The following is a 72,089-nucleotide window of genomic DNA, read 5'->3' as shown; positions in this document are numbered from 1 at the left end:
TTTATCTTATAAATATATAATTGAATTTTGTTTGTTAAATTAAAAATAGTTGAGTAGTTGAATTTTATGTTTATGTCCATATAATCTCTAAATTTAAAGTACGGTTGAAACGGTTCGATCAAACCAAACTGAACCAAAATTTATACTATGTGAAACATATTATCCTCACTTATATACCCATGATCCTCCTCTTATCTAACTAATGTGGGACAGTCTAACCAATGTGGGACTTTGGTCGCATTCCCAACATACATAAAAAGAAATTATAGAAATGTGTGGCTCAGTTTTGATAATTGTTTAGTCGGATTTTCGTTGAGGTTTTAAAAGTTAAAAATAGTAAATCCATTATTAATTAAAAAATTAGAAGTTACTAATAATGATTAATATTAGAAAATTATAAGTTACAATGGATGATTAAGTATTGAGATTTAGGAGTTAGGAAATCTCGTCTCCTTAATGCATGAAAATTAGAAAACCGATATCATATAAATATGCCAACAATTATCTAAACAATTTTACATTATTAATTTGTTTGATTATTACCGAATAACTCCTAATTAGTATATTTTCTCTTAAACAAAAATTGGTTGGAAACTTTGATAAATAAATTGTGATTATTTTTTTGGGAACAAATCAATTTGATTTTACACTTGTTCAATACCATCGATTTTGACTCTAAACTTTCACTTTCATCAACGTTTGGTAATATTAACCTTGAAAAATGTTTTAAATAAGGGTTTATCGAAATATTGTTAAATAAAAATAGTCTCACATAAAATATATGCATATCGTACAAAATTGGTAAAATTTCAAGAGAAAATGAAATTAAAGATAGATTTTTGTTGAAAATTATGAGTTCAGGTAAAAGCATTTAATGGTCAATTTGTGTGTTGATTCAACTTAAATTTATGCACAAATTGATTCTATTGTATTTTTCAAAAGAAAAAAAATGTATGAAAATTCACTACAAAAATATTTACCTTTCACCACGAAAAAAAAAACCGTCGTGATAGGTTATGCCAACACTTTTTTTTTGTATAGACATAATTGTCGTTGTATCCATGTCGGGAGAAGTGCCTCTCGACAAAAACTATTTTCGTCAGCATAAATACCATTTTTGGCAACACAATTGTTTCGGTCGGCATATGCATTTTCGCAACAAAATACAATTTGCGTCAACAAAAGCATATTTTTAAACAACAAAAATTTTCAGTTCAATAGACAGATTTCTGCCAAAGTTTATTTGCATCGGCATAAATTGGTTATAATTTTATATATTTTTTGTAACAAACAAAGAACCAAGATTTTATTTCATGAATACTTAATTATGCACAAACAAAAATTAATCTTAAAACAAATCAATTGTGTACAAAATTGAATAAACAAATTAAAATTCTACAAAAAAAAAAAAAAAAATTGTATACAATTAAATTTGAATTTTTCTATCCCTTACACAAGAAAAAGTTTAATCTTCCCTCCCCCACGCTACGAGCATGTCGTAAATCCACTTAAACAAATACATAAACGCCCTTTAAACCTCCACAACTATTGAATCCCTACAAATAAGCCAAGAACAAAGTTCCTTTAAGTACACAATTGGACTTCAAAATAATCTAAACCACAATTACAACAAATATATCCCCTCTCCCAAACTATGAACGTGTCCTAGTTCCACCTAAATTCCCATTTAAACCTACAAAGTAGCAACAAATGCATAGAAAGCATCGAAGTGAATCTCCCCACCCTCCACCCAATCCACCTAAATTTCTTTCAAGGCTAAGCCCGTCATTCAATAGTCCTAAAAGCATATAACTTAACTCTCGGATCCCTACAAATAAGCCAAGAACAAAGTTCCTTTAAAGTGCACAATTAGGCTTCAAGATAATCTAAAAAACAATTACAACATATACATTTCACCCCCTCCTCCCTCCAATACTACGAACGTATCCTAGTTCTACCTAAATGCCATTAAAATCACAAAGTAGCAACAAATACATAGAAAGTGTCGAAGTGAATCCCTCCCTCCTAAATCCACCTAAATTTCTTTCAAGACTAGACCCGTCATTCAAAATGTCCTTGAAGCCTAAACTATGCTACAAACGTGTTGTAAAAACTACAAACAACCATTTTACTATGTTATGAACATGTTGTAAATCCACTTATACAACTGTTGAGACTAAATAAATAATTAAATAGTCCTAAAATTATATAGCCCATCTCTCAAAAGCTATAACTAAGCCAAAAGAAAGTTCCTAAAAAGTGTTGGAACCCCTCCCTACGTTGTGAACCCCTCACTCCTAAATTCACCTAAATTTCTTTGAAGTCTAAAACCATCATTCAAAATGTCCTAGAAGCCTAAACTATGATACAAACATTTCGTAAATACTACAAACAATCATTTTACTATGTTACGAACATGTCGTAAACCCATTTATACAACTTTTGAGACTAAAAAAGTAATTCAATAGTCCTAAAATATATAGCCCACCTCTCGAAAGATATAAATAAGCCAAAAGAAAGTTCTTAAAAGTGTCGGAAACCCTCCCATGTTGTGAACCCCTCCCTCCTAAATCCACCTAAATTTATTTCAAGACTAAAATCATCATTCAAAATGTCCTAGAAGCCTAAACTATGCTACAAACGCGACGTAAACATTACAAACAACCATTTTACTATGCTACGAACATATTGTAAATCTACTTATACAACTTTTGAGACTAAATAAATAATTCAATAGTCCTAAAAATATATACTCCATCTCTAAAAAGTTATAAATAAGCTAAAAGAAAGTTCCTAAAAAGTCTCGGAACCCCTCCCAACATTGTGAACCCCTCCCTCCTAAATAAGCTAAAATAATTTTTCTCTTGAAACCTACAAATTAACAAAAGAAAAAAAAAAGATTTATAAAAAACTACAAACTTTCTTAAACACACCTAAAATGTAGAGAATGTTGAAATAAAGTATCTATATTGGGTACCATAGGTGCAGGATAGCCACATAAAAATATAACAAGTTTCTAATTAAATCCTCTAAAACATAGATATTTAACATAAATTTACACATGTATAATATAATACAACGTATATATGCATCTTTGGCGACTTCGCTTACCCACCCATCGTTCTTTGAGAAGTGACTTTTGTAAAAAAAATCCACTGGGCCGACATCTTCACCATTTTTTGTAGTTTAAAAACAATTATTAGTCACAAATCATTTGATAATGAATAAAATAACAATGAATTTGCAACATATAAATTAATTTTGAACTTTTAAAAAGGATTAGGACCCACAACAATGGTTGAAATTGAGACTTTTTCTACTCGTCTTATTCGTTTCCTTGTTTGCTACACAAATTTAAAATCTATTAGTGCCTAAGTGAAACTTTGACTTTAAAAAAAACCTAAAAAGTTTCTAAAAGTCACTTTAACTCTCAAAATCAACTAAAAAAACTGTGTCCAAGAAGCACTTTCACTCTTAAAATAATCTAAAAATAGCTAAATATCACTTTGATTCTTAAACCCAAACTAAAAAGTTCCCAAGTGTCACTTTCACTCTCTTTACTCAAACTAAAAAGCTCCTAAAATTTGTTTAAGTGACACTTTGACTCTAAAAAATCTATAGGAAGTTCCTGTAAGTCACTTTGACTCTAAAAAAACCATAGGAAGTTCCTGTAAGTCACTTTGACTCTCAAAACTAACTTAAAAGCTCCTAAATAGTATCTAAGAGGCAATTTCACTCTCAAAGCTAAAATAAAAAAACTCTTAAAAAGTACTCAAATGATACTTTGACTCTTAAAGCAACCTAAAAATTTCCTAAAGAATATGAATAACAAACGTATTACCCAAAGAAACTGGATAACAATTGAAATTCATCTTGTAACTCCATGTCCACAAGAATAGTTTTTGACATGCTTTCTATATACGATATTTTTTTACAAGCTTTTTGAACTCTAGCAAGTTCCAAAACACACCTTTTATATTTAGTTAAATAAGTAATTGAGTTTCTCTCTCTAACTTTTTAAATCTTACTTTCTATTTTTTCCATCAACATAAATCACATAATAATGGAATGTCAAAATTCTAATCACCATCCATGTAGTTCAAATCTTTTCACTCAATTTTTTTTTCAACTATTTGTAAAAAAAAACAATTATAAAATAGGCATTTAAAATTGATGCTACAAATATAAGTAAGATAGAGAAAAAAGAGTATATTCAACTTAAAACTCACTAATGTAATGTAAAAAGTGTGTTCCATTTTTTTTTCATTTCTTTTCTAATACATTCATTTTAATCATTTGAAAATAACATTTGAAAAAGAGGAGAAAAAAGTTGTTGGAAACAAGCTAATGTACCATTTAGAAGTTTCAATTAGATCTTTATTTTAGTCAATGACACTCTAATACCCACTATTGAATTTGTTTTTTTTTTTCCAAGAAAAATCAATGTTAATCAACAAAAAAAAAAAAAAAAGCATTGCGTTAACACAATAGGTAAACTTGCAACGTGCAACTTCAAAGTTGGAGGAGGGTGCAACGTCGGTGTCGGAGGAGTGTATGACTGTTGAAATCGAAGGAGCGGTCGCTAGACCTCCAAGCTTGCAAAGAAAAAAGTGAATGGAGGAGGTGGAAGAAAAAAACGTGGCGGAGGGGGGGAGGAGTGCGAGGGAAATGGTAGAAAAGTGGAGTGAGAAAGGACATAGAGGGAAAGAAAGCGGGAATTAGGAAAAAAGGGGAAGGAAAAAACGGGGGGAAAGGAAAATTAGATTTTTTAAAACTTTGACCGATGCGTTGTGCGTCGGGATAACTGCCTAGTTGCGTCGACATAAATATGTAAAAAAATGTAGGTCCTTCATTTTGGCCCACGAATCAAAATTACGTCGAGAAAAACCAGTTTATGTTGATGAAAATTGATGCATCGAAAAAAAACATCGAAATAGATAAAAATTGTTATAGTGTTTTTTTACATTTTTTTTTTTGGTTAAAATTAGTGGATAAACTAGTAAAAACTCATCTATGTTTAGAATGTAGTTTGATGAAATTAAAAGTTTTGATGAAAATTGAACTGTAAAATTTATTGTATTCTTTCTTATTCTTAAATTATGTAATGAAGTGTTAAATAATAAATGGAAAGATTATGTACTACGATAGTACTAGATTTTTTTTTTCCACCGTACATATAGTATGTGTATGATGGATTCGAAATTTTTGTTCAATAAACAAAACTATATGCATGGTACATAAAACTAATAATTAAGCTTGGCAGCAAACTAACCATAATCCAATAATTACACAAACATAAAGTTATATTATAATGAGGGAAGAAGTTCAGTTTTATGATTGATCATATAACTTTTGATATAATCATCAAACTGTGTGAAAAATTTTAATTGAAGTCTTTGTAAATTGAAACACGTAGATATTTATTTATCTTAATTAAGTTAAATTGAATTTCTTCTTCCTTAAGTTCAAAAGAAACCTCTTGATCCATAAGAACTATAGTTGTAAGGAAGATGGGAGATGATGTCCTTCGGATCGACGACGAAATGGTTGGCTTGCTGGTTAGGGTTTGCCGGAGTCGGGAGTCAGAAAGAACTATGGCGGCGAATTGCCATTAGAAGTCTGAATCAAAATCCCATTAGTTTGTTGTGTGACATTCTCCTTTAGCTCATCCAATAATTCTTTAAATTGTTCTAGTGGATGCATTTCCATTTCATCTATGGGAACCTCCCACTAATATTGTTTCTATATATATATGTAATATAAAATATATTATTGTTTATAATCTATTCACTCGTACTTTTAAATTCAATTGTAATTTAATAGGAATATCAGATGTTAGAACATTGCATAAATTTTGTGGTTGGAGTTGTTTTATTTGATAACAATCTTGATTTTTTAAAAAAATGTTAGTGATTTGTGAAGGGATTGAATCCCAAGTGGAAGTGTGTGAATGCCATATGATTTTAATTTCAATTTCAAAAACAAACAAAAAATCCAGAGCAACAAGAATTTTACAAGATAAACAACAACTGTTAATTTGTACAGCATGCTTTCAAAGAAAAATAAAGAGGAAGATAGGGATTCATGGATCTTACTCTTGGAGACAAAAAAAATTTCACGAATCCTCTCCCGTCATGAACAAATGTGACTATCTCTCAAATTTACGAACACACGATCACAACAACGTCAATGGATACCACCAAGAGTTTTTACCCGTTATTCTCAAGGGTTGAGAATCGACTAGTTGTCACTCTCACACATGCAGATCAAAGGACAGCCTTCATAGGCAGGAGTTCACAACTCACTTAGGGTCAGTTTAAGTCACCTATGGTCATTCTTGTGAAATATAGGTCTCTTCTAGTAATGGTATTATATAGAGAGATTATTCATTTCGTGGTCCGGTCTTATATAAACTCTTTGTATAGAATACATTTGCTCGCATATATTTACATGAATGATCATGATTAGATCACTTGTAGCACTTTACAACAATTGTAACAACTACTAAGCGGACCATATTCGTAGTGTCACTAGGATAAGGTACCTAACTTTATCTATCTATTACAGATTGTTAGTTTATCACTTGAAAATGGATCCACCTGTCTGTTTCTACATACATGTTTAATGTTTAAGTTATAGCAAATAACCTTGGATCTTAGTTTATTAGTTTTGGGGATAAGGTAATGATAACTCTAAAAAAAGCTAGTTTTCTTTCATTAACTCTATCCATTTTATACAATGCATAAAATGTTCATTTCATAGGTAAATTTTTCTCGAAAGGGCAAAAGAGTCATTTTGGAGACATTTTAGTTAAAATGGAGTCAAAATGCATTTTGGAGTCAACTAATATGAAGAAGACACAAGAAATTATGAAAATGTGATCCCAGCAGTGTCACAACCCCACCCCAATACTGTTGTGTAATGTTGAAAGGCAGTAGATGCATAAATAAGGAAGTGCCATGATTCTACCTTTAGTGTCGCGACACTATTAGTTTTGACGAGAAAAAAGAAGAAACACGTGCACCCTCCAAATTGTCCAGAGTTGCAACCCTACCTTAATCCCGCTCCAACATTTGAGGTCTTGAATCGACAAAAGAGTTGCAATGCTCTCCTTACCATTGCAATGCTACACCTTAAATATAAAATGAAATTTTAGCCATTCTCACGGAAAGATCAAAACTTCACTTGATTTTCTCTCAATTTTTTTTTTTTTTTTTTTATTATCTTTCTACACTTTTTCTTTGTTTCTTACCTTATTTTTTTATGCATCCATGCTATTCCTTGATCAAATTTTGAAGGAGATGCTTCATTAAGATGAGTGATCTAGTTTAGTTTAGGTTAAATTTTTAATTTTCTTGGTATGATGAATTTTCTATAATCTTTCACGTAGTTGCTTGAATTTCTATAATAAATTCTTACTGAAATTGATTCCTGAATGTGAAATAATTTCTATGCACTGGATTTAAGAATATTTGGCCAACTTTCATTTATTCAATGATTGCTAGAAATAATAACATGTCTATATGCTTAATTTCTTAGGGCAACCACAACTAAAAATTGCAAATGTTTGAATTTGGATTACTGGAAAACTAATCTTGTTCACAATAATGCATGATTAGTAATACAAGAACAATTGAGCTATTAACTTAGACTTTATGAACTACTAATCCAATCTTAGTCAAGGACTGCTCTTTCTTAATGCAAATGAACAATTAAGTAGGCCGCTATCAATTCTTATTAATTGAGTCATTTTCTAATTACAGAACCAAGCATATTAAAGATTTCCACCTGGTATGCGATGGAATGCGTCCTCAAGGAGTTACCCAAGAACAACTAAATCTAAGAGTCTTTCCCTTTTCTTTAAAGATTTTTTTTTTCAATATAATAAGTTCTTGACCAATTCAACGATTTTTTTTTAAAAAAAAAAAATCATGAATCTACTAAACACTAAATTGAAATTGTAGTCTTTATTAGACATAAGATTTAATTTTATATCTAATATTTCATTTAATACTTAAGATTTCATTTGGTAGTGATTTTATTTTTATTTTTATGTTTTTTAAATTTATGTTTATTTTCTCCTAAAATTTCATATTTCTTGAAGAAACACATGAACTCTTAGTCAAATTATAAAAACAAAAAAATATTTTGTAAACTTTTTCTTTTTAATATGACATGATTTTCCAAAACATTATTGGATAATAAAAAAAAAAAAAAAACTTATAGGTGCAAATATTGTTTATAAGCTGAATTTTAAAAACCAAGTAGGACTTACGTTTTGAATATGTCAAGGGTACGTTAGATATAAAATTAAACTTCAACGGCGTGTAAGATATTTTTTTAATGTTCTAAGGCCAATTATAAAATTGAAACATCAAGAATACATAACACTTCTTAACGTTCATGAATCTTTTAAACAAACACTTAAAATCCAAAGATGAAAATTGCATTTTAACCTAATATTCTTCATACATTGTGAATTTTAGTTTTTCCTTTCATTCTCATTAATTAATATGAATTTGATAGGCATGGTTAATGATTTATATATACATAAAAATAAATTATAGACACGTATGGTTTAGGTTTGATAATTGATTACTTAGATTTGCGTTGAGATTTTAAAAATTAAAAACAGTAAATCCGTTATTAATTAAATAATTAGAAGTTACTAATAATCATTAAGATTAGAAAATTAAAAGTTACAATGGATTATTAAGTGTTGAGATTTGGGAGTTGGGAAATCTGGTTTCCTTAATGCATGAAAAATAGAAAACCGATATGCCATAAATATGCCAACAATTATCCAAACATTCTTACATTATTAATCTGTTTTGACATTTACAGAATAACTCCTAATTTTTTTATGAAATATAATAACTTTTAAATAAAAATTGGTTCATTCTACTCATTAGAGAAAGGGAAACTTTGATAAACCAATTTAATTTTACTCTAAACTTTCACTTTCATCATATTTTTACATTCTTTTTTGTGTTAAAATTAGTGGATAAACTGGTAACAACTCATCTAAGTTTAGAATATAGTTTGATAAAATTAAAAGTTATAAAGAAAACTAAACTTTGAAATTGATTTTGTTTTTTCTTATTTTTAAATCATGTAATGAATGGAAGGATTCGGTACTACTGTACTAGATTTTTTTCTACCGACATATAGTATATGTGTGTTCAAATCGAAATCAGCATTCAAATTTTGTTCATTAAACAAAACTATATGCATGATACATGAAACAAAATAATTAAGATTTGTATTAAACTAACCATAATCCAATAATTACACAAACACAAAGCTATATTATAACGTGTGAAGAAGTTCAATTTTATGACAGATCATACATCTTTAGATATAATCATCAAATTGTATGACAAATTTTAATTGAACACTCAGTAAACTTAAAACAAGTAGATTTTAATTTAGCTTAATTGAATTTCTTCTTCCTTAAGTTCAAAAGAAACCACATGGTCTATAGGAACCATAGTTATTGTAGGGAAGATGGGAGATGATGTTCTTCGGATCGACGACGAAAAGGCTAGCTTGTTGATTAGAGTTTATCAGTGTCGGTGTCGGAGTTGGAGTTGAGAAGAACTGCGGCGACAGATTGCCATTAGAAGTCTGAATCAAAATCTGATCAGCTTGTTGTGTGACATTCTTTTTTAACTCATCTAAGGATGCTTTGAGTTGTTCTAATTGATGCATTTCCATTTCTTCTATAGGAAGCTCCCACCAACATTGTGCATATATATATATATATATATATATATAATATTAAATATGTTATTTTTATAATTTTATTGACTTATACTTCTAAATCAACAGTAATTTAATAGGAATATGTTTTGTTTGAAACCGATTTCAATTTAAAAAAAAAAATTATTCTTGTTTGCTCATAATTTTTTTTTTTACCTAGACGATTCACCATTTTAATAAACAAAAAAGAAAAAAAAATTGATATTTGATTTTAAAATTAAGCTTATAAAATTTACTTCTATACTTGGATTTTTTTTCTTTTGTTAAATTTACTTCTATACTTGGATTTGACAACCAAATAATTTTATTTTAATTTAGGAGTTTTGGTAAAGTTATTCAATGACTAATTTTTACATTAATCAACTTAATTTAAATTTTTAGCAAAAATTGATTCTATTGAAAATTTAGAGAACAAAATTGTAGTTTTTTTTTTTAATTAGTGGATAAATTCGCAAAAGTTAATTTAAGTTTAGAATCTAATTTGGTGAGTAAAGTTGAGGGGAGAAATCTATTTTGTTTTCTCTTATTTTTAAATCAATAGGTAAGTATTGATAGCATTCACAAAGAGAGAAGTAGAAAGAAAAAAAACGAATTGGAAATTTGATTTTCATTTGGTTTTTCGATCTTTTTGTACACAGTTTATTGATGCAATAAAGTAAATTTAATGTCTTGAGTTTTAAATAAATTAATCCAAAAAAAATACTTGTTGTACAGATGTTTTATATTTATTTTTTTCCAACTTCCAATTTAAAAAATTGTATAATTCAAACACCCAAAAATTTTAATTTAAAGATCAATGAAACAGAATATGGTAGATTTTAAACAATTTAAATGTAATAAAAATCATAGTATCGTGGTAAGGATTTTGAGTTTGATAAAATACTTAGAGGAAAAGAATTCAATCTATAATTATCACCTACCTATAATTTAATATTCGAATTTATTATTTACCGTTTTATTAGGTCAAGTGAGTTGTCATATAAAATTAGTCATGATGAGTGCGAACCGACTCTACGTACATTAAAAAAAAAAACATATTATTGTGTGTAAATGCTTAAACCTCATTTGGTAATAATTTTATTAATAATTTTCTATTTTAAAATTTATATATATTTTTTCCTAAATTTCTGTTCTTGGAAAACCACTTAAATGTTTATTAAAATTCTAAAACCAACAATTTGTTAAAAATTAAAAGTGAATAAGAAAACAACGAAATTCATAGATAAAAGTAACATTATAAACTTAACTTTAAAAAACTAAATAGTTATCACACGAAAATTTTAGTCAATCAATAATTTATAAATTTCTTACTATTATTCTACAAATTTTGTCTTTATCGTCTACATTTTTTTTAAGTAAAAAAATCACAAGCAATCACAATACTCATATAATTCACCACTTGTTTGACAACTGAAAATAGTCTATCTTCTCCAAAATTATAAATAGCAAAAACGTACAAACCAAATTTAAGACATTTTAACAAACAACCTGTCATACGCCGATCAGATTACCCTCCTAACCTGGACGGAATAGTGACTGCATCAGTTACCAACCTTTCTGCTGACACTTACTGCCTATTTTACTTGTTAACTAATATTCAAACCCTGAATACATACATATTAACTCAGAACTTAATACATTTATACTACAGGGTTCCACAACATTGATTATACATGGATATTACCACCTAGTGAGCCCCATCAAGAATACTAGTCACTAGACAGACAAATGTGTACTAGCTAATACAAGTCTTCAATTACGCTTCCCTCAACCTGTTTCTTTGAGTGGCAGAGCAGCAGCAGAAAAGTCTTCTGGGAACTGAACGCTACCTGGAAAAGAAAACATTTGAAAACGTGAGCTAGAAGTCCAGTGAGTGACTTAATAAAACGTAAATCTCATACTTAAACTGAAAGCTTGAAAAATTAATGCTGGAACTTAAAGTATACCAAGTAGATGTGTACTTAAAACCTTTTAAACCAATGCATCTGAAACCTGAATCTTAGTTAAGAATGAACATTCACTACTCTAATTCCCAACGGCAATCCATGGCCAGATGAGACCTCTACTTCGATCTGTTCACATTAAACTATGGCTAGAAGAGATCCCTACATCGATCTCTTTAAATATACTGATGGCATTTCAAGCAATATCCCTAAGACATAAACGTTGATAACAACTTTTATACATCAATAATCATCATTACATCTTGGTTAACAACGAGCATACACCGCTCTAGCTCCCATCGTCTATTACTGGCCAAAAGACCTATACCTCGACCTCTCATTCAGATCTGCCTACATACATACGGAGTTTGTTACGTATCGTCAGCACCTTAGGTACATCTATTCAGATACCTTCCCTACCAGTATCCCTACTCATTATGTTTAGAAATACCAACGCATGTACTTTGGAAACTTTAGGTATTTAAAACATAGTACGTCAAGCTTCATTCAACCTTAGCTTTAACCCTAATGCATGCTTCATATATTGTGAAATAAGTTGGATTAAAAAATATTAAACTAGCTTGTAAAACCACTAGCAAGCGTTAGACATGAAATACATACTTAGAAAACTCATACACTAGTAAACATCAAGCGTTGATAAACATTCACAAGCATTAGAAATTTCAAATATCCTTCTAGCCTAGAAGAATATATGACTTCCTTTATCCTTAGTTGAGAGTGAACTAATAGTTTTAGCCCTCAACGTCAACCTTAGTCAGGGAGAACACTTTTTCTCAATTCCTTGACGTCGTATTACCTACGTGCATGTGGTTATAACTGAGTACCATCGTACCTCATGTACCTGACTAGGATACTTTCTCATTGTCCTTCATTATCCTCAGGTACTTCTGCTCAGATACCTTCTCAAATGTCCTTCAGTATTGAGCTGCTAAGATACCTACTCATATGTCCTTCGGTATCAATTTGGCCGGATACCTTCTCAAAAGTCCTTCGGTATCAAATTGGCCAGGTACCTTCTCAAGTGTCTCTTGGTACCAAATTTGTTAGATACCTTCTCATATGTCCTTCGGTATCAATTTGGCCGGATACCTTCTCAAAAGTCCTTCGGTATCAAATTGGTCAGGTACCTTCTCAAGTATTCTTCAGTACCAAATTGGTTAGATACTTTCTCATATGTTCTTCGGTATCAATTTGGTCGAATACCTTCTAAAAGTCCTTCGGTATCAAATTGGCCAGGTACCTTCTCAAGTGTCCTTCGGTACCTCGCTTTAAGTAAAACTAGTCATAAACATTTAACTGAAAGGATACCTTCTCATTGTCCTTCAGTATCCGTCATGTAACTAGTCACAACATTCAGTTGAACACTAAAGATTAGTGCTCAGATCATCATACTAATTCATCCATCATACTAGTTTATCATAAAAATAATGTTACTTAAACATGCTGAAAGCATTTGGAAAAGATAACATATTTAAATCATATCAATTCCATGGAAAATATGCTTTACATAGCATGAGAGACAGTTCCACAGTGACGTTGCTTGCCACTTCATCTATACACTTAACATGAGAATAACTTTGAAGAAATCATAATTTCTAAATCATTAAAAACATTAATTCATCATATAGTCACTCACAGTTTGTTGGCCTCTTAACGGGTTACATTTTTCTCCTATCTCTTCTTGGCCTGAAAAGACATATTTCCCGATTAAACCACTGAGAATTCCTAGTAAAATACATTAATTAATTCATTTATTAAAGGAATTTTACACAGGCGGCTCTACTGGTGAGATCCCTATGAGCCACACCAGCGAGATCCCCTAGAGCAACACCAGCGAGATCACCATGAGCGACACCAGTGAGATCACCATGAGCGAGACCGGCGAGATCACCTTGAGTGAGACCAGCGAGATCACCTTGAACGAGACCAGTGAGATCACCTTGAGCGAGACCTCATTACCAGTGACACCAGTGATACTCAGCCCCCCAGCGATATTATCGATATTCAACCACCAGTGACACCAGCGACACCAGCGATACTTGCCCAATTTCTAGCGAGATTCCCCTCTAAAGCGAGATCCTCTTCACAAAATTAGCGAGATCTCCTTCATTAGCGAGATCCTCTTCACAAATTCTCGCTATAATCTCCACTGTGAGCTATTTGCTTGTTCTTTTCAAGCAGCTGTCTGCTTATGCACATGTTCTCTGTTACAACTTTAAAAATTCATAACTCAAAATCCAGACCTCTTTTGAGGAAACTTCCTTCTACAAACATGATTAGAATTGAGTTATCTTACCTTAAAATTTCAGCTACAAATTCCTTATAGTTTGACCTAGAGCTCCCAATCTTCACCTTGGGTCCTAATTAACCCAAGATTCTTTCCCTCCTATAATTTCATCACTTTCCATTCTTCCTCTCCTGCCATCTTTCTCCGGCAAGACAACTTTGAAAATTAGATTCTCTCAGCTTTCAAATGGCACCGATTTCACTAAATTTGTTCATGTAGATTGCCAAAACCAAACTTTCGAAGTTCCTTTTCCCTTTTAGTCTTCCTGCTGCCTCCTAAATTCAAGGATAATTCGCCACATCAACTCATATCTAATGACTCAGCCCAAGCCAATAAGTGAGTTTCTTTATTTAATACGTTTTTCTTTTCATTTCTCCTCAATCTCTATAATTTGCATGGATTTTCACTTATATGATATTTAATATATCATTCCTTTGGCGAAACATACTTGTTTAGGAACTTAGATTTTGGGATTTACACTTAGCTTACACGAGCTTATTTCTTCATACTTCCACCCTCTATCCTTCCTAAGTCATGGCTTCATTCAACTCATTAAGAGACGTTTCATTACTTTCTCTTGCTTAAAATAATTAGGATTCGAGTTTTACACAACCAAACACAGTACAGTCTGCCCATAGTACATATTTCACAGTTTCATCTCTACTGTACATGACATCAAACTATAACGTCCATCAGCAGCCTCACCAAAAAATTAAGTCAAACTTACAATCCAATATCTCCTCAAAATCTGATCCATGTTCGATGTGGAAACTAGAAGAACTCTGGATTTGATAATTTTTGTTAAATTATAAAGATTTTATGCTTATTACATATCATTTGCATCCTAACAAGGATTCAAAAGATGAAACGAGGCCATTGTCCATTTTTCTCGAGTCAGGAAAATTACTGCCCGAGTGAGGTGAATATAGAGTTAAGATTTAAATCGAACAAACAAAACTGAATGAGTATTTAAAATAAATTTTATTGGTTGTGATATGATAAATCCTCGAGTTGTTGGGGATTCACTTTTGGAGGAGCTCTTGTGATGGCACATTGATCTGTTGTTGTCTTTGGGAAAGATATGACATCCCAAATGGAATTTGCATATGCTAATAACATGACTAATCTGTCCAACCCATAAGCAATGCCCCCTGCATCAACAGAAAAGGAAAGTTCAAACAAATAATAATAATGATAATAATAAGCTAGTGTATGCCATATTATTAATGGCAACGAGGACCATGAGTCAAATATGTGAAATAAAAGTTAATTTGAACATACCTTAGTGGATAAAGACATCAATGACCATGCTAAAAGTCGATAGTTCAATCATCAATTTTTATTGGTAGGTTACACCACCCATATATTTAGTCAGTCAGCAATACCATATTGGACTTCTTTTTTCAATTTCCCTCCTTTTTTTTTTTGGATAGTCAAAATACACGAGGATCCACATTACGTTATACTCATGAAAGACTAATTTTTTAGAAAGTTTCACCTGAAACCGAATTCGATAGACAAACAAACAAATTAGATTATTAAATTTTCCACATGTGGTCTTGAAATAATACTATAATAAATAAATAAGAAATTATGCTCAACTTACATATAACTACTAAAAATAAAATTTTCCACAAATTCTCCATAACAACTGGAACAGAAAGTTCTTCCTCAAGTTATTCTTTCATGAAATATAAGAAAATTTAAGGAAGTTTTCAAGTCACCCCTCAAAGAAATTATGCAAATAAATAAATAACCAGATTCAGTAAGAAGATACAAATATGTGACAAAAATTATTTTAACCTTATTCTCAAGAATTATAGTTCTTTATTTTTTCAAACAAAGCTTGATTTCTCTTCTTTTCAAAATTAATTAGAAAAATTTCGGTGTGTCTTTACTTGTTTTCTTGCCGTTAGTTTTTTTTGGATTTACAGTATTTGTCTATGCTTTCTGTTTAACATCCGTGTTTCAAGTGACAAGTCATCTTCTTCTTGAGCGACAGGACGATGATGGCAATCTTGTCGGCGCCACAGAGTGTTTAGAGCTCACTAGCTTTCTTGAAGAGGTCGGACACACGCTTCTAGAAGGTGACCTAAAGGTTACTCTCATTTGGCATCTTCACTATCTCCAACCTTTTGCCTGCCTCTACTCTTTCTCCTGGTCTTTCAAAAATTATTAAAGAGAAAGTTAAGAAAATGTAAATATAACGCAACAAGCATAGCAATACTATAGAATCATAACGCAACAAGTATAACAATACTATGAACATGTAAATATACAAACGAGTAAACTCAACAATTGTCCCTCAACAATTGTCCCTAAATATAGCTTGAAGCCATTCTCGGACATCACTAAACGTTATTATTCCCTAGTTGCGAACGAGCCTAAACGCTCTAGCTCCCAATGTTTACAACCGGCCAAGAGACCCATACTTCGGTCCCCCATTCATAACTGCCTATGTGCATGTGGCCACCCTAAATACCATCATATTTTAGGTACTTTCGCTCAGATACCTTCTCAAATTTGTCCTTCAGTATCGAGCTTCTATGATACCTTGTCATATGTCCTTCGGTATCAAATTGGCCAGATACCTTCTCAAAATTCCTTCGGTATCAAATTGGCCAGTACCTTCTCAAATGTCCTTCGATACCTAATTAGTTAGATAGCTTCTCAACATCCTTCGGTATCCAATTGTATATTTTGTAATAACAAATTAAGTTCCATAGCCTAATATTACACAAGAGCTATTTCATTGCCACTCATTTACACAAGAATTCATGCTCCCCTAACCTTTCTTTAGAAAGCATATATCAAAATCAGAACATAACTTTTGTAATTGTTACACACATACCTTGGCCTGTGCTATATACATACAAACCGGGAGACATGCATTAAGTTATTCTTCAACAATTTGTTGCTTAAGGATGTGTAAAAACATCACTAATGTCACTGTGCTTTACTTGATCATATATGCTTGAATATTAAAACTTAAAGTTTACTTAGTCACTCACAGTTCGTCAGGCTCCTATTGGTTTATACGCTTCCCCTAGCTCCTCTTGGACTGAAAAGATATAATTCCTGATTAAAACTACTTAGAATTCCTAATGATATCCTCTAGAGCGATACTTGCAAGATCTTCTAGAGCGATACTAGGGAGATCCTCTAGAGTGACACCAGGGAGATCTTCTAGAGCGATATCAAGCTTTTTTGTGAAATTCTTAGTGATACTCACCTCAATTCCTTGCGAGATTTCCCCTGAGAGCGAGATCCTCCTTACAAAATCTCACTGTAATTCTCTTCGATGAACTACTTGCTTGTTCTTCACAAGCAGCTGTCTGCTTATGCACCAATTTCCTGGTATAACTTCAAAAATTTATAACTCATAATCCAGAGTCTTTTCAAGAAACTTCCTTCTACAAACTTGTTTAGATTTGAATTAGCTTCCTTACCTTAAATTTTTAGCCCAAACTTCCTTGTAGTTTGGCTTGGAACTTCCAAACTTCACCTCAGACTCGTATTAATCCATGGTTCTGCCTCTTCTGCAAATTCTTCTCCTTTGTTCTTTTCCTCTTGCAATTGTTCTCCAGCAGGACAACCTCGAAAACTAGATTCTCCCAGCTTTTATGTGGCACCAAATTTGCTAGATCACCTCTTGTCAATTGCCAAAACCATACCTTTGAAGTTTCACTTCCCTTTTAATCCCTCTGCCACTTCCTGAATTCAAGGAATAGATTGCCACATCACCCTCTCTTAGTGCCTCCAGCCAGACAATGATTTAGTTTCATATTTTCCTTCCCTTTCTTCATAATCCCTATAAACAACATATATTTCTACTTAATAAATATGTAATATAACATCCCTTTGGCTAAACATGCACATCTAAGAAACCTAAGTTCCGGGTTTACAAAAATTGAATGTTCAGGGATATATAAGATATTTTTAGATTTCTAAGGCCAATTATAAAAATTAAAGATCAAACATCACACTTCTCAACATTCATGAATATTTTGAAAAAAAACCTAGAAAATCTAAAGACTAAAATTGCAATTTAACCTAATATTGTTTCATACATTGTGAATTTTAGTTGTTTTTTTCACTCTCATTAATTAATATGAATTTGATAAACATGGTTAATGATTTATATATACCTAAAAAGAAATTATAGATATATGTGGTTTAGGTTTGATAATTGATTAATTGGATTTTCATTGAGGTTTTAAAAGTTAAAAAATAGTAAATTCATTACTAATTAAATAATTAAAAGTTACTAATAATGATTAATATTAAGAAATTAAAAGCTACAATGGATAATTAAGTATTGAGATTTGGGAGTTAGGAAATCTCATTTCCTTAATGCACGAAAATTAGGAAACCGAAATGCTATAAATATGCTAACAATTATCTAAACTTATAATTTTTTTTATCGAAATATTGTTAAATAAAAAAAGTCTCATGGGCTTGGGCCTGGCCTTGATTGGCTAATGGGTTTGGCCCTTGGGCCTAATTTAATTGGATTTGGGTCTTGTCTTGATTAGCCAATGGGCATGGCCTAACTTAATTAGACTTGGGCCTTGCCTTTGGGCCTAATTGATTGGAGTTGGGTCTGGCCTTTTAGCAACATCAAGAAGAACCAGAGCTGCCTAAAGTTCGAAGTCGACGACGACATCCAGCTCGAAATCGACGACGTCCGCCTTGTTGGACACATTGATTTTTGTAATTATTTTTATATAAATGAGACATTTTAATTTACACATTATTTTTATGAGATACATTATTTTTATTTTTAGAGTTAAGTTAAGATGGTTTAAAAAATAATAAAAAAAAATTTAAAAAAAATGTAAAGTGGAATATACTATATAATAACAAAATGGAAAATAAAAAAAAAATATTAGGTCGAATTAATGGAAAATAAAAAAATATGGAGTAAAGGTTGAATTTTTAGGTCGAATTTTGAAGACTCGACAACTTAAAAAAAAAAATTACAATATTTTTATAAATAATTTTCAAACAACAATATTTTTATAAATACTTTTGAAAAGAACAATATTAGTCTAATTTTACCTTCAAGTCACCCCTCAAAGGAATTATGCAAATAAATAAATAACCGCATTCAGTAAGAAAATACAAATATGTGACAAAAAATATTTTAACCTTATTCTCAAGAATTATAGTTCTTTTAATATAGTTAGTTTTTATCTATACAAGATACAAGCTTCATTTGTTTTTGTTTTATTTTTTCTTTCTTATTTTTTGCTATTCTATGTTTATTTTTTCAAAAAAAGCTTGATTTATCTTCTTTTTAAAATTAATTAGAAAAACTCCAATGCGCCTTTACTTGCTTTCTTGCCGTTAGTTTGTTTGTTGTTACAGTATTTGTTTATGCCTTCTGTTTAATATCCGTGTTTCAAGTGACGAGTCATCTTATAACTTTTTCAAAAATTTATTTTTGTTCATTCGTTATTTTTTTTTACTAGGACCATTTTAACCATAATTAAAAGAAAATAAAACTTTTTATAAGTCTTTTTGAAAATTAAGTTTATAAAATTTGGAAAACAGGTCGGAGCTAAATTTTTAAAACAAATAAACTTATAGGTGGAAGTAATGTATTAAAAGTTAATTTTGAAAAACCAAATCATAGCTAAATTAGATATAAAATTGAATATTCAAGGACATATAAGATTTTTTAGATTTCTAAGACAATTATAAAAATTAAAGATCAAGCATCACATTTCTCAACATTCATGAATCTTTTGAACAAAATCTAGGAAATCTAAAGAGAAATTGTAATTTAACTTAATATTGTTTCATACATTGTGAATTTTAGTTGTTTTTTTCACTCTCATTAATTAATATGAATTTGATAGACTTGCTTAATGATTTATATATACATAAAAAGAAATTATAGAAATGTGTGGTTTAGGTTTGATAATTGATTAGTTGGATTTTCATTGAGGTTATAAAAGTTAAAAAATGGTAAATCCATTACTAATAATGATTAATATTAGGAAATTAAAAGAAATAATGGAAAATTAAGTATTAAGATTTGGGAGTTAGGAAATCTTATTTTCTTAATGCACGAAACGGAAATGTTATAAATATGCCAACAATTATCTAAACCTATAAGTTTTTTTTTTTTTTTTTTATCAAAATATTGTTAGACTTGAATTTTAAGTTTGTGTCTATGTAATATCTGAATTTAATTGTTATAAGTAGGGGTGGAAACAGTTCAATCAAACTGAACTGAACCAAAATTTATAATATATGAAACATATTATCCTCGCTTATATACCCATGATGCCCCTCTTATCTAACCAATGTGGGATAGTTTAACCAATGCAGGACTTTGATCGCATTCCCAACATACATAAAAAGAAATTATACAAATATGTAGCTTAGCTTTGATAATTGATTAGTTGGATTTTCGTTGAGGTTTTAAAAGTTAAAAATAGTAAATCCATTATTAATTAAAAAATTAGAAGTTACTAATAATGATTAATATTAGAAAATTATAAGTTACAATGGATCATAAGTATTAAGATTTGGGAGTTAGGAAATCTCGTCTCCTTGATGCATGAAAATTAGAAAACCGATATCGTATAAATATGCCACAATTATCTAAACAGTTTTACATTATTAATTTGTTTGATTATTATCGAATAACTCCTAATTAGTATATTTGCTCTTAAATAAAAATTAGTTGGAAACTTTGATAAATAAATTGTGATTATTTTTTCGGGAAACAAATCAATTTGACTTTACACTTGTTCGATACCATCAATTTTGACTCTAAGCTTTCACTTTCATCAACTTCGATATCAAACCTAAATAAGTTTGGTAATATTAAGCTTGAAAAATGTTTTAAACAATATTTTTATCGAAATATTGTTAAATAAAAATAATCTCACATAACATATACATATCATACAAAATTGGTAAAATTTCAAGAGAAAACGAAATTAAAGTTAGATGTTTGTTGAAAATTATGAGTTCAGGTAAAAGCATTTAATGGTCAATTTGTGTGTTGATTCAACTTAAATTTGTGCATAAATTGATTCTATTGTATTTTTTAAAAGAAAAAAATGTATGACAATTCACTACAAAAATTTTCATCTTTCCCCACAAAAAAAAGAACGTCGGGATAGGTTATGCCAACGCATTTTTTTGCATAGACATAATTGTTGCCGTATCCATGTCAGGAGAAGTGCCTCTCGACAAAAACTATTTTTGTCGACATAAATACCATTTTTGGCAACACAATTGTTTCTGTCGGCATATGCGTTTTCGTAACAAAATACAATTTGCGTCAGCAAAAGCATATTTTTAAACAATAAAAATTTTCAGTTCGATAGATAGATTTTTGCCAAAGTTTATTTGCATCGGCATAAGTTGTTTATAATTTTATATATTTTTTGTAACAAACAAAGAACCAAATTTCTATTTCATGAATACTTAATTATGCACAAACAAAAATTAATCTTAAAACCAATCAATTGGGGACAAATATAACAAAAGTAAGCTTACATATCTAAAAATAAGACTAATATTCAATACACAAATTAAAATTTTACAAAAAAAAAAAAAAATGTGTATACAATTAAATGTGAATTTTTCTATCCCCTACACAAAAAAAGTTTAATCTTCCCTTCCCCACGCTACGAGCATGTCGTAAATCCACTTAAACAAATACATAAACGCCCTTTAAACCTCCACAACTATTGGATCCCTAGAAATAAGTCAAGAACAAAGTTCCTTTAAAGTACACAATTGGGCTTCAAAATAATCTAAACCACAATTACAACAAATATATCCCCTCTCCCAAGCTATGAACGTGTCCTAGTTCCACCTAAATTCCATTTAAACCTACAAAGTAGCAACAAATGCATAGAAAGCATCGAAGTGAATCTCCCCACACTCCCCCCCAATCCACCTAAATTTCTTTCAAGGTTAAGCCCGTCATTCGATAGTCCTAAAAGCATATAACTCAACTCTCGGATCCCTACAAATAAGCCAAGAACAAAGTTCCTTTAAAGTGCACAATTAGGCTTCAAGACAATCTAAAAAACAATTACAACATATATATTTCACCCCCTCCTCCCTCCAATACTACGAACGTGTCCTAGTTCTACCTAAATGCCATTAAAACCACAAAGTAGCAAACAATGCATAGAAAGTATCGAAGTGAATCCCTCCCTCCTAAATCCACCTAAATTTCTTTCAAGACTAGACCCGTCATTTGGGTTAATCGGATCTCGAGGTGAAGATTTGGAGCTCTAGGCCAAACTATAAGAAATTTGTGACTTAGATTTTAAGGTAAGAATTTTAACTCAATTCTAAACATATTTGTAGAAGGAAGTTTCTTCAAAAGAGGTCTGAATTTTGAGTTATGAATTTTTAAAGTTGTAACAGAGAACCTGTGCATAAGCAGATAACTGCTTGGGAAGAACAAGGAAACAGCTCACAGTAGAGATTATAGCGAGAATTTGTGAAGAGGATCTCGCTAATGAAGGAGATCTCGCTAATTTTGTGAAGAGGATCTCCCTCTAGAGTGGGTATCGCTGGTGTCGCTGGTGGCTGAGTATCGCTAGTATTGATGGGGGGCTGAGTATCACTGGTGTCACTGGTAATGAGGTCTCGCTCAAGGTGATCTCGCTGGTGTCGCTTGTGGTGATCTCGCTGATGTTTCTCTAGGCGATCTCGCTGGTGTGGCTCATGGGGATATCACAGTAGAGCCATCTGTTAAAATTCCTTTAATAAATGAATTAATTAAGGTATTTTACTAGGAATTCTTTGTGGTTTAACCGGGAAATATGTCCTTTCAGGCCAAGAAGAGCTAGGAGAAGCATGTAACCCGTTAAGAGGCCAAGAAACTGTGAGTGACTATGTGATGAATTAATGTTTTTAATGATTTAGAAATTATGATTTCTTTAAAGTTATTCTCATGCTAAGTGTATACATGAAGTGCCAAGCAACGTAACTGTGGAACTATCTCTCATGCTATGTAAAGCATGTTTTCCATGGAATTGATATGTTTAAATATGTTATCTTTTCCAAATGCCTTCAGCATGTTTAAGTAACTTTATTTTTATGATAAACTAATATGATGGATGAATTAGTATGATGATTTGAGCACTAATCTTTAGTGTTCAACTGAATGTTGTGACTAGTTACATGACGGATACTGAAGGAATGAGAAGGTATCCTTTCAATTAAATGTTTATGACTAGTTTTACTTAGAACGAGGTACCGAAGGATATTTCAGAAGGTACCTGGCCAATTTGATACCGAAGGACATATGAGAAGGTATCTAACCAATTTGGTACCGAAGGACACTTGAGAAAGTATCTAGCCAATTTGATATCGAATGACTTTTGAGAAGGTATCCTGCCAAATTGATACCGAAGGACATATGAGTAGGTATCTTAGCAGCTCGATACTAAAGGACATTTGAGAAAGTATCTGAGCAGAAGTACCTGAGGATACTGAAGGACAATGAGAAGGTATCCTAGTCAGGTACATGAGGTACGACGGTACTCAGTTATAACCACGTGCACGTAGGTAATACGACGTCAAGGGATTGAGCAAAAGAGTTCTCCCCGACTAAGTTTGGCGTTGAGGGTTAGAACTATTAGTTCACTCTCAACTAAGGATAAAGGCAGTCATATATTCTTCTAGGCTAGAAGGATAGTTTGAAATTTCTAATGCTTGTGCATGTTTATCAACGCTTGATGTTTACTAGTGTATGAGTTTTCCAAGTATGTTTTTCATATCTAACGCATGCTAGTAGTTTTACAAGCTAGTTTAATATGTTTTAATCCAACCTATTTCACAAAATATGAAGCATGCGTTAGGGTTAAAGCTAAGGTTGAATAAAGCTTGACGTACTATGTTTTAAATACCTAAAGTTGCCAAAGTACAGGCATTGGTATTTATAAACATAATGAGTAGGGATACTGGTAGGGAAGGTATCTGAATAGATGTACCTAAGGTGCTGACGGTACATAACAAACTCCGTGTGTATGTAGGCAGGTCTGAATGAGAGGCCGAGGTATAGGTCTTTTAGCCGGTAATAGACGGTAGAAGCTAGAGCGATGTATGCTCGTTCTCAACCAGGATGTAATGATGATTATTGATGTATAAAAGTTGTTATCAACGTTTGTGTCTTAGGGATGTTGCTTGAGATTCCATCGGTATATTTAAAGAGATCGACGTAGGGATCTCTTCTAGCCATAGTTTAATGTGAACAGGTTGAAGTACAGGTCTCATCTGGCCATGGCTTGGCGTTGGGAATTAGAGCAATGAATGTTCATTCTCAACTAAGATTCAGGTTTCAAATGCATTGGTTTAAAAGGTTTTAAGTACACGTCTGCTTGGTATACTTTAAGTTCCAGCATTATGTTTTCAAACTTTCAATTTAAGTATGAGATTTACGTTTTATTAAGTCACTCATTGGGCTTCTAGCTCACGTTTTCAAATGTTTCCTTTTCCAGGTAGCGGTCAGTTCCCAGAAGACTTTTCTGTTGCTGCTCTACCACTCAAAGAAACAGGTTGAGGGAAGCGTAATTGAAGACCTGTATTAGCTAGTACACATGTCTCTGTCTAGTGACTAGTATTCTTGATGGGGCTCACTAGGTGGTAATATCCATGTATACTCAATGTTGCGGAACCCTATAGTTGACACAAATATTGATTTCACAGCTAGCAAGCAATACAAAGGTATGATAACTGGAAAAGAATGTTCCAGTGGTATTGCTGAGAAATGGAAAAGGACTACCATAAAATGAGTACTATGACTCAGTGGAAAATGGAAGAGTCACCAGAGGATGTGAAAAATACAATGAACTATGATGACCAAGTTGTTCATGCATACTAGTATTATTTACCATGAACAAAGTTGATATTAGATTAGCGCAGCGAAAGGGTAGTAAAAAGGGGAAGAAGAAAGAAAAGAAGAAGGTTATAAAGTTTACGACCAAACGATGTTGTGAAACCCTAAGTTATAAGTAAGTCTGAGCAAATTTCGAGGACGAAATTTCTTTTAGGGGGGAAGAATTTGTAAAACCCAAACCCTAATTACTTTAAGTAATGTGATGTCTTCTAATGAGCTAAATAATACCATGTCTCAGGAAAGATAGAAGATGGAATGCATAATAAGTATATGAATGAGACCATGCCATCTAATAAAGAGTAGTGCTGAAGTAATATTGTGAGTGAATTTACAAAAGGAAATTTACTAAATCCTAGCCCTTCATCACCAATAGTGGGCCAGGTGGCACAAGGAAGGTTTATGTTGGATTTTGGGCGGTAATATAAGCAAGAAAGTTGAATTCATTGGGCCGGTTTGGACAGACTACTGAGGCTATTTATGTAATTTCAGTGGCATTCGAAAGCTCTGTGTGTCTATTTTCTGTGGCTGGGCTGTTGGAAGGAAAACTCGCCGGAATAAGGCCGGAGTTGCAAAATAAAGACAAAGGGTTCGTTTTTTGGGTGAATCTAGGCCATCGGTGAAGAAGTGAAGCTCCAGAACGAATTACGAAGCGTTTTGAGCTAAATATTTGAGGTAATATTGCTAGCTCAGTTATAAATAATTTTGTAGAATGAAACTTTTTAAGATGAGGTCTGAAAATTGAGATATATAATTTTGAAAGTTGAACTAGGAATTGTTGAACAAGCCGGCAGCTACTTGAATTGGGGCTAATGATGAAATTTTGAATCTCCAGATTAAACGACGAGTCATTTTGAGTTGAAATTTTAAGGTAATATTGCTAACTTAATTGTAAACATGTTTGTAGAAGGAACTTTCTTCAAAAGAGGGCTGAATTTTGAGTTATGAATTTTTGAAGTTGTAATAGAGGATCTAGGCATAAGCAGACAACTGCTTAGGAAGATTAAGCAGGCAGCTCAAGAGCGAGAGAGAGAGCGAGAGCGAGAGGTGGATCTCGCTAGGGATGGAAATCTCGCTGGTTTTGCACTGAATCTTGCTGGAAAGTGTCAAATCTCATTGGGAATGGTAAATCTCGCTCATGTGTGTGATCTCGCTCCTGATGATTTTCTCGCTAGAAATACTGTTTTTGTTGATAAATGTTGCATTAGTAAATGAACTATTTGAGGTATTTTGCTAAGAATTCTAAGTAGTTTAATTGAGGATTATGTTCTTTCAGGAAAAGAAGAGCTAGGAGAGGCGTATAACACGTTAAGAGGCCAACGAACTGTGAGTGACTAAGTAAACTTTAAGTTTTATAATATTCACGCATATATGATCAAGTAAAGCACAGTGACATTAACAATGTATTTACACTTCTTCAAGCAACAAATTGTTGAAGAGTAATTTAATGCATATCTCCCAGATTGTATGTGTGTAGCACCGGCCAAGGTATATTGTGTAACCGTTACAAAAGCTATGTTCTAATTTGATTTATGCTTTCTAAAGGAAGGTTACGGGAGAACGAATTCTTATGTAAATGAGTGACAATGGAATAGCTCTTACATAATACTAGGCTATGGAACTTAATTTGTTTTTACAAAATACACATTTGATACCGAAGGACGTTGAGAAGGTATCTAACCAATTTGGTACCGAAGGACACTTGAGAAGGTACCTAGCCAATTTGATACCGAAAGAATTTTGAGAAGGTATTCGGCCAATTTGATACTAAAGGACGTTGAGAAGGTATCTCACCAATTAGGTATCGAAGGACACTTGAGAAGGTACTTGGCCAATTTGATACCGAAGGACTTTTGAGAAGGTATCCGGCCAAATTGATACCGAAGGACATATGAGAAGGTATCTTAACAACTCGATACTGAAGGACGTTTGAGAAGATATCTGAGCAGAAGTACTTAAGGATACTGAAGGACAAGTAGAAGGTATCCTAGTCAAGTACCTAAGGATACTAAAGGACAATGAGAAGGAATCCTAGTCAAGTACCTAAGGATACTGAAGGACAATGAGAAGGTATCCGAGTCAGGTACATAAGGTACGACGGTACTCAGTTATAACCACGTACACGTAGGTAATACGACGTCGAGGGATTGAGCAAAAAAGTTCTCCCCGACTAAGGTTGACGTTGAGGGTTAGATTTAGTAGTTCACTCTCAATTAAGGATAAAGGCAGCCGTATCTTCTCATAGACTAGAAGGATAGTTTGGAATTACTAATGCTTATGAATGTTTATCAACGCATGATGTTTACTAATGTATGAGTTTTCCCAAGTATGTTTTCCATGTCTAACGCATGCTAGTGGTTTTACAAGCTAGTTCAATATGTTTTGAGCCAACTTATTTCACAAAGTATGAAGCATGCGTTATGGTTAAAGCTAAGGTTGAATGAAGCTTGACGAACTACGTTTTAAATACCTAAGGTTGCCAAAGTACATACGTTTGTATTTCTAAACATAATGAATAGGGATACTGAAGGTAGGGAAGGTATCTGAATAAATGTATCTAAGGTATGACGGTATATAGCAAACTCCATGTGTATGTAGGTAGGTCTGAATGAGAGGCCGAGGTATGGGTCTCTTGGCCGTTAATAGATTTTGGGAGCTGAGCAGTGTATGCTCATTCTCAACTAGGAATAATGATGATTATTGATGTTTAATAGTTGTTAACAACGTTTATGTTTTAAGGATGTTGTTTGAGATGTCATCGGTATATTTAAAGAGATCGACGTAGGGATCTCTTTTAACCATAGTTTAACATGAACAGGTCGAAGTAGAGGTCTCATCTGGCCATGGCTTGACGTTGGGAATTAGAGTAGTGAATGTTCATTCAAAATTAAGATTCAGGTTGAAGATACAATGGTTTAAAAGGTTTTATGTACACCTTTGCTTGGTGTATTTTAAGTTCCAGTATTATGTTTTCAAGCTTTCAGTTTAAGCATGAGTTTTACATTTTATTAAGTCACTCATTGGGCTTCTAGCTCACGTTTTCAAATGTTTTCCTTTCCAGGTAGCGACCAGTTCCCAAAAGACTTTTCTATTGCTGCTCTGCCACTCAAAGAAACAGGTTAAAGGAAGTGTAATTGAAGATTGGTATTAGTTAGTACACATGTGTCTGACTAGTGACTAGTATTCTAGATGGGGCTCACTAAGTTGTAATATTCATGTATGAATAATGCTAAGAAACCCTGTAATGTAAATGTGTTATGTTCTGTGTTAATTTGTATGTATTCAGGGTTTTGAGCAATCTTTAACAGGTAAGATAGGCAGTAAGTGCCACCAAAAGGGTTGGTAACTACTGCAGTCACCATTCCGTCCAGGTTAGGAGGATAATCTAGTGCGGGGTGTGACACATTCTCCTTAACTCATTCAAATAATGCTTTAAATTGTTCTAGTGGATGCATTTCCATTTCTTCAATGGGAACCTCCCACTAACATTGTTCCTATATATGTATGTAATATAAAATATATTAGTGTTTATAATCTATTCACTCATACTTTTAAATTCAATTGTAATTTAATCGGAATATCAAATGATAGAACATTGCATAAATTTTGTGGTTGGAGTTGTTTTATTTGATAACGATCTTGATTTTTTTTTTAAATGTTAGAGATTTGTGAAGGGATTGAATCCCAAGTCGAAGCGTGTGAATGTCATATGATTTTAATTTCAATTTTAGAAACAAACAAAAAATCCAGAGGAACAAGAATTTTACAAGATAAACAAGAATTGCTAATTTGTACAGCATGCTTTCAAAGAAAAATAGAGAGGAAGATGGGGATTCATGGATCTTACCCTTGGAGACAAAAAAAAATCTTCATGAATCCTCTCTCATTATGAACAAATGGGACTCTCTCTCAAATTTACCAACACACAATCACAGCAACATCAATGGATACCACCAAGAGTTCTTACCCGTTATTCTCAAGGGTTGAGAATCGACTAGTTGTCACTCTCACTCATGCAGATCAAAGGACAATCTTCATTTGCAGGAGTTCACAACTCACACAGGATCAAGTTAAGTCATCTATGGTCATTCTTGTGAAATATAAGTCTCTTCAACTAATAGTGTTATATAGAGAGATTATTCATCGTGGTCCGGTCTTATATAAACTCTCTGTATATAATACATTTGCTCATATATCTCCACATGAATGATCAGAATTAGATCACTTGTAGCACTTTACAACAATTGTAACAACTACTAAGCGGGCCATATTCGTAGTGTCACTAGGATAAGGTACCCAACCTTATCTATCTATTACAGATCGTTAGTTTATCACTTAAACATGGATCCACCTGTATGTCTCCACATACATATTTAATGTTTAAGTTATAGTTGATAACCTTAGATCTTAGTTTATTGGTTTTTGGGTTAAGGTAGCGATAACTCCAAAAAAAAAACTAGTTTTCTATAATTAACACTATCCATTTTATACAATTATTATGCATAAAATGTTCATTTCATAGGTAAATTCGTCTCGGAAGGGCAAAAGGTCATAGGAGAAATTATGAAAATGTCATCCCAACAGTGTCACAACCCCACTCCAATGTTGTTGTGTAACGTTAAAAGGCAGTAGATGCATAAATAGGGAAGTGCCAAGACACTACCCTTAGTGTCACGACACTATTAGTTTTGACGAGAAAAAAGAAGAAACACGTGCTCCTTCCAAATTTGTCCAAAGTTGCAACGCTACCTCAACCCCACTCCAACGCTTGAGGTCTTGAATCGACAAGAGAGTTGCAACACTCTCCTTACCATTGCAATGCTACACCTTAAATATAAAATGAAAATTTAGTCATTTTCACGGAAAGATTAGAACTTCACTTGATTTTCTCCAATTTTTTTTATCTTTCTGCACTTTTTCTTTGTTTCTTACCTCATTTTTTATGCATCCATGCTAATCCTTGATAAAATTTTGAAGGACATTCTTCATTAAGGTGAGTGATCTAGTTTAGTTTAGGTTACATTCTTAATTTTCTTGGTATGAGGTTGAATTTTCTATAATCTTTCACGTAGTTGCTTGAATTTCTGTAATAAATTCTTACTGAAATTAATTCTTGTATGTGAAATAATTTCTATACATTAGATTTAAGAATTTTTGGCCAACTTTCTTTTATTCAATGATTGCTAGAAATAATAGCATGTCTATATTCTTAATTTCTTAGGGCAACCATAACTAAAAATTGCAAATGTGTGAATTTGGATTATTGGAAAATTAATCTTGTTCACAGTTATGCATGATTAGTAATTCAAGAACAATTGGGCTAGTAACTTAAGCTTTCTGAACTAGTAATCCAATCTTAGTCAAGAACTGCTCTTTCTTAATGAAAATAAACAATTAATTAGGCCGCTATCAATTCTTATTAATTGAGTCATTTTCTATTTACACAACCAAGAATATTAAGGATTTCCACCTGGTATGCGATGGGATGCATCCTCAAGGAGTTACCCGAGAATAACTAAATCTTAGAACCTTTCCCTTTTCTTTAAAGGATGTGACTAAAGATTGGTCTTACTACTTGCCCGCCAGTTCAATAACAATTTGGAATGGTCTGTAACAGAGGTTTATGGAGAAATTCTTACCGGCTTCTAGAGCCCTATAGATTAGGAAGGAAATTTATGGGATCAAGCAATTTTTTGGAGAAACCTTCTTTGAGTATTGAGAACGCTACAATTAATTTATTCAGGTTTGCTTCCTAATGACATAAGCAACATCGATGCGACATTGGAGGTGCATTAGCCGATAAAACACCCTCAAAGGTGAGCCAACTCATTTCTACCATGGCAGATAATTCCCAACAATTTAACTCGAGGCCCACTAGACCTAACTCTTTTGTAACACAAGAGGTAAAAGAGTTACGTTCTCAAATTACTTATCTCACTACTCTTGTGCAATAAATGGCTCAAGCACAGTTGAAAACTCAAGTTCACGTGGAATAAGTCAATTACCTTGGAGGGTAAAGACGAGATCCTTATAGCAACACTTGCAATGAAGGGTCATGAGGTCATCTTTATCTTAAATGTGGAAGAAAAGGTGACCAACAAGGGAGTTCATCTAATTCTAGTGCACCCTTAGAAAATATGGTGAAATCATTGGCAAACACTATGCTAACATTTCAAAAAGATATAAATACCTTCCAACAAGAGTAAAAAAATTTACAAGAAGAAAATGCTCTTTTCCAAAAAGAGACAAGGCAAGGTATGCTACATCTAGCCAATCAAATTTCTAAGCTAGCCACCACGGTAAGTAAACTTGATATCAAATATGGTAAGCTCCCGGAACAACCTGACACTCATTTAAGAATGTAAGTGCTTCTACTACAATTAGTGTCTCTGCTTCTCCTAAATCTTCTAAACTCGAATCTTCTTGTTTTGTGAACAATGAATCTTTTGAATCACTCGAATGTCCTGAATCTTGTAAATTTGAATCCTTTGAATCTGTTAATTCTAAATCCTTAGAATCCCCGATAATTAAATTCATGAAAATTTGAATCTGTCAATTGAATTCTCTGAAGATCAATTTAATCAACTTTGTTGGTTTTGGTAAATGCGATAATAGACCCCGAGCATCTAGGAACTCTAGGAAGATTAATTCTGTTTCTTTAGAAAAACCCGATCTTAAAGCATGTACTTCTATTTCTCTTTTTCCAAATGGACTCTTAGACACTTAGAAGAAAGAAGAAAAATATAAACAAACTGAGAACCTTGGAAAATAGACTGCTAACTCTCCTGAAACAAGCTCAAAGTAGTGGGACAAGAAAAATGAAGAAATGATTATAGCTCAAGCAATAGTAATATCAATTAAGCTACCTTGAAAACAAGATCATCCAGGTATGTTTTGCTTACCTTGCACTATAGGTAAGAAGAAGCTGCAAAGTGCTCTGATAGACCTAGGAGCAGCTGTGAGAATTATGCATGCATCTTTGTTGTATGAACTTAGGTTGCTAGATCTTAAAAGTACAAATATTGTGACCCAATTGGCAGACTGTAGCATGAGATGGCCATTAGAAGTAGTACACGATGTTTTATTAAATGTGGATGGCTTGATCTTCTCAACAAATTTCTATGTTCTTAATTACAACCAAAACACTTATTCTCTTTGGAACTCTATCATTTTAGGTAGATCTTTCTTATGAACTTCATTAGCCAAAATCGATATAGGCGAAGGGTTACTATCAGTCGAATTTGAAGAAATTGTCAAAAAAAAAAGTTTTAAATGAAAATGCCTCCATTAATCCACTTGCTCAAGTGAATTACTATTTCCACAGGATGATGGAGAAGCAGCATCAGTAAAATGGATGGATGGAGATGGTCAATCAACTCTAATCTAGGAGGAAGTCGATCAACTCTGGTTAACTATGTCTATATTTTTATAAGAGTTATAAAATGAGCTAGACATTTAAAATCTATAACAAAGATCAAATGCATGCTCACTTAGATTTAATGACAACTTGTTTTAATAGTTAAAATAGGTTGTTATCTTATAAAACACAGTTACAAAATAAATCGATCTATAATTCTGTCTAAGGTTGTAGGTACTTAAGTTGACGATCTACGGAACAATTTCTACCTGGGGAATATAACCAAAATACTGAACATTGTTATCCGGTTTTATGAGCATGCGTGAGCGGTGTAAGGTAATGAAATGGTTTCATCACTTAGACATAGTAGGTTAAATCCAAATATAAATGTTATACTTGGATAAACTACATAGACTTAGGGTGTTTATTAGCCGAATTATGCCTATGTAAAAGTATATACCCAAACATTTAGAACACTTCAGTAGAGACTAATAGCATATACGATATATTGTTCATAGCTCTCATGTCCCTAAGAGTTCTCACCGTGAGATTCATACTTGGCTTCGTGTCACTCTGGGAGTGACCTTCATTCGAAAATTGTTTGTATGAGTAAATAGCAAGGTGAATAGGGGAAGTAGTTCATAGTAAGTGTGTGAAGGATATGTGTCAACATGTCCTACGGTCTCTTCCATTAGTTTGGATTGTGAGCTTCCTATGTTGCACCTACTTGTTGACTTTAGGCAATCTACACTAATCATTTAACAAACGGCTATCCCCTTTGAGGGTCGTAACATGGGATTTGGAACAACTAAAACTCCAGGAATGGATAAGATTTCTTAAGTCAATACCGAACCTTGACTATCCAATTTAGAAGCATCATTGGGGTCGAGCTCTGAATTCTGAAAATGGAGGGTTACACTTATAGAATTACTAAGTGTTAGTAATTTCTTGACCGAAATCGGTAGCTAAATAACTATAGGAATAAGAGTTATTATAGAGATAGTATTTAGTCAAGAATGTCTTGCATTAGTGAAAGAGTATTTGGTTGCCCCTCGGTAGCACTTATTCTGACTCACTATAGTATTGTTACAAACAAATAATGAATTTTGGGGACATTATTTAGATATTATTTATTTTTGCTACAATAGAATTGAATTTAGAAACATTTTACTAATGAGAATTTGTTAAAGTTTTAGCATGTTGAATTCCTCCACATTACTCATTTTCGATATGTTTAACGGTAATAATTATTCAACATGGAAATCAAATATAGTAGCAAACGATGATTTAAAACTTGTTTTAACAGAGCAATGTCCTCGATCTTCCAGGTCATTTGCAGACCAAAATGGTTGGAATGCATATGATAGATAGACTAAGGCAAATAAAATGCCTGAAACATTATTCTAACAAATATATCTGATATATTAGCTAAGAAAATTAAGAACATGGCCTCTGCTAAAGAAATCGTGAATTTCATAGATGAAGAGACAAAGAAAGCATAACAAAGTAAATATGATTTGTTTGTCATTGAGACGTGCTTAGTGAACATGATAAAAAGACTTGGATAATAGATTCAGGTGTCGCTAATCATATTTGTGCTTTCGCTCAGTAAACTAGTTATTGGAGACAACTTACAGAAAGCGAAACAACTTTTAAGGTAGGGACCGGGGAAGTTGTTTAAGCTAAAGTAGTGGGAGATATGAAGTTATTTATTGGAGATAAACACATTTTACTTGAAAATGTCTATTATATTCCTTCTATGAAAAGGAATTTAATATATATCTCATGTTTACTTGAACAAAATTACAAAGTATCTTTTGAAAATAATTGAACAAAATTACAAAGTATCTTTTGAAAATAATGAAGTGTTCATTATTTCGAAAGGTATTAAAATATGTTATGAAAATTTAGAAAATAACTTATACGTGTTAAAACTGACTGGGGCAAAAACCATTTTAAATATAGAGACGTTTAGAACAACTGAAACTCAAAACAACAAACGAAAGATTTCTCCAAATGCCTATCTTCTTTACTTAAGATTAAGACACATTAATCTCAATAGGATTGGGAGATTCGTTAAGAGTGGACTTCTAAATAAGTTAGAAGATAACTCATTACCTCCATATGAATCTTGCCTTGTGGGTAAGATGACCAAAAGATCTTTTACAGGGAAAGTTCTTAGAGCCAAAGAATCCTTAGAGCTAGTACATTCACACCTTTGCGTTTCGATGAATGTTAAAGCTACAGGAGGGTATGAATATTTCATCATCTTTATATATGATTATTCTAGATATGACTATATTTACCTAATGCATCATAAGTCCGAAACACTTGAAAAGTTCAAGGAATATATGGCAGAGGTTGAGAACCACCTAGGTAAATGATCAAATCGAGGTGGTGAGTTTATGGACTTAAAATTCAAGGATTATTTGATAGAACATGAAAATTCAGTCTCAATCGCAGCACCTGGTACACCACAATAAAATAGTGTAGTGGAAAGAAGAAATAGAACCCTGTAGAACATGATTCATTCAATGATGAGTTACGCTCAATTGCCTAGTTATTTTTGGGCTCATGCTGTGAAACCCGGATTTCTATTTTCCTTACTTAAGCAAGTGATAAAATGAATTAACTAAGTAAAAGTTAAATCCTAAGTTAAGGGAAAGGAAATTTCTAAGTGTTAAGTAGATTTTCCTTGAATAATTTAAGTTGAGCTTTAATTGGTGAAATTTGTATAATAAGTAGGTTGATGAGAAAGTTAGTGTGGAATGGTGAAGAAGGAATGGGGATTTGAAAAGAAAAAAAATATGGGAATTGGGAAATTTTGGAAAAAATTGGCTATGTATGGAAAATTTATGTGAAACGCGTGTTGTGCACAAAGCACTAGAAGGAAATTGACTAATGGCACAATCGTGTAGAAATTGCACGGAGACAAACAATGTTCGCAGTAGCTAAGAGCGAGATCGTTGAGAGTGAGATCATTGAGATCGAGACCAGCGAGATCATTGAGAGCAAGAATTTGAGCAAGAAAGTGGGAGAGAGCGAGAATGGAGAGAGCAAGACTAGCGAGAAAGTGGGAGAGAGTGAGATTAGAGAGAGTGAGAGTAGAGAGAGTGTGATTTTGAGCTAGAAAGTTGGAGAGAGCGAGATTTTGAACGAGAAAATGGGAGAGAGCAAGAGTGGAGGGAGCGAGACCATCTAGAAAGTGGAAGAGAGCGAGAGCAGCCTGTGTGTCAGCCACGCCTTGTCCGGTGCTGCATTCGAACGTCACGCCCACGCGATTGAAGGGCCTCGCCTATGCATCGAACGGCCGGGCAAGTATTTATGCGTTGAATTTGGCCGCATTCTTATAGATTATACATTGGAAACCCGAAATTTAATACAAACAAAGGTTAAAGACGTAAGGGCAAACGTCAACAAAAATTAAGTGTCTTCATAACAAAAATTCTTAAGGGCTAAGGAAATTTGGTGGACGCATATGAAGAAGAAACCTTAAGACAAGGTGATGCAAGCTTGCGTTGATAAGGGGAGAAATAAACATTTGGCCATGTAGCCAAGTAGGTGCTGTCAACACCACGAGAGATTTTAACGCCTATAAATAGAGCTTTGGGATTTCATTTTCAAATCACAAAATCATAAATTTCGTAAAAGAAAAGGGAGAACAGTGAGGGTTGAGAAGAACGTATCAATTTTAGACGAGGAGATCTCCCAATTTACTCGTGTGTTTGGAGTGATTCTAAAGCCATCTGAAAGCTCTGAAAGTCTAGTCTTCAGAGTAGGGCTGCCGGAGGAAAAAGCTCCAAGGAACTAGGTTGGAGATTGAAAAGAAGGCAGAAGGATCAGACTATCGGATCAGTCTGTGCCAGTCTTGAAGATTTTGTGATTCGGCAAAACCACGAGGAGTTCTGAGCTCAAATTTTATGGTAACTTCCTGAGACATTTTAGAATAAGTTTGTAGAAGGAAGTATTTCCAAATAAGGTACAGAACTATGAGTAATCTAAGTTGTAAGTTGAATCTGGATTCTAGGGGTGAAAAGGAGCCCGAGGAGCTATTAGAGTGAAAAGTTCCTAAGAAATCAAGGTGAGTGGCTAAAATGTTTGACTAAAACGTTTTACTTAAACTATTTTGATTACACCGTTTTACAGAAAGCATGTTTGCAAAAATATTCTCATGCCTACTTGTGAACCCCGAATCCCAATTTTACACTTAAGTGTGTTTTCTTATTTAAATTGTCTTAATTTTCCACTTAATTGTGTGTCTCTATTTAAATTTGTATAAATAAGTTGAGTAGGTTGATGAGAAAGTTAGTGTGAAATGGTGAAGAAGGAATGGGGATTTGAAAAGAAAAATATGGACATTGAGTTTGGGAAATTTGGGAAAAATTGGCTATGGAAAATTTATGTGAAATGCGTGTTGTGCACAAAGCACTGGAAGGCAAGTGACTAGTGGCACAATCGTGTAGGAATTGCACAAAGACAAACAATGTTCGCAGTAGCTAAGAGCGAGATCGTTGAGAGTGAGATCAACGAGATCGTTGAGAGCGAGATCATTGAGATCGAGACCAGCGAGATTGGAGAGGAAATGGGAGAGAGAGAGATTGGATAGAAGATGGGAGAGAGTGAGACCAGCGAGAAAGCTAAAGAGAGCGAGAGTGGAGAGAAAAGTTGGAGAGAAAGCTGGAGAGAGCGAGAGAGCGAGAGAGAGAGCGAGATTGGAGAGAGCAAGACCAGCGAGATTGCTGAAGAGAGTGAGAGTGAAGAGAGTGAGACCAACGAGAAAGTGGGAGAGAGCGACACTGCCGAGAGTGGAGAGAGTGACATTGTCGAGAGCGAAAAGAGCGAGAGCGGAAAGAGCGAGAGCGGAAAGAGCGAGAGCGCCTATGCGTTAGCCTTGCTTTGTCCGATTCGAAAGTCACGCCGACACCTCGCCTATGCATTGAAAAACCGAGCAAGCTTCTGGGCGATGTATTTGGACGCGTTAGGGTGGATTATGCATTTAAAAACCCTAATTTGAATACAAACAAAGCTTGAAGACGTAAGGGCAAATGTCAATTAAAATTTAGGTGTCCAATTAAGAGAAATTCTTAAACCCTAAGAAACTGTGTTGAATGCGTTTGGGAAGAACACATTGAACCAAGGTGAAGTCAGCTTATGTTGATAAAGGGAGGATTAAACATTTGGCCATGCAGCCAAGTAGGTGCCAATCCCACGAGCAATTTGAACGCCTATAAATAGGGAGTTGGGATTTAATTTTCAAATCACACAAAAATCATAAATTTCGTAGAGAAAGTAGAGGGCAGTGAGGGTTCAGAGGAATGTATCAATTTTGGACGAGGAGATCTTCCAATCTACTCGTGCGTTTATAGTGATTCTAAAGCCATCTGAAAGATCTGAAAGTCTAGTTTTCAGAGTAGGGCTGCCGGAGGAAAAGGCTCAAAAGAACTGGGCTGGAGGTTGAGAAGAAGACAGAATGATCAGACTGTCAGATCAGTTTGTGTCAGTCTTGAATATTTTGAGATTCCGGCCAAACCATGAAGATTTATGAGCTGAAATTTTAGGATAAGATTCATAAGAAATTTTAGAATAAGTTTATAGAAGGAAGTATTTCCAAATAAGGTTCAGAACTATGAGTAATCTAAGTTAAAATTTGAATCTGGATTCTAGGGGTGAAAAAGGGAACCAAGGAGCTACTAGAGTGAAAAGTTCCTAAGAAATCGAGGTGAGTGGCTAAAATGTTTTCGAACTAAAATGTTTTCGAACTGTTTTGATTACAAACATTTTACAGAAAGCATGTTTGCGAAAATAATTCTCATGCCTACTAGTTTTATAAAGTGGTTTCCAAGCAAGTTTGAATTGTGATTTGAACGCATGCATATGGTTGAAAAACTATTTACATATGTATATGTATTGATTTTATCCAGTATGTGTTACCATCTTTAAAGCCATGTTGTATATGTGTTATACTGTACATGCTTTAAAGAGAAAATTAGTTTATAAATAGTTTTGGTAAAATGCGAGGCCGAAGTACAAGGAGAAGGCATCCACCCAACTAGATACTGAAGTACGAGGAGAAGGTATCTATTGGTACTAAAGTACGTTTGAGAAGGTACCAAGCCAATGGGATATTGAAGTACGTTGGAAAAGGTATCCTAGTAGCTCGATACTGAAGTACAAGGAGAAGGTACTTGAGCAGTAGTACCTAATGTGGCCACAGGTGAATAAAGTCAGAGATTGAGCAAAAGGGTTCTCTCTGGACTAGTAGTTGGTGTGGGGATTATTTTACCAGTTATACAGTACTTTGATTTGAGAAATGATTTTACTGTTTTATGTTTAAAACAATTTTATATAATTTACGCTTGGAAAATATTTATGCTGCAAAAGTTTATATTTCAGATAAAACTATTTTCTGAAATTATGCATGAGAATTTACTATGTTTTCTCGGTCACTCACTGGGCGTAAGCTCACCCCATTTTCAAATGTTTTTTTTTTCACCCCCATAGATAGCGGTCAAATCCTTTGAAGATAGCTCTGCGTCTGCTCTGCCACTAAAGGACTAAAAGACTTGTAACCGTTTGCTAGGTGGTTACGGTTAATATTGTACACATGTTACTATTGTTCATACAGGGACTGGGGTTTGTGGGTTTTGGGACTTGTAAATCTAATGTTGTAAATACTCTAAAATATTAAGTTTTTAAGTTAATAAATTGTGGGCCTACAGTCATCCCGTTGCATATAATTTGTATTTGGTATCAGAGTTATTCTGCAAGAGTTTTTAGGCAGTAAGTGTCAGCCTAAAGGTTGATAACTGCTGCAGTCACGCCCTTCTCTAGGTTAAGAGGGAGATCTAGGGTGGGGTGTGACACTACTAGTTTTATAAAGTGGTTTCCAAGCAAATTTTGAATTAGGTTTTGAACGCATGCATATTGTTGAAAAACCCTTTTATATGTGTTGATTTTATCCAGCATGCGTTACCATCTTTAAAGCCATGTTGTATATGTGTTATATTGTACATGCTTTAAAGAGAAAAGTCATTTATAAACAGTTTTGGTAAAATATGATACCGAATGACACTTGAGAAGGTATCCGCCCAACTAGATATTGAAGGAAATTTGAGAAGGTATCTATTGGTACTGAAGGACGTTTTAGAAGGTACCAAGTCAACGGGATACTGAAGGACGTTTGAGAAGGTGTCCTAGTAGCTCCACACTAAAGGACAAGGAGAAGGTATCTGAGCAGAAGTACCTAATGTGTGAGGGTACTTAGTGTGGCCACAGGTGAATAAGGTCAGAGATTGAGCAAAAGGGTTCTCTCTGGACTAATAGTTGGTGTTGGAGTTATTTTACACGTTGTAGAGTACGTTGGATTGAGAAATGATTTTACAGTTTTATGATTAAAACAACTTTATATGTTTTACGCTTGGAAAATGTTTATGCCACAAAAGTTTATGTTTTAGTTAAAAACTCATTACTGAAATCATGCATGAGAATTTACTATGTTTTCTCGGTCACTCACTGGACGTAAGCTCACCCCGTTTTCAAATGTTTTGTTCCCCCCCCCCCCCCCCCCCCCACAGGTAGTGGTCAAATCCTCTGAAGATAGCTCTGCTTCTGCTCTGCAACTAAAGGACAAAAAGATTTGTAATCGTTTGCTAGGTGGTTACTGTTAATATTGTAATTGTTCATATAGGGACTAGGGTTTGTGGGTTTTGGGGCATGTAAATCTAGTGTTGTATTGACTCTAAACATATTATGTCGTCCCGTTGCATATGAATTATAACTGGTATCAGAGTTATTTCGCAAGAGTTATCAGGCAGTAAGTGTCAGCCCAAGGGTTGTAATTGCTGCAGTCATGCCTTTCTCTAGGCTAAGAAGGTGGTCTGGGGCGAGATGTGACACATGCAGTAGAGACTACAGTGTATATTTTAATCGTAGTTCCCTCAAAAAGTGTTTCAGAAACACCTTATGAGTTATGGAGATGACGTAAATGTAGTTTATATCACTTCAAGATTTGGGGGTGCCCAACATATATGTTGGTGCAGAACCCAAGAAATTGGAATACCATTCAAAAGTATTCCTAGAGGAAGATAAAGTGTTTGTATCAATAAATGCAGCATTTCTAGAGGAAGACCACATTAAAAATCTCCAGCCTTGTTAAGCTAGTATTGAGTGAGACATCCAGAGAAACTACAGATAAATCAACAAATGTTGTTGATCAAGCTGGTCCTTCAATAAAAGTGGTTGATGAAACTAGTACTTCACATCATTCTCAAGAATTGAGAATGCCTCGAAGTAGTGGGAGGATTGTTTATTAGCCTGACTATTAAATGGATTTAATAGGAACTCAAGTCATCATACCTGATGATGGCTTAGATGATCCATTGACTTTTAAACAGACAATGATAGATGTGGATAGAGACCAATGGATAAAAACCACGGACTTCGAAATGGTGTTAATGTACTTTAATCCAGTCTCTAACTTGTAGATCAACAAGAGAGGATAAAAGTTATTGGTTGCAAATGGATCTACAAGAAAAAGCGAGACCAAGCTAGTATGGTACAGACCTATAAAGCTAGACTCGTGGTAAAAAGGTTTACTCAAAGAGAAGAGGTAGACTATAAAGAAACTTTCTCTCTAGTTGTCATGATCAAGTTTATTAGAATACTCTTATCCATTGCTGCCTTCTATGATTATAAATCTGGAAAATGGATGTCAAGACAGCTTTTCTAAATAACTATCAAAATCCCTCGCCCACTACATGAGCACTATTTGAAGTGTCAAATTGTTGAAAGACTTAGTGCTTGCATGTTTATGTTGAATAAATACTTCAATTTCTAAAATGGAAGTAGATGAAATTCTGAAATTTTGGAAATTTTTGCAAAATTTCATTGAGTTCTGAAACCCTCTACAAATTACTTCCAATTCCCTTTCAATACATAGTTTCACAACTCAAATCCAAGGCTGAGAATTAGTAGAAAAGATTCTTTTGGTGGTTTACTATAAATTTGAAGGTTAAATTCGTAGAAAGCATAAGGATTAAGGTGGAATTCTTCAAAGGTAAGGAACTGAAACCCTTGTATGTGAAAAACCTATTTTTAAGCATGCTTGTAACTCAAATTAAGTGAAATTAGATTGTTTAATGATTCTGTTTGCTTCCGCCTTATGCATGTTTAATCCATCAATTGGTATCAGAGAATGATTTAAGCGCTCATTAATCTTGGGATCAATCCATTAAAATGTTGGGTTTTTCCATTAAAATCAAATTTTAAAGTGTAATTAGATTTTTTAATGACAACAACCAGCACGAAATCGACGACGTCCGCATTGTGAGACACATTGATTTTGGTAATTATTTTTGTATAAATGAGATAGTTTTATTTACATATTATTATTTTTATGAGATATTATTAATTATTAATTTTTTATTTTTAGAGTTAAGTTAAGATGGTTTAAAAAATAATAAAATAATAAAAAAATGTAAAGTGGAATATACTACATAATAACATAATGGAAAATTAAAAAAAAAAATTAGGTAGAATTAATGGAAAATAAAAAATATAGAATGAAGGTCGAATTTTGAAGACTTGACAACTTAAAAAAAAAACTATAATGTTTTTATAAATAGTTTTCAAACAACAATATTTTTATAAATACTTTTGAAAAGAACAATATTAGTCTAATTTTGTCTTCAAGTCACCCCTAAAAAAAATTATGCAAATAAATAATAACCACATTCAATAAGACAATACAAATATGTGACAAAATAATATTTTAACCTTATTCTAAAAAATTATAGTTCTTTTTATATAGTTAGTTTTTATCTATACAAGATACAAGCTTCTTTTGTTTTTGATTTGTTTTTTCGTTCTTATTTTTGCCATTCTATGTTTATTTTTTCAAACAAAGCTTGATTTATCATATTTTTAAAATTAAGTAGAAAAACTTCAGTGTCAACAATTATCTAAACTTATAAGTTTTTTTTATCGAAGTATTGTTAAATAAAAATAGTCTCATGGGCTTAGGCTTGACCTTGATTGACTAATGGGTCTGGCCTTTGGGCCTAATTAATTGGACTTGGGTCTGAGCACCACAAAGTGTTTAACTTGCTAGCTTTCTTGAAGAGGCCGGACCGACGCTTCGAGAAGGTGACCTGAAGGTTGCTCTCATTTGGCATCTTCACCTTTTGCCTCCCTATGCTCTTCCTCATGATTTTTGAAAAATTAATAAAGAGAAAGTTAAGAGAAAGAGAGAAAAAATGGTGTGAAAAATGTAAGGAAGAAAGATATTCATTTTAGAATGATGAATATGTTGTGAGTATGAATATATATATAGAGGAATTTGTGTTGGTGGTGACTTATACAAAGTACATGATTTGGTTGTCAAAGAGATTTGACAACCAAATCATTTGATTTTAATTTAGGAGTTTTGGTTTTAATTAAATTAATCCAAAAAAATTACTTGTGGTACACATGTTTTATACTTATTTTTCCAACTTCCTGTTTAAAAAATTGTATAATTCACTTAATACTCAATGATTTTAATTTAAAGATAAATGAAATAGAAAATGGTAGATTTTAAACAAATTAAATGTAATAAAAATCATATTATTGCGGTAAGGATTTTGAGTTTGATAAAATACTTAGAGGGAAAAAATTCAATCTATAATTATCACCTACCTATAACTTAATATTGGAATTTATTATTTACCACGTTATTAGTTACCATGTTATTAGGTATAAGATTTAATTTTATACATTATATTTCATTTAATTCTTAAGATTTCATCTGGTAGTGATTTTATTTTTATTTTTATGTTTTTTAAATTTATATTTATTTTCTCCTAAAATTTCATACTATGGTGTTCATATTTCTTGAAGAAACACTTGAACTATTAGTCAAATTATAAAAACAAAACCATATTTTGTAAACTTTTTTTTAATCTGACATGATTTTCCAAAACATTAGGGTTTACCGGTGTCGGTGTTGGAGTCGGAGCTTGGAAGAACTACGGCAGTAGATTGCCATTAGAAGTCTGAATCAAAATCCGATCAACTTGTTGTGTGGCATTCTTCTTTAACTCATCCAAGGATGCTTTGAGTTGTTCTAATTGATGCATTTCCATTTCTTCTATAGGAAGCTCCCACCAAAATTGTACCTATATATATATATATTATAAAATATTAAATATGTTATTGTTTATAATTTATTCACCTATAATTCTAAATTCAATAGTAATTTAATAGGAATATTAGAAGGTAGAACATTTAATAGATTTTGAGGTTGGAGTTGTTTTGTTTGATAACGATTTCCATTTTTTTTAAAAAAAGTATTCTTGTTTACTCATTTTTTTTACCTAGACCATTTACCATATTTAATAAAGAAAAAAGAAAAAAAATTGTTATTTAGTTTTAAAATTAAGCTTATAAAGTTTACTTCTATACTTGGATTTTTTTCTTTTGTTACCTATTTTTTACTAATGTTTTGAAAAACTTATTTTCTTTTTCTTTTTTAAATTTATTAAAGATTAAATGATTCTTTAAAATAATGAAACCATGATAATCAAATGAGGAAAAAACGAAGACAATTTTCAAAAATTAAATGGTTATTAAACGAGGTTTCAAAGATCAAATGATTTAGTTTTAAAACAAACAAATAAAACTCAAAATAGTGATCTAAATGAAGGTGCTATAATACCTGATTTGCCTTCTGCAGTTTGTTCAACTCTTCACCCTGCTTCTGTTCCACTTCTAGCTTGTTTAGCACTTGAGTATTCAATTCTTGAACATTAGCGTAGTGAGCTTCAATTAGCTTCAATAAGGTGACCTGAAGATTGCTCTCATTTGGCATCTTCACCATCTCCACCTTTTGCCTATCTCTGCTCTTACTCATGATTTTTGGAAATTATTAAAGAAAAAGTTAAAGAGAAAGAGAGAAAAATGGTGCAAAAAATGTTGTTTGTTTAGAATGATGAGTGTGTTGTGAGTGAATATCTATATATCTATATATCTATATATATAGATACATGTACAAGGGAATTTGGGTTGGTGGTATGTCATACAAAATAAATGATTTGGTTGTCAAAGAGTTTTGACAAATTGATCATTAGAGTTAATAAAATGTTACTTTTTGGATATCATACATGATCTCAATTTGCTTAATATAAATGACAATTAATGCTTTTTTACATTTTTTAAAAAGAGAAAAAAACTTCAAATTTAATGTTATAGTGCATACAAATTCGTGAGAAATAGAAAATTGCAAAGAAAAAAAATATATTGAATTTTTCTTATAAATAGATAATTGATGAAGTTTTCTATATTCTTGTTGGTTAAATTAGGAATAATTGAGAGGTTGAATTTTAAGTTTGTGTCTAACAAATCGCTTATTAATTGAGTAATTAGGAGTTACTAATAATGATTATGATTAAGATGTTATAAGGTACAATGGATCATTAAGTATTGAGATTTGGGAGTTAGGAAATCTCATTCCACTTAAGGCATGGAAAATAGAAAACCAAAATGCTACAAATATGTCAACCATTATCTAAACATTTTAATTGAGTATAATAATTCTTAAATAAAAATCGGTTCATTCAAGTTATTAGAAAAGTGAAACTTCGATAAACAAATTGTGATTATTTTTAGGGGAAAAAATCAATTTGACTCCACATTTATTTGATACGATCAATTTTGCCTCTAAATTTTTACTTTCATAGACTTAAATCTCAAACCTAGATAAGTTTGGTAATATTAACTTTGAAAAATGTTTTAATTTTAATCCCAATAAGTTTTTTTATCGAAATATTGTTAAATAAAAATACATATAATACAAAATTGATAAGATTTCAAGAGAAGACGAAATGAAAGCTAAATCTTTGTTAGAAATGATGAGTTCAGTTAATGGTCAATTTGTGAGTTGATTCAACTTAAATTTGTGCAAAAGTTGATTGTATTGAATTTTTTGAAAGAAAAACGGTATGAAAACTTTTACATTCTTTTTTTTTTTTTTATTAAAATTAGTAGAATCTCGTTTGATAAAATTAAAATTTTAAATGAAAACTAAACTTTAGAATTGGTTTTGTTTTTTCTTATTTTTAAATCGTGTAATGAATGGAAGGATTATGTACTTCTATACTAGATCTTTTTATGAATCGATATCAACAATCAAATTTTGTTCCTTAAACAAAACTATATGCATGATACATAAAACAAAATAATTGAGATTTGTATTAAATTAACCATGATCCAATAATTACACAAACACAAAGCTATATGATAATGAGAGAAGAAATTCAGTTTTATGATTGATCATATATCTTTTAATATAATCATCAAACTGTATGAAAAATATTTTAGTTGAACACTATGTAAACTGACAACACATGATTTTAATTTAGCTTAATTAAGCTAAATTAAATTTCTTCTTCCTTAAGTTCAAAAGAAACCACATGGTCTATAGGAACCATAGTTATTGTAGGGAAGATGGGAGATGATGTTCTACGGATCGACGACGAAAAGGCCAGCTTGTTGGTTAGAGTTTATCGGTGTCGAAGTCGGAGTTGGGAAGAACTACGGCGGCAAATTGCCATTAGAAGTCTGAATCAAAATCTGATCAGCTTGTTGTGTGACATTCTTCTTTAACTCATCCAAGGATGCTTTGAGTTGTTCTAATTGATTCGTTTCCATTTCTTCTATAGGATGCTCTCACCAACATCGTGCCTATATATATAAAATATTAAATATGTGATTGTTGATAATTTATTCAATTATTGATTGTTTATAATTTATTCAATTATACTACCAAATTCAATAATAATTTAGAACATTGCATAGATTTTGAGGTTGGAGTTGTTTTGTTTGATAAGGGTTTGGATTTTTTTTTAAATTATTCTTGTTTGCTTTAATTCTTTTTCCAAGACATCTTCACCATATTTAAAAATGGAAAAAAGAAAAAAAAAAACTTTTGATATTTGATTTTGAAAATTAAGCTTACAAAGTGTACTTCTATACTTGGATTTTTTTTCTTTTGTTACCTATTTTTTACTAATGTTTTGAAAAAACTTCTCATTTATTTCTTTTTAAAATTTATTAATGATTGAAATGATTCTTTGGAAATAATGAAACCGTTATAAACAAATTAGGAGAAAATGAAAACAAATTTCAAAGATCAAATAGTTATCGAATGAGGTTTAAAAGCTTTTGAATTTTGAAAACGATTTAGTTCTAAAACAAACAAATAAAACACAAAATAGTTATGAAATGGAGGTTCCATAATACCTGATTTGCCTTTCGTAGTTTGTTCAACTCTTCACCGTGCTTCTGCTCCATTTCTACTCGGTTCAACACTTGAGTAAGTTGTGCATTCAATTCTCGAACATTAAGGTTCTAAAAGTTAAAAAATAGTAAATCCATTACTAATTAAATAATTAGAAGTTACTAATAATGATTAATATTAGGAAATTAAAAGTTACAATGGATAATTAAGTATTCAGATTTGGGAGTTCGGAAATCTCATTTCCTTAATGAAGGAAAAATAGGAAACCAAAATGCTATAAATATGCCAACAATTATCTAAACTTATTTTTTTTATCGAAATATTGTTAAATAAAAATAGTCTCATGGGCTTGGGTCTGGCCTTGATTGGCTAATGGGTTTGGCCTTTGGCCTAATTTAATTGGACTTGAGTCTAGCCTTCATTAGCCAATGGTCTGGCCTTTTGGCCTAACTTAATTGGATTTGGGTCTTGCCTTTGGGCCTAATTAATTGAAGTTGGGTCTGGCCTTTTAGCAACATCAAGAAGAACTAGATCTGCCTCAAGTTCGAAGTCGACGACGAGAACCAGCTCTAAATCGAGGATGTCCGCCTTGTGGGACACATTGATTTTTTAATTATTTTTATATAAATAAGATATTTAATTTACACATTATTATTTTTATTTTTTTATTTTTAGAGTTAAGTTAAGATGGTTTAAAAAATAATAAAATAATAAAAAATTGTAAAGTATAATATACTATATAATAACATAATGGAAAATTAAAAAATAATATATTAGATCGAATTAATGAAAAATAAAAAATATAGAGTGAAGGTCGAATTTTGAAGACTTGACAACTAAAAAAAATATATAATAGTTTTATAAATAGTTTTCAAACAACAATATTTTTATAAATATTTTTGAAAAGAACAATATTAATCTAATTTTACCTTCAAGTATCCCCTCAGAGAAATTATAAAATAAATAAATAACCATATTTAGTAAGAAAATACAAATATGTGACAAAAAATATTTTAACCTTATTCTCAAGAATTATAGTTCTTTTAATATAGTTAGTTTTTATCTATACAAGATACAAGCTTCTTTTGTTTTTGTTTTTGTTTTGTTTTTTCTTTCTTATTTTTGCCATTCTATATTTATTTTTTCAAACAAATCTTGATTTATCTTCTTTTTAAAATTAATTAGAAAAACTTCAGTGTGTCTTTACTTGCTTTCTTGCCGTTAGTTTGGTTTGTTGTTATAGCGTTTGTCTATGCTTTCTGTTTAATATCCGTGTTTCAAGTGACGAGTCATCTTATAACTTTTACAAAAATTTATTTTTGTTCACTTGTTATTTTTTTTTTTTACTAGGACCATTTTCACCATAATTAAAAGAAAATAAAACTTTTGATAAGTCTTTTTGAAAATTAAGCTTATAAAATTTGAAAAATAGATCGAAGCTAAATTTTTAAAACAAATAAAACTTAATTTTAAAACAAATAAACTTATAGGGGGAAGTAATGTATTAAAAGTTAATTTTGAAAAATCAAATCAGAGCTAAATTAGATATAAAATTGAATGTTCAGGGACATATGAGATATTTTTAGATTTCTAAGGCCAATTATAAAAATTAGAGGCATTTTCACTCTCAAAGCCAAAATAAAAAACTCTTAAAAAGTACTCAAATGATACTTTGACTCTTAAAGCAACCTAAAACTTTCCTAAAAAATATGACTAACAAACGTATTACCCAAAGAAACTGGATAACAATTGAAACTCATCTTGTAACTCCATGTCCACAATAATAGTTTTTGACATGCTTTCTATGTACGATATTTTTTTACAAGCTTTTTGAACTCAAGTTCCAAAACACACCCTTTTATATTTAGTTAAATAAGTAATTGAGTTTCTCTCTCTAACTTTGTAAATCTTACTTTCTATTTTTTCCATCAACATAAAGACATAATAATGGAATGTCAAAATTCTAATCATCATCCATTTCTCACCCCATTTCTTTCAACTATTTGTAAAAAAAACAACAATTACAAAATAAGTGTTTAAAATTGATAATACAAATATAAGTAAGATAGAAAAAAAGAGTATATTCAACTACAAGTTACTACCTTTAGTTAAAACTCACTAATGTAATGTAAAAAGTGTGTCTTTTTTTCATTTCTTTTCTAATACATTCTTTTTAATCATTTGAAAATAACATTTGAAAAAGAGGACAAAAAAGTCGTTGGAAACGAGATAATATACCATTTAGAAGTTTCAATTGGATCTTTATTTTAGTCAATGACACTCTAATACCCACTATTGAATTTGTTTTTTTTTTTCAAGAAAAATAAATGTTAATCAACTAAAGAAAAGCATTGTGTTAACACAATAGGTAAACTTATAACGTGCAACTTCAGAGTTGGAGGAGGGTGTGGCGCCGGTGTCGGAGGAGTGTACGGCTGCCAACATCGGAGGAGCGGTCGTCAAACCTCCAAGCTTACAAAGAAAAAAGTGAATGGAGGAGGTGGAAGAAAAAAAACGTGGTGGACGGGGGGAAGGGGGGGGGGAGGAATATGGTAGAAGAGTGGTGTACTGAGAAAGGAAATAGAGGGAAAGAAAATGGGAATTAGGAAAAAAGGGGGGAAAAGGAAAATTATATTTTTTAAAAACTTTATCTGACGCATTATGCGTCGGGATAACTGCCTAGTTGCGTTGAAAAACGTAGGTCCTTCATTTTGGCCGACGAATCACAATTACGTCGAGAAAAACCAGTTTATGTCGATTAAAATTTATGCGTTGGGAAAAAACGCTGAAACAGATAAAAATTGTTATAGTGTTTTTTACATTTTTTTGGTTAAAATTAGTGGATAAACTAGTAAAAATTCATCTATGTAATCTAGTTTGATGAAAATTGAACTGTAAAATTGATTTTATTTTTTCTTATTCTTAAATTATGTAATGACGTGTTAAATACTAAATGGAAAGATTATGTACTACGATAGTACTAGATTTTTAATATCCACCGTTATATAATAGGTGTATGATGGAATCAAACTTAGTAGCCAAATTTTGTTCAATATACAAAACTATATGCATAATACATAAAACTAATAATTAAGATTGGCAGTAAACTAACCATAATCCAATAATTACACAAACGTAAAGTTATATTATAATGAGGGATAAAGTTCAGTTTTATGATTGATCATATAACTTTTGATATAATCATCAAACTGTGTGAAAAAAATTTAATTGAAGTCTTTGTAAATTGAAACATGTAGATATTTATTTATCTTAATTAAGCTAAATTAAATTTCTTCTTCCTTAAGTTCAAAAGAAACCTCTTGATCCATAAGAACTATTGTTGTAAGGAAGATGGGAGATGATGTTCTTCGGATCGACGAAGAAAAGGTCGGCTTGCTGGTTAAGGTTTGTCAGAGTTGGAGTCAGGAAGAACTATCACAGTGAATTGCCATTAGAAGTCTGAATCAAAATCCCATCAGTTTGTTGTGTGACATTCTCCTTTAGCTCATCCAATAATGCTTTACATTGTTCTAGTGGATGCATTTCCATTTCTTTTATGGGAACCTCCCACTAACATTGTTCCTATATATATATGTAATATAAAATATATTTTTGTTTATAATCTATTCACTCATGCTTTTAAATTCAATTGTAATTTAATAGGAATGTAAGATGTTAGAACATTGCATAAATTTTGTGGTTGGAGTTGTTTTATTTGATAACGATCTTTATTTTTTAAAAAAAATGTTAGAGATTTTTGAAGGGATTGAATCCCAAGTGGAAGCGTGTGAATCCAATATGATTTTAATTTCAATTTCATAAATAAACAAAAAATCCAGAGCAACAAGAATTTTACAAGATAAAAAACAACTACTGATTTGTACAGTATGCTTTCAAAGAAAAATAGAGAGGAAGATAGGAATTCATGGAGAATATTCATTTTGACAAGAAATTATCTACATGATAAGATATGTATCACAAGCACAAGGGCTATAGCTCAATTGGTAGAGCACCTCGTTTACACGTGTGCCAATGTTTTTCAGAGAAGTACATCATGTAATAAAAAAAGTTGATCTTATTGAGAAATCGATGTCTTAGAAGTTTTAATTTTATATCTAATGTGTCTTTGACATATTCAAAATGTATGTCCTACTTGATTTTAAAAAAATTCAACTTATAAACAATATTTGCACCTATAATTTTTTTTTTTATTATCCACTAATGTTTTGGAAAATCATGTCATATTAAAATAAAGTTTACAAAATATGGTTTTGATTTTATAATTTGACTAAGAGTTCAAGTGTTTCTTCAAGAAAAATGAGCACCATACTATGAAATTTTAGGAGAAAATAAACATAAATTTAAAAAGCATAAAAAAATAAAAAATAAAATCATTACCAGATGAAATCTTAAGTATTATATGAAATATTAGATATAAAATGAAATCTTATGTCTAATAAAGACTAAAATTTCAATTTAGTGTTTAGTAGATTCATCAATTTTTTTTTTTTTAAAAAAATCGTTGAATAGTTCAAGAACTTATTATATTGAAAAAGAAAATCTTTAAAGAAAAGGGAACGGCTCAAAGATTTAGTTGTTCTTAAGTAACTCCTTGAGGATGCATCCTATCGCATACCAGGTGGAAATCCTTAATATGCTTGGTTGTGTAATTAGAAAATGGCTCAATTAATAAGAATTGATAGCGACCTAATTAATTGTTCATTTACATTAAGAAAGAGCAGTCCTTGACTAAGATTGGATTAGTAGTTCAGAAAATCTAAGTTACTAGCCCAATTGTTCTTGAATTATTAATCATGCATTATTGTGAACAAGATTGATTTTCCAATAATCCAAATTCACACATTTGCACTTTTTAGTTGTGGTTGCCCTAAGAAATTAAGCATGTAGACATGCTATTATTTCTAGCAATCATTCAATAAAAGAAAGTTCGCCAAAAATTCTTAAATCCAGTGTATAGAAATTATTTCACATTCAGGAATAAATTTCAGTAAGAATTTATTATAGAAATTTTAAGCAACTACGTGAAAGATTATAGAAAATTCAACCTCATACCAAGAAAATAAAAAATTTAACCTAAACTAAACTAGATCACTCACTTTAATGAAGCATCTCCTTCAAAATTTGATCAAGGAATAGCATGGATGCATAAAAAATAAGGTAAGAAACAAAGAAAAAGTGTAGAAAGATAAAAAAAAAATAAAAAATTGATAGAAAATAAAGTGAAGTTCTGATCTTTTCGTGAAAATGGCAAAATTTCATTTTATATTTAAGGTATAGCATTGCAATGGTAAGGAGAGCGTTGCAACTCTATTGTCGATTCAAGACCTCAAGCGTTGGAGTGGGGTTGAGATAGCATTGCAACCCTGGACAAATTTGGAGGGTGCATGTGTTTCTTCTTTTTTCTCATCAAAACTAATAGTGTCGCAACACTAAGGGTAGCGTCATGGCACTTCCCTATTTATGCATCTACTGCCTTTCAACATTATACAACATCATTGGGGTGGGGTTGTGACACTGCTGGGATGGCATTTTCATAGTTTCTGGTGTCTTCTTCATATTAGTTGACTCCAAAATGCATTTTGACTCCATTTTAACTAAAATTTCTCCTAAATGACTCCTTTGCCCTTCCAAGACGAATTTACCTATGAAATGAACATTTTATGCAAAAGAATAATATAAAATTGATAGAGTTAATGATAGAAAACTAGTTTTTTTTTAGAGTTATCATTACCTTAACCCGAAAACCAATAAACTAAGATCCAAGGTTATCTACTATAACTTAAACATTAAACATATATGTGGAGACATAAAGGTGGATCCATGTTTAAGTGATAAACTAACAATCTGTAATAGATAGATAAGGTTGGGTACCTTATCCTAGTGACACTAAGAATATGGCTCGTTTAGTAGTTGTTACAATTGTTGTAAAGTGCTACAGGTGATATAATCCTAATCATTCATGTGGAAATATGTGAGCAAATATATTCTATACAAAGAGTTTATATAAGACTGGACCACGAAATGAATAATCTCTCTATATAACACCATTACTAGAAGAGACATATATTTCACAAGAATGACCATAGATGACTTAACCTGATCCTGAGTGAGTTGTGAACTCCTGTCTATGAAGGTTGTCCTTTGATCTGCATGGGTGAGATTGACAACTAGTCGATTCTCAAGCCTTAAGAATAACGGGTAAGAACTCTTGGTGGTATCCATTGATGTTGTTGTGATCGTGTGTTTGTAAATTTGAGAAAGAGTCCTATTTGTTCATGACGGGAGATGTAAGATATTTTTTTTAATGTTCTAAGGCCAATTATAAAATTGAAAGATGAAGAATACATGACACTTCTTAACATACATTGTGAATTTTAGTTTTTCTTTTCACTCTCATTAATTAATATGAATTTGATAGGCATGGTTAATGATTTATATATACATAAAAAGAAATTATAGAAATGTGTGGTTTAGGTTCGATAATTGATTAGTTAGATTTTCTTTGAGATTTTAAAAATTTAAAATAGTAAATCCATTATTAATTAAATAATTAGAAGTTACTAATAATCATTAAGATTATGAAATTAAAAGTTACAATGGATCATTAAGTATTGAGATTTGGGAGTTAGGAAATCTGGTTTCCTTAATGCTTGAAAAATAGAAAACCGATATGCCATAAATATGCCAACAATTATACAAACATTTTTACATTATTAATCAGTTTTGACATTTACAGAATAACTTCTAATTTTTTATGAAGCATAATAACTCTTAAATAAAAATTGGTTCATTCTACTCATTAGAGAAAGGGAAACTTCGATAAACCAATTTGACTCTAACACTTATCCTGATAGCATCAATATAATTTTGACTCTAAACTTTCACTTTCATCATATTTTTACATTCTTTTTTTGTTAAAATTAGTGGATAAACTGGTAACAACTCATCTAAATTTAGAATATAGTTTGATAAAATTAAAAGTTATAAAGAAAACTAAACTTTGAAATTGATTTTGTTTTTTCTTATTTTTAAATCATGTAATGAATGGAAGGATTAGGTACTACTGTACTAGATTTTTTTCTATCGACATATAATATGTGTGTAATGCCCGGATCCTTACACATTATGATCCGACCGCTATGACATGCATACTTAGACTTTTCTATCATGAGAAGAGTTCTAGAGAAAATTTCAAAAAACATATCTCAATCTTATTAATTAGATAGAAAAACTATATAAAAAGTTTATTTATCAAAACACCAGGATCCATAAAACATTAGTGTGGTGGTACAAAATGCATGTGCTTATAATAGTGAGTTTGATTGTTGGCCATTTGAGAGACGTCCAATTCTACCATCTACGCTTTGTTCTTACCTACAAAGTCTGTAAAAATATAGGATGAGTATATAATATAGTCAGTAAGTAGTTCTCATGTAGGGTAGTGACCAAATGCACAATCACAAGCAACATGTCATGAAAACATATGGTTGGGACCGAAAACGTATAATAACATGTGGTGGTCGGTTATGCTTCCAACATAAATCTCTCAGCCCTGATAGGAAGATAAGGACCTAAGCGAAAACTAACCCATTTGATGATTAGCGGGTCATGCAGTCAGTAGGGCCAGAGTCGCATCCAACATCAACCATTAGTATAAACGTAATATTGGACTAGAGGGGTGCAACCATACATACCTTGCTAGTCCCTAACATAAACATAACGTAAGATTAGGCCTGGAGGGGTGCAACCATACATGCCCTGCCAGCCCTGGAAGCATATCCACCCTGATAGGAAGATGGGGACTTAAGTAGAAACTAACCCATCTGATGATTAGCGGGTCATGTAGTCAGTAGGGCCAGAGTCGCATCCAACATCAACCATTAACATAAACGTAAGATTAGACTGGAAGCATAACTTACACCTAATTAAAACTTGATTTTAACGTAATCGTGAACAAACATAATGCATGGGGTCCCTTGTAGAGAAACATGTTTTAAACATGTAATGAAATATAACAATTAACATAATTATGCAACATAATAAAGGTACACTACCATTTAACATTTAAAGAGAGGGTGAGATAAACTACTTACCTTGACGGTGATCTAATTATTCCTTATTATTCTTTATGATTTGATTAGTAGAGCTTTCCCTTTTTAAACTAGAAGGAAATTTGGGCAGAAATTTGGGCAGCACCTTACCTGAGCTTTTCTCTTTTAACCACACAAAACTTCCTCACTCACACTTACTCTTTCACACGATTCTTTGTTACTGAGATTTGTTTGAGAATGGGTTAAATCTTTAGGTAAAGGGTCCTATTTATAGTAGTTTTCAGCTCTTCTCAGTGTGACAAATCATTATACAGGTGGCTTCTTTAAAATTACTTAGGGTTTAAGGATTCCTCTCAATAAGGCACCTAATCTTGGCTAACGTTTGCCCTTACGTCGTCATTCTTTGTTTGTATTCAATTTTAGGGTTTTTCTATGTATAATCTATAATATCGTGGCCAAATTCAATGCATAATTTGTGCTTCTGTCCAAATCTCGCTCACTCTGCTCTCAGAATCTCACTCTCTCCAGTTTTCTCGCTAGGAATTCGCTCTGTCCACTCTCGCTTTGTCCAAAACTCGCTCCGTCCAAATCTCGCTCTCCCTGCTCTTAGAATCTTGCTCTCTCCAGCTTTCTCGCTAGGAATCTCACTCTCTCCAGCTTTCTGGCTGGGAATCCCGCTCTCTCCACTCTCACTCTCAAATTTTCTCTTCCGTCTCGCTCTCTCTGATTTTTCCTTCAATTTTGCTCTCTCCAGGGATCTCGCTCTTTCAACTCTCGCCAGCCACAATCTCGCTAGCCTCGCTCGCTGGGGTTTCTCGCTCTCCAATTCTCTCTTCAATCGCGCAACTCTCTTCTCAGTATCTCGCTCTCTCCAGTTTTCTCGCTGCAATTCTCGCTCTCTCCAGTGTTCTCTCCAATCTCGCTAGTTTTCACTCATGGTTGCCTTCACTGCTTGTGGATTCCACTTCCTCTTTTTAACTCTTTCAAATTTTAAGGGTATATGGGCAATTAATTTACCTCCAATTCTTCCAATGAGCAGTGCCCAAACAAAAAGTTATCTACTGCCTGTTGTCTCCTGAATTAGCTAGCGTCCAACTTCTAATTAATTCTCCTTGATTCTGCTCCCTTATTCATTATTTTTTGGATAGTGAATAAATTTCCAATTAATCCAATAAATTTCCAATTTCCAATTATTTATTTTTTTTCCTTCTAAATTTTCACCACTTTAAATAAAATTTTGTCCTGCTTATTATTTGACATTTAATTTCCTGTATGCGTATAAATCTGGGTCGTTACAATGTGTGTCTTCAAATCGAAATCAACGGTCAAATTTTGTTCATTAAACAAAACTATATGCATGATACATAATAATTAAGATTTGGATTAAACTAACCATAATCCAATAATTACACAAAACAAAGCTATATTATAATGAGAGAAGAAGTTCAATTTTACGACAGATAATATATCTTTTGATATAATCATCAAATTGTATGACAAATTTTAATTGAATACTCAGTAAACTTAAAACAAGTAGATTTTAATTTAGCTTAATTAAGCTAAATTGAATTTCTTCTTCCTTAAGTTCAAAAGAAACCACATGGTCTATAGGAACCATAGTTATTGTAGAGAAGATGGGAGATGATGTTCTTCGGATCGACGACGAAAAGGCCAGCTTGTTGGTTAGAATTTATGGGTGTCAGTGTCGGAGTTGGAGTTGGGAAGAACTGCGGCGGTAGATTGCCATTAGAAGTCTGAATCAAAATCTGATCAGCTTGTTGTGTGACATTCTTCTTTAACTCATCCAAGGATGCTTTGAGTTGTTCTAATTGATTCATTTCCATTTCTCCTATGGGAAGCTCCCACCAACATTGTGCCTATATATATAAAATATTAAATATGTGATTGTTTATAATTTATTTAATTATTGTTTGTTTATAATTTATATACTTATACTCTGAATTCAATAGTAATTTAATAGGAATATTATAAGTTAGAACATTGCATAGATTTTGAGGTTGGAGTTGTTTTGTTTGATAAGGATTTCGATTTTTCAAAAATTATTCTTGTTTGCTTTAATTTTTTTTCCAAGACCATTTTCACCATATTTAAAATTTTTTTAAAAACTTTTGATATTTGATTTTGAAAATTAAGCTTACAAAGTTTACTTCTATACTTGGATTTTTTTTTTCTATTCTTACCTATTTTTTACTAATGTTTTGAAAAACTTCTCATTTATTTCTTTTTAAAATTTATTAAGGATTCAAATGATTCTTTGAAAATAATGAAACCGTTATAAACAAATTAGGAGAAAACTAAAAAAAATTTCAAAGATCAAATAGTTATCAAATGAAGTTTAAATGCTCTTGATTTTTGAAACGTTTTAGTTTTTTTAAAAAAAAATAAAGCACAAAATAGTTATCAAATGGAGGTTCTATAATACCTTATTTACCTTTTGTAGTTTGTTCAACTCTTCACCGTGCTTCCGCTCCATTTCTACTCAATTCAACACTTGAGTAAGTTGGGCGTTTAATTCTCGAACATTGACATTCCGGTGAGCTTTAATTAGCTGCAGCGTACCAGAGCTCAACGAAGGATTTCGAGTCACAAATCTCTCAATGAGGGCTTCAACACAAGGGTAGCCAAAGGAGAAGACCTTCTTCCCAGGCGAAAAGACGATAATGGCAATCTCGGCGCCGCAGACCGTGCAAAGCTCACTAGCTTTCTTGAAGAGGCCAGACTGCGCTTCGAGAAGGTGATGAAGGTTGCTCTCATCTGGCATCTTCACTATCTCCACCTTTTGCCTTCCTCTACTTTTCTCATGATCTTTGGAAAATTATTAAAGAGAAAGTGAAGAGAAGGGAGAAAAAATGGTGTGAAAAATGTAAAAAAGAAAGATGTTTGTTTTAGAATGATGAGTGTATTGTGAGTGAATATATTTATACAAGAATTTGGGTATGTGGTGCGATGTACAAAATAAATAATTTGGTTTCCAAAGAGTTTTGACAAATTAATTGGTGTTAATAAATTGCTTGGTTTGGGATGACAACTAATGATTTTTAAAATTCTTAATAAGAAAAAGAAAACATTCAAATTTAATGTTATAGTGGATACAAATTTAATATTATAATATGAAACTAAATCGAACCGAACCGAACCGCATATATAGGATTCGGTTTGGTTTTAAATTCGATTTTGGTATTGTTAAAAAATCCATGTTATATTTTTTTCAATTAGAAAGCGGTTCGTTTCGATTCGATTTTAAATTTGGTTTTGTTCTTTAAATCGAAAACAGTTGGGTTTTAAATTCGGTTTTACTCTTTTTTTAAATATATAAATATATAAATATATAATTATATAAGTGTATATATATATATATATATATATATATTTGTTAAAAACGGTTCGGTTTGGTTTTAAATTCAGTTTTCAGAATTTAAACTGAACCGAACTGATAATTGATAATTGATTAGTTGTATTTTTGTTGAGGTTTTAAAAGTTACAATTAGTAAATCCATTATTAATTAAAAAATTAGAAGTTATTAATAATGATTAATTAGAAAATTAGAAGTTACAATGGATCTATTTGGGAGTTAGGAAATCTCTTCTCCTTAATCCATGAAAATTAGAAAACCGATATCGTATAAATATGCCAACCATTATCTAAACAATTTTACATTATTAATTTGTTTGATTATTACCGAACAACTCCTAATTAGTATATTTGTTCTTAAATAAAAATTGGTTGGAAATTTTGATAAATAAATTGTGATAATTTTTTAGGGAAACAAATCAATTTGACTTTACACTTGTTCGATACCAACAATTTTGACTCTAAACTTTCACTTTCATCAACTTCGATATCAAACTTACATAAGTTTGGTAATATTAAGCTTGAAAAATGTTTTAAATAAGGTTTTTATCGAAATATTGTTAAATAAAAATAGTCTCACATAAAATATATGCATATCGTACAAAATTGGTAAAATTTCAAGAGAAAACGAAATTAAAGATAGATCTTTGTTGAAAACTATGAGTTTAGATAAAGGAATTTAATGGTCAATTTGTTTGTTGATTCAATTTAAATTTGTGCATAAATTGATTCTATTGTATTTTTTAAAAGAAAAAATGTATGAAAATTCACTACAAAAATTTTCACCTTTCCCATGCAAAAAAAAAAAAAAAAAAAAGGTCGGGATAGGTTATGTCAATGCATTTTTTTGCATAGACATAATTATCGTCGTATCCATGTTGGGAGAAGTGCCTCCCGACTAAAACTATTTTCGTCGGCATAAATACCATTTTTTGCAAAACAATTTTTTCCGTCGGCATATGTGTTTTCCCAACAAAATACAATTTACATCAGCAAAAGCATATTGTTAAACAACAAAAGTTTTCAATTCAATAGACACATTTCTGCCCAAGTTTATTTGCATCCGCATAAGTTGTTTGTAATTTTATATATTTTTTGTAACAAACAAAGAACCAAATTTTTATTTCATGAATACTTAATTATGCATAAACAAAAATTAATCTTAAAACAAATCAATTGGGGACAAATATAACAAAACTAAGCTTATATATTTAAAAATCAGATTAATATTCAATACACAGATTATAAAATTCTACAAAAAAAAAAAAAAAAAAAATCTCAACAATCACATAAAGACTTAAACAAACTAAGTAATCATCTTAAAATATTCTCGCAATCTCCAAAAATGATCTTTAAGAATTTACACAAACGACCTGAAATAGTAAAAACAAATATCATGAAAGATTTCTTAAAATCAACAAAAAAAAAATGCACAAAAAGATCTTAACAATCACATAAAAACTTAAACAAAATGTTTAAAATGCTTATGAGGAATGACGCCCCTCTCAAACTACAAACAAGTCGTGAACGTTCATAATTAAAACATGGACACCACAAACAACCATTTAAACTATCTAAAAAGTGAGTAAAATAGTTATAATTAAGACATGAACCCCTCCCCCACGCTACAAGCATGTCGTAAATCCACTTAAACAAATACATAAACGACCTTTAAACCTCTACAACTATCGGATCCCTACAAATAAGCAAAGAACAAAGTTCCTTTAAAGTGCACAATTAGGCATCAAAATAATCTAAAACACAATTATAACATATACATCCTCTGTCCCAAGCTATGCGTGTCCTAGTTCCACCTAAATGCCATTTAAACCTACAAAGTAGCAACAAATGCATAAAAAGCATTGAAATGAATCTCTCCCCCCTAAATCCACCTAAATTTCAAGGCTAAACCCGTTATTCGATAGTCTTAAAAGCATATAACTCAACTCTCGGATTCCTACAAATAAGCCAAGAATAGAGTTCTTTTAAGGTGCACAATTAGGCTTCAAGATAATCTAAAAACAACATATACATCCTCTCCCAAGCTACGAACGTATCCTAATTCTACCTAAACAACATTTAAACCTACAAAGTAACAACAAATGCATAGAAAACGAGTGGATCCCTCCCCTCTAAATCCACCTAAATTTCTTTCAAGGCTAAACCTGACATTCGATAGTCAAAAATATATAACTCAACTCTCGGATCCCTACAAATAAGCCAAGAACAAAGTTCAGTGCATAATTAGGCTTTCATTTCACCCCCTCCTCCCTCCAATACTATGAACATGTCCTAGTTCCACCTAAATGGCATTAAAACCACAAAGTAGCAACAAATGCATAGAAAGTGTCGAATGAATCCCTACCTCCTAAATCCACCTAAATTTCTTTCAAGACTAGACCCATTATTCAAAATGTCCTTGAAGCCTAAACTATCCTACAAACGTGTTGTAAACACTATAAACATCCATTTTACTATGTTATGAACATGTCGTAAATCCACTTATACAACTGTTGAGACTAATAAGTAATTAAATAGTCCTAAAATTATATAGCCCATCTCTCAAAAGCTATAACTAAGCCAAAAGAAAGTTCCTAAAAAGTGTTGGAACCCCTCCCCACGTTGTGAATCCCTCCCTCCTAAATTTAACTAAATTTCTTTCAAGTCTAAAACCATCATTCAAAATGTCCTAGAAACCTAAACTATAGTACAAACATGTCGTAAACACTACAAACAACCATTTTATTATGTTACGAACATGTCGTAAACCCATTTATACAACTTTTAAGAAAATAAGTAATTCAATAGCCCTAAAAATATATAGCCCATCTCTCGAAAGCTATAAATAAGCCAAAAGAAAGTTCTTAAAAAGTGTCGGAACCCCTCCCATGTTGTGAACCCCTCCCTCCTAAATCCACCTAAATTTCTTTTAAGACTAAAACCTTCATTCAAAATGTCCTAGAAGCCTAAATTATGCTACAAACACAACTAAACATTACAAACAACCATTTTACTATGCTACGAACATGTTGTAAATCTACTTATACAACTTTTGAGACTAAATAAGTAATTCAATAGTCTTAAAAATATATAGTCCATCTCTCGAAAGCTATAAATAAGCTAAAAGAAAGTTCCTAAAAAGTCTCAAAATGCCTCCCCACATTGTGAACCCCTCCTTCCTTAATAAGCTAAAATAATTTTTCTTTTGAAACCTACAAAGTAGCAAAAAAAAAAAAAAAAAGATTTCAACAAAACTACAAACTTTCTTAAATACACATAAAATGTAGAGAATGTTGAAATAAAAGTATCTATATTGGCTACCATACATGCAGGATAGCCGCATAACAATGTAACAAGTTCCTAATTAAATCCACTAAAATACACGTATTTAACATAAATTTACACATGTATAATATAATACAACGTACATATGCATCTTTGGCGGCTTTGCTTACCCACTTATCCTTCTCTGAGAAGTGACTTTTGTAAAAAAAATCCACTGGGCCGACATCTTCACCATTTTTTGTTGTCTACAGTTCAATAAAAACAATTATAGTCAGAAATCTTTTGATAATGAATAAAATAACAATGAATTTACAACATAATTCATTTTGCACTTTTAACAAAGGATTAGGACCCACAACAATGGTTGAAATTGAGACATTTTCTACTCTTCTTATTCGTTTCCTTTTTTTGCTACACAAATTTAAAATTTATTAGTACCTAAGTGAAACTTTGACTCTAAAAAAAACGTAAAAAGTTTCTAAAAGTCACTTTAACTCTCAAAACCAGCTAAAAAAGCTTCTAAGAAGTATCCAAGAAGCACTTTCACTCTTAAAATAATTTGAAAATGGCTAAATGTCACTTTGATTCTCAAACCCAAACTAAAAAGTTCCCAAGTGTCACTTTCACTCTCCAACTCAAACTAAAAAGCTCCTAAAATTTGTTTAAGTGACACTTTGACTCTAAAAAAAACTTAGGAAGTTCCTGTAAGTCACTTTCAGTCTCAAAGCCAAATTAAAAAAACTCTTAAAAAGTACTCAAATGATACTTTGACTCTTAAAGCAACATAAAATTTTCCTAAAAAATATGAATAACAAACGTATTACCCTAAGAAATTGGATAACAATTGAAACTCATTTTGTAACTCCATGTTCATAAGAATAGTTTTTGACATCCTTTCTATATACGATATTTTTTTACGAGCCTTTTGAACTCTAGCAAGTTCCAAAACACACTCTTTTATATTTAGTTAAATAAGTAATTGAGTTTCTCATTCTAACTTTGTAAATCTTAATTTCTATTTTTTCTATCAACATAAATCACATAATAATGGAATGTTAAAATTTTAATCATCCATGTAGTTCAAATCTTTTCACCCCTTTTTTTTCAACTATTTGTAAAAAAAACAACAATTACAAAATAAGTGTTCAAAATTGATGCTACAAATAAAAGTAAGAAAGAGAAAAAAGAGTATATCAACTACAAGTTAATACGTTTAGTTAAAACTCACCAATGTAATGTAAAAAGTGTGTTCGTTATTTTTTTTTTTCATTTCTTTTCTAATACAATCATTTTAATCATTTGAAAATATATTTGAAAAGGAGGAGAAAAAAATTGTTGGAAACGAGTTAATGTACCATTTAGAAGTTTCAATTAGATCTTTATTTTAGTCAATGACACTTTAATAACTACTATTGAATTTGTTGTTTTCTTTCAAGAAAAATAAATGTTAATCAACAAAAAAAAGCATTGTGTTAACACAATAGGTAAACTTACAACATGCAACTTCAGAGTTAGAGGAGGGTGTGGCGCCGGTGACAGAGGAGTGTACGGCTGCCAACATCGGAGGAGCGGTCGCTAGACCTCCAAGCTTGCAAAGAAAAAACTGAATGGAGGAGGTGGAAGAAAAAAAACATGGCAGAGTGGGAGGAAAATGGTGGAAAAGTGGAGTGAGAAAGGAAATAGAGGGAAAGAAAGTGGGAATTAGGAAAAAACGGGGGGAAAGGAAAATTAGATTTTTTAAAAAATTTGACCGACGCGTTGTGTGTCGGGATAACTACCTAGTTGCGTCGATATAAATATGTAAAAAAAAAACGTAGGTCCTTCATTTTGGGCGACGAATCAAAATTACGTCGAGAAAAACCAGTTTATGTCGATGAAAATTGATGCGTCGGGAAAAAAAACATCGAAACAAATAAAAATTGTTATAGTGTTTTTTACATTTTTTTGGTTAAAATTAGTGGATAAACTAGTAAAAACTCATCTATGTTTAGAATCTAGTTTGATGAAAGTGCCAAATCTCGCTGGGAATGATAAATCTCGCTAGGAATGGTAAATCTTGCTCATAAGGGTGGTCTCGCTCATGATGATTTTCTCGCTAAAAATACTATTTTTGTTGATAAAAGTTCCATTAGTAAATGAACTATTTGAGGTATTTTTCTAAGAATTCTAAGTAGTTTAACTGGGGATTATGTTCTTTCAGGCAAAAAAGAGCTAGAAGAGACCTATAACACGTTAAGAGGCCAACGAACTGTGAGTGACTAAGTAAACTTTAAGTTTTTTAATATTCATACATATATGATCAAGTAAAGCACAGTGACATTAACAATGTATTTACACTTCTTCAAGCAACAAATTGTTGAAAAATAATTTAATGCATATCTCCCGGATTGTATGTGTGTAGCACTGGCCAAGGTATGTTATGCAACCGTTACAAAAGCTATGTTCTGATTTGATTTATGCTTTCTAAAGGAAGGTTACGGGAGAACGAATTGTTGTGTAAATGAGTGACAATGGAATAGCTCTTGTGTAATACTAGGCTATGGAACTTAATTTGTTGTTACAAAACACACATTTGATACCAAAGGACATTGAGAAGGTATCTAACCAATTTGGTATCGAAGGACACTTGAGAAGGTACCTGGCCAATTTGATACCGAAGGATTTTTTAGAAGGTATCCGGCCAATTTGATGTCGAAGGACGTTGAGAAGGTATCTCACCAATTAGGTACTAAAGGACACTTGAGAAGGTACTTGGCCAATTTGATACCGAAGGACTTTTGAAAAGGTATCCGGCCAAATTGATACCGAAGGACATATGAGAAGGTATCTTAACAGCTCGATACTAAAGGACATTTGAGAAGGTATCTGAGCAGAAGTACGTACAGATACTGAAGGACAATGAGAAGGTATCCTAGTCAAGTACCTAAGGATACTGAAGGACAATGAGAAGGAATCCTAGTTAAGTACCTGAGAATACTGAAGGAAAATGAGAAGGTATCCTAGTTAGGTACATAAGGTACGACGGTACTCAGTTATAACCACGTACACGTAGGTAATACGACATCGAGGGATTGAGAAAAAGAGTTCTCCCCGACTAAGGTTGACGTTGAGGGTTAGATTTAGTAGTTCACTCTCAACTAAGGATAAAGGCAGTCATATCTTCTCATAGACTAGAAGGATAGTTTTGAATTGCTAATGCTTATGAATGTTTATCAATGCATGATGTTTACTAATGTATGAGTTTTCCCAAGTATGTTTTCCATGTCTAACGCATGCTAGTGGTTTTACAAGCTAGTTCAAATTGTTTTAAGCAAACTTATTTCACAAAGTATGAAGCATGCGTTATGGTTAAAGCTAAGGTTGAATGAAGCTTGACGAACTATGTTTTAAATACCTAAGGTTGCCAAAGTACATACGTTGGTATTTCTAAACATAATGAATAGGGATACTGAAGGTAGGGAAGGTATCTAAATAAATGTATCTAAGGTGTGACGGTACATAGCAAACTCTATGTGTATGTAGGTAGGTCTGAATGAGAGGCCGAGGTATGGGTCTCTTGGCCGATAATAGACGTTGGGAGCTAGAGTAGTGTATGCTCGTTCTCAACTAGGGAATAATGATGATTATTGATGTTTAAGAGTTGTTAACAACGTTTATGTCTTAAGGATGTTGCTTGAGATGCCATCGGTATATTTAAAGAGATCTACGTAGGAATCTCTTCTAGCCATAGTTTAACGTGAACATGTCGAAGTAGATGTCTCATCTGGCCATGGCTTGACGTTGGGAATTAAAGCAGTGAATGTTCATTCTCAACTAAGATTCAGGTTGCAGATACAATGGTTTAAAAGGTTTTATGTACACACGATCAAAGCAACGTCAATGGATACCACCAAGAGTTCTTACCCGTTATTCTCAAGGGTCGAGAATCGACTAGTTGTCACTCTCACTCATGTAGATCAAAGGACAGCCTTCATATGCAGGAGTTCACAACTCACTCAAGATCAGGTTAAGTCACCTATGGTCATTCTTGTGAAATATAGGTCTCTTCAAGTAATGGTGTTATATAGAGAGATTATTCATTTCGTGGTCCGGTCTTATATAAACTCTTTGTATAGAATACATTTGCTCATATATCTCCACATGAATGATCAGGATTAGATCACTTGTAGCACTTTACAACAATTGTAACAACTACTAAGCGGGCCATATTCGTAGCGTCACTAGGATAAGGTACCCAACCTTATCTATCTATAACAGATCGTTAGTTTATCACTTAAACATGGATCCACCTGTATGTCTCCACATACATGTTTAATGTTTAAGTTATAGTTGATAACCTTGGATCTTAGTTTATTGGTTTTGGGGTTAAGGTAGTGATAACTCTAAAAAAAAAAACTAGTTTTCTATCATTAACACTATCCATTTTATACAATTCTTATGCATAAAATGTTCATTTCATAGGTAAATTCGTCTCGGAAGGGCAAAAGAGTCATTAGGAGAAATTATAAAAATGTCATCCCAACAGTGTCACAACCCCACTCCAATGTTGTTATGTAACGTTAAAAGGCAGTAGATGCATAAATAGGGAAGTGCCATGACACTATCCTTAGTGTTGCGACACTATTATTTTTGACAAGAAAAAAGAAGAAACACGTGCTCCTTCCAAATTTGTTCAGAGTTGCAACGCTACCTCAACCCTACTCCAACGCTTGAGGTCTTGAATCGACAAAAGAGTTGTAACGCTCTCCTTACCATTGCAATGCTACACCTTAAATATAAAATGAAAATTTAGCCATTTTCACGGAAAGATTAGAACTTCACTTGATTTTCTCTCAAATTTTTTTTTATCTTTCTACACTTTTTCTTTGTTTCTTACCTCATTTTTTATGCATCCATACTAATCCTTGATCAAATTTTGAAGGAGATTTTTCATTAAGGTGAGTGATCTAGTTTAGTTTAGGTTATATTCTTAATTTTCTTGGTATGAGGTTGAATTTTCTATAATCTTTCATGTAGTTGCTTGAATTTCTGTAATAAATTCTTACTGAAATTAATTCCTGAATGTGAAATAATTTATATACATTGGATTTAAGAATTTTTGAACCTTTCCCTTTTCTTTAAAGGATGTGACTAAAGATTGGTCTTACTACTTGCCCGCCAGTTCAATAAAAACTTGGAATGGTCTTCAACAGAAGTTTATGGAGAAATTCTTCCCGTCTTCTAGAGCCCTATAGATTAGGAAGGAAATTTATGGGATCACGCAATTTTTTGGAGAGACCTTCTTTGAGTATTTAGAACACTACAATTAACTTTATGCGAGCTTCCCACATCACCAAATTTTTTACCTTGACTTTATTCAGGTTTGCTTCCTAATGACATAAGCAACATTGATGCGACACTTGGAGGTGCATTAGCCGATGAAACACCCTCAAAGGTGAGCCAACTCATTTCTACCATGGCAGATAATTCCCAACAATTTAGCTCGAGGCCCACCGGACCTAACTCTTTGTAACACAAAAGGTAAAAGAGTTACGTTCTCAAATTACTTATCTCACTACTCTTGTGCAACAAATGGCTCAAGCACACTTGAAAACTCAAGTTCACGTGGAATAAGTCAATTACCTTGGAGGGTAAAGACGAGATCCTTATAGCAACACTTGCAATGAAGGGTCATGAGGTCATCTTATTATTCCACACTAGCTCAACCTACTTATTATTTTTCCCCAACTTCCCAACTCAAATCCATATTTTTCTTTTCGAATCCCCATTCCACATTAGTTGTTTCATCATCTTACTTATTATACAAATTTCATCATAATTTTACCAATTAAAGCTCAACTTAATTTATACAAAGAAAAATCTACTTAACACTTAGAAATTTCCTTCCCCTTAACTTAGGATTTAACTTTCACTTAGTTAATTCCTTTTATCATTTGCTTAAGTAAGAAAAATAGAAATCCGGGTTTCACATTAAAACATTAATTCATCACATAGTCACTGATGAAAATAATAACAGAGAAAAAACACAAAATTTACGTGGAAACCCTGGATTAGGGAGAAAAACCACGATATAGATCTTTTCTTTTATTATTATAAACTAATCCACTGAATACATGAGAATAGGGTGAATAAATAGACTTGTAGAGAACCCTAAGGTTAGAGGCAGTTACAAAAATACCCCTAGGGTAAAAACCCTATTTTCAACACTCCCCCTCAAGTTGGTGCATAAATGTCGATAAGACCCAACTTGCTGAGACAATAGTCAAAATTTGGTCTAAGCAGCCCTTTGGTGAGAACATCTGCCACTTTTTGATTAGATGGAATATAGGGAATACAAATGCTCCCGTTATCCAGTCTTTCTTTAATGAAATGTCGGTCGATCTCTACATGTTTGGTTCTGTCATGCTGAACTAGGTTGTTCGCAATGTTTATTGCAACTTAATTATCACAGAACAACTTCATTGGAAGCTCCCTGTCTTGGTAAAGATCAGTCAATACCTTATTTAACCAGATTTCTTCACATATTCCCAAATTCATTGCCCTGTACTCAGCTTCAACACTACTCCTCGCCACTACTCCCTGTTTCTTACTTCACTAAGTGACAAGGTTACCCCAGACAAAGGTACAATATCCAGAAGTTGACTTTTTATCAATAACAGAGCCTGCCCAATCAGAATCTGTATAGGCTTCAATCGTTCTTTTCCTAGATTTTTTAAACATTAAGCCCTTACCAGGGGTTCCCTTCAAATATCGAAGGATACGTTCAACTGCATTCATATGTTCCTCATACAGATCTTGCATAAACTGGTTCACAACACTTACTGCATATGAAATGTCTGGTCTGGTATGGGATAGGTAGATCAACTTTCCAACCAACCTCTGGTACCTTTCCTTGCTCACAGGAACCCCGTTATTTGTAACACTAAGTTTTGCATTATACTCCACAGGTGTGTCAACAGGTTTACAACCAGTCATGCTTGTCTCTTTGAGTAAATCAAGTGTATTTTCTTTGCAATATTGAAATACCTTTTCTTGATCGAGCTACCTCCATTCCCAGGAAGTATCTCAGCTTACCAAGGTCTTTAATTTCAAATTCTTTGGCCATTCTCATTTTAAGCCTCATAATTTCACTCTCATCATCACCAAACAAAACAATATCATCAGTATATACTATGAGAACAGCAACCTTCCCGGAATCAGGTCGTTTCGTAAATAGTGTATAATCTGAGTGCCCTTGGTTGTAACCTTGTGCTTTAACAAATGTAGTAAACCTATCGAACCAATCCCTTGGGGATTGTTTCAGTCAAATATAAGGATTTCTTCAGTCTGCAAACCTTATGCTTGAACTGACTTTCAAATCCAGGAGGCAGGCTCATATAGACCTTCTCTTCAAGTTCACCATTAAGGAATGCATTTTTAACGTCCAATTGATACAGTGGCCAATCTTTGTTAAAAGCAATTGACAACAACACACGAATAGTATTGAGTTTAGCTACAGGAGAGAATGTTTCAGAATAATCAACTCTATAAGTCTGGGTAAAACCTTTAGCAACAAGTCTGGCCTTATATCGATCAATCGTCCCATCTAATTTGTATTTTACAATGAAAACCCATTTGCAACCAACTGTCTTGTGTCCTTCTAGTAAAGGCACCTGTTCCCATGTGCCACTTTTCTCAAGTGCCCTCATTTCTTCCATAACAGCCGATTCCCATTCAGAGTGCTCCATGGCTTCACGGATATTGCTTGGAATTATTATGGTGTCCAAGCTAGTGGTAAATTCTTTAAAATCGGAAGACAAGTTATTATACGTCAAGTAGCTGTGCATAGAGTACTTTGCACATGAGCGAGTACCTTTCCTTAGTGCTATCGGAAGGTCGAGAGAGGTATCACGATTTTCCACTTCTCTCGGTGTCTCAGCATGACTGGTCACCTGTAACTCGAGATTTTAGTAATATCTTCCACTCTTTTGTCAACAACAGGACTTTTATCTTCCATTTCTTTGTCAACAACAAGGCTTTTCACTTTATTATTCTCTCTTTCAGCTGTTTCTTCATCTGTCACATATTCGGTATGGCCATTTCTACCTCCTTCATCCTTTTCGTCCCTACACTTGCCAGTCTCCATACATATATCAACTTCATTAGTTTTAGGAATACACGTACCTGAACCAGATGCCAGTTCTGACTCCTGGACCGGAGCCGACGGATTAACAGGTGGCAATTCTTCCTTTCGACGATTGTTCCTATAGTAGGTTATCCAAGGAAGCTGGTTGGTAGGGAGAACAGGGCAGGCTCTTTCAGAACTAGTGGAAGGGATCAGAGTGGAATCCCCTAAGGGAATAGCATAAGTGGACCAGTTAGGCTCTTCACTTGGACTCTCCCCTTGAAGATGACTAATGGGAAAGAAAAGTTGGTCTTCAACAAATGTAATATCCATGGAGACAAAATATTTTCTAGAGGATGGATGATAGCATTTATATCCACGTTGATGAAGGGGATACCCAACAAAGACACATTTTAGAGCACAAGGGTGAAATTTTGTACGATTTGGGCAATGAGAGTAGACAAAAGCGACACAGCAGAAGACACAGAGGGATACATTGGAAATCAGACGAGTAGTCGGAAAGGATTCTTTGAAAAGGTCTAAGGGATTATGAAAGTCAAGGACACGAGAGGTATACAGTTGATGATGTGAGCTGCTATAAGAATGACATCTTCCCATAGGTAGGACGGAAGAGTAGCAGACAACATTAAAGACCGAGAAACTTCCACCAGATGGCGATTTTTACGCTCGGCTACTCCCTAGAACATTAGAGAAGTGGAAAACTTTAAAGACATAAAACCAGCGGTGTGATCCTCCCTAGAAGAAGTCTCGTCAGAAAGAAAGTAAAGACCCCTATCATACCGGGCAGTGCCAATCGTCATCCTCGACTTCTGATCCTGAAACACAACAGAGTCTGGTGAGAAAATAGCTTTATAGTTCAGATCTCTTGTAATTTTACTAACCGATAAAAGTTATATGATATTGTTGGCACATGAAGAGTATCACGTAAAATAAAACCATCAAGAGGAAAAGTATTCCCTTTTCCTACAACTGGGGCAAAAGACCCATTTGCAATTCTGATACGTTCATTCCCCGTACTCAGACAACAATTAACAAATAATTCTGAAGAACTAGTGAGATGATCTGTGGCCCCTAAATCTACGATCCAGGGTTTCTTGCCATTAATGCTAACAAGACCAAGAGCTGAGAATGTACCTGATTAAGCAATGGCTCTTACTCCGACGACATTCACATTGGTTTTACTATGAGCTAATGACTCATGCTGTGAATTTTCAGTAACTGGATCACTAACAGAAGTACGTTCGGAGTTTGATCTATCATGGGACTGTCGTTTCTTACTGTTCGGGGGCCTGTCGTGCAGCTTCCAACATTGGTCCTTCGTATGCCACGACTTCTTACAGTGCTCACAGATAGGTATGGGCTTTTTGTCACTGTCGAAATTGGACGCCTTTAAGACAAAGGCTGATGCATCAACAGAGGCTATCATCGGACTGTTCATAGCCTGTGATCGGTCTTCTTCTAGACGAATCTCAGAACACACCTCTCGGAAAGATGGAATAGGTTGTTGACTCAATAAGCGACTTCGAACACTATCATATTTTGGGTTTAATCCGGCCAAAAACACATAAACCCAATCTGCCTCTTCAAGCTTTAAATACTGTCCCCTATCCTATGCGCAGTTCCAGATAATCTTCCAACACAAATCCATTTCTTGCCAAAAAACTAAAGCTTATTGAAGTAGGACGTAACAGTCATGTTCCTTTGCTTTCATTCATGGACTTGTTTATGTAATGTGTACAACCGGGATGCGTTTTGTCGTTGTGAGTATAAGTCCCTGGTTGCCTCCCAGATATCTCTTGCAGTTGCTGAATATAGAAGAGACCGGCCAATCTGGGGCTCCATACTATTGATAAGAGCAGACCGTAGCAAAGAGTCCTCCCCTTTCCAGATTCTTTCTTGAGGATCACCTGGGATGGGTTGCAGAATTTCTCTTGTTAGATATCCGAATTTGTGTCTACCTTCTAGAGCCATTCGAAATGACTGGGACCATGAGAAGTAATTCTCCCCATTCAGTTTTTCTCTAACTAGAACTCCTGTAGAATTGCCCATTGAACTAGTTAAGTAATTTGTATTGGGCAAAATAGGTAACAAAGAAAAATGTTTGTTTAGAATGATGAGTGTGTTGTGATGTGTCGTACAAAATAAATGATTTGGTTGTAAAAGAGTTTTGACAAATTGATCATTAGAGTTAATAAAATGCTAGTTTTGGGATATCATACATGATCTCAATTTGCTTAATATAAATGACAATTAATGCTTTTTAAATTTTTGTAAAAAGAGAAAAAAACTTCCAATTTAATGTTATGGTGCATATAAATTCGTGAGGAATAGAAAATTGCAAAGAAAAAAATATATTGAATTTTTCTTATGCATATATAATTGATGAAGTTTTCTATAATTTTGTTGGTTAAATTAGGAATAGTTGAGTGGTTGAATTTTAAGTTTGTGTCTAACAAATCGATTATTAATTGAGTAATTAGGAGTTACTAATAGGGATTAAGATTAAGACGTTATAAGGTATAATGGATCATTAAATATTGAGATTTGGGAGTTAGGAAATCTCATTTCACTTAATGCATGAAAATTAGAAAACCAAAATGCTACAAATATGTCAACCATTATCTAATCATTTTTATTGAGTATAATAATTCTTAAATAAAAATCGGTTCATTCTAGTTATTAGAAAATTGAAACTTCGATAAACAAATTG

The 72,089-nt window shown here is 32.5% G+C and overlaps 1 pseudogene; it reads right to left on the bottom strand.

Moving 5' to 3' along the window:
* Positions 1-56,182: 56,182 nt before the first annotated feature.
* Positions 56,183-68,229, bottom strand: LOC150032626 (uncharacterized; annotated as a pseudogene).
* Positions 68,230-72,089: the final 3,860 nt, after the last annotated feature.

The sequence above is a fragment of the Benincasa hispida genome, chromosome 11 (assembly GCF_027475165.1).
Source record: "Benincasa hispida cultivar pf3 chromosome 11, pf3_genome.v1.1, whole genome shotgun sequence".
In the NCBI taxonomy this organism is placed as follows: domain Eukaryota; kingdom Viridiplantae; phylum Streptophyta; class Magnoliopsida; order Cucurbitales; family Cucurbitaceae; genus Benincasa; species Benincasa hispida.
Note: the sequence above shows the minus strand (reverse complement) of the source record. Positions and strands in the feature narration are given on the sequence as shown.